Raw genomic sequence first — 72,089 nt, forward strand, 5'->3', positions numbered from 1 at the left:
CTTTGTATGTGTCCTAAGAAGATTTATAGAGTTTTGGCAAACCCACAGGCTCCTGGCTCACATCCTGAGGCTCTTGCATTCACACAAGCACCAGCACATTTCTTGGAGTCTCTAAAGTCCTCATGCCACTTGGTCTGGTTGTATAAAGGGCAACTAAGTCCCACAAGAACAAAATGGTGGAGGAACCTATAGCTCAGAGTCGATTCATGTGGTCTTTCCCAGCACAAAAACCAGTTCTTTGACACGAAATGAGTGTCTTTACAATTACATGCTGACACTAATTGTCCAGAGACTGAACAGAACCCACAAGATGATCAGTCAATCACAAGACTGTCCCCACTTCAGACACAAAGGCTGTCCCCAGGCTACCTGCACTTCTGCTCAGCTGACTAGAAATGTAAGCATTCCCACTGTTCTTAAGCTTGACAATTTTCTAGAATGGCTGACAAAATTATTCAACGTGATGACTACAATTAATTATAATGCTTTACTTTTGAGGGTACAAATGGACAAAGAGCTGGGAGAGGCACACATAGCCAGGGCCCAGAGAAAACTCCAATAGGCAATCCAAATGTGATCCAGAAATGAGCTCATCTCGGACTACAGGAGGATGTCTGGTGATTGGATAAAAGCCAACATTCCTCGGGAACTTGTGAAGCTGGTTTCCCTCTACCAAAAGGAGTTGTTTCCCTTACCTCTGGCAGAAGGGACACAGGATGGCTTTCTGTGGTGCCTATGAGCATGTCAAAGCTCATTCTGGCCTCCAGGCTCCCTGGGTATCCCAAGTACCTGTTACATACTCAAAGTCCATGCTATCTCTTCTCACCGCCTTCCCCACCCTCAACTCCCTCCAGTTCATGGACTTCCCTCCCCGCAGCTACTCATTCTCCTTAGAACCCTGCTTTTCTGTTTGTTCCCCACCCCCTCTGCTCTGCGCTGCCCCTGCTTCTCCCATGGTGTTTTCTTTATTCTCTCTCCCCTACTATTCTCCCCTCTCTCACAGATAGCCCTGGCCATGTCAAGTCTGCTGGCCATGTTCAGTCTCCTTCTTCCTCTTCTGCCCTGGACTCTTCCAGATACCTCTTGGCTGTTCTAGCTCTCTCATGTATACAATAAATACCTTCAATTCATATGCACATAGTGAGTTATGAGAGGGATTTTTTTTCATAGAGCATTGATGCCCTCCCTAGTTACCATAGCCTCTCCAGGAAGGACCTTCTACACATGGGTGTGTCCATCAGCCCATATGCTGCCTTCTCTCAGAGCTTATGGCATAGGCATGGTTCATGAGATCACTGTGGCTGATGAAATCACTCTGATTGATTGATGAGATCACTACGAATAGAGCCCTGTCTCCAGTGCTTGAAACATGCATTTTGAAGTTGCCTTTTCTAAAATACATTGACTCCTTGCTTGGGTCTGACGTCATTGCCTTCGCTTTGTATCTTTCTGTCTAATTTATTTTATCTAAAGGCAAATAAGTTATTGCCCTTAACCTTCTCCCTTGGGTCTCTTTGGATTCTTGGAACAGTACTAAGGACATACCCTATCTCCCAGGTAAAGGCAATTATCCACAAGGGTGAGGCTGTACCCTACAAGAGAAGTAATAACCCCTGAGAACTACATTGTCTCCTAAAGTGACAAGAACTTTCTCAGACCACCTTCAAGACATTGCACGACCCAGATGTGGTACAATCATCAACAGACAGAAGGTATGTCAGGACTGCAATTGTGGATAATCTCCTGTCCCAATACTCCCTTTATTTGAGCCCAAAGCTCATGTTGGTGCCACAGTAATGGACTTGGGGCACTAGACTGTGTTATTTGCTCCTCTTCCCAATATGGCCACATTGAATAAATCTCTCTGCTTCTCACCATTGTTTGTTTCTGTAATTAGCACACTGGGGCCAAGGGGCTGAGCCTAACTTTTGGGAGCTGCTGGAGTACAAGCTTTTGCCTTAATAACTCTAGTTATGGGGAAGCCAAGTACAGGCTATTGCCATGGCTACTCACTCCCTGCTAGAACCAGATGGTGAAACGCTATTGTTTAAGTCAGTATATACTTTGGTTACAGAACACAAAGAAGAGAAGTTGTAACTGAGCTGAAAGTGTTAGCTAGTGTTCTTAGAGCCTGAAAATGTTATGCAAGCCGCTGGAAGAGAAACGTCATCAACGGTTTTATGCTTCTATGAACCCTGAATGCTACGCTACAACCTGGAACTGGCAGGCAAGATGTGCTCTCTGCTGCAATCATGGCATGACTATCTGGGGGATAACCAACCAGTTTCTTATTGGATTTGAGGTCTACTTCACAAGAGGACTCCTTGGTATGTTGAACCTGACAAAAAGCATACATCCTGGAAGGTTACCAACCATAGAGGGAATTTGCTACTGATGCGTGCTAAATGGACAAATAGCCAGCCTGCCTTTAAATGTTTATGTTTATACACATAGACCAGTGTCACTCTCGGCCTTTATCAAATAAGCTTCCTTTTGTAGTGGGCAGTGGTTAATGCAGACACTGAAAACTGGTCAAAGCACTAAACATAATTGACTGTTTAATGTTTGGTTCGGACTAGGACATATATAGCATCTCTTCTAAGGTCCAGTGAATAAAGGGCAAGAAGGATTTGAAAAGAATGTGGGAGGAGCCTGAGGAAGGGAAGGAATGGTGTGGAGTGTTGTCTTCTAGATACGAACTGGCTGTTACAAATCATGAACATATAGCAGCATGGATACCCGTGCAAGATCAGGCCCCTCGGCATTCTATCCAAGACTGGGGAGCCGAATCATGAGACCCTGAACTTGTCTAAGGAGTTTTTGGCAGCTAACGGTTGCCGGAAGAGTCATTTTGTAGCCACTGGTGAGCTTCCCTTGCTCTGGTAAATGAGCCCTTGTCCTTGCTCATGCAAGCAACACAGTTAAGCTCAGTGGATCAAAAACAAAAAAACAAACAAACAAACAAACAAAGCCAACAACAACAAAACCCCATAGAAGTAAAGGGGGAAGGGAATTGGGGGAGAAGGAGGGGTCAGGGGGAGTGGGGAGAAAATAAGAGATAATGGAGGATGAATATGCTCAAATACATGCATACATATATAAAATTGTAAAAATTCAATTTTTTTTATTTAAAAAATTGTTAACCCCTTTGGTTATGTACCCACCTGAAAGGTCAGTTGGTGGAACTAAATCTGGCCAGTTCCCATCATTCTCTTGGGCCCACCAAAAAGCAGCTCATTAGCATAACCTGGGAAGATCAGAGGCATTGATAAGGGCAGTACAGCGCCCCAGGAAATTCCACAGGTGTCACCAAAAAGACAAAGACCAAGTGCACACCTTCTTTATACCACAGCCAGAGCCAGGCACACACTGGCTGCCTGTGCAACCCGCCTGATCCTGACCCACAGCTCCCTCTCTGTAAAATAAACAGCCCATGACCAAGTCCCCACTATGCAAAAGGCACCCTGTGAGGTGCTAAAAAGGGTAAATTTAAATTGGTCACAACAGGCACACACACACACACACACACACACACACACACACACACACACACACACACGCACACTTAGGCGTGTTTAGGTACATCCATGAAGGCTACACAAAAGTTAAAGACATGGCTCTCCTCCAGAGTTCAAGGAGTAGCAGGGGCCTGACTAGAGGCACGGGCAGACGCTGACACAGGTGTGAGGAGAAGGCGGGGTGGGTAAAATATTAAAGAACCACCTAGGAGCTTCTAGGGAATTTGTAAAAGTTGCAGGGCCATGGGGCTGGATCCTGGACCACAAGACTAAGTTGAAGCAAAGACACAAGGAATAGGACCATGAGGGTGAAACACAGGACTGGAACAAAGAGATAAGTAGGCTTTGTCAGGAGTAGAGAGCAGGCTGTGCCGAAGCCCTGAGGGAAGTCAGAGGTCCTCTAACTGTCCTTCTCTTGACTACATACCAGTTAGACAGGTGACAGATCACTATGAGAGTGGTGTTCTGCCTCAGTTTGCTATGCTCCTTGGGTTCTTACACCTGTTTGTCTTCTGACATGTTTATAATATACCCTTATGTTTACTGACAGGTTTATGGGTGTGTTTTGTTTTGTTTACTTTGGGGAATTGGTTATTACTGGTCATGTCACCCGGTTGATATTCCACAGGCAGTGGTATTAACACACACAGTGAGATGCAGAACCATCCTTTCTCCAAATTTATACTCAAAATGTAGCCAAGTGCTACTTTGTGAAACGGAGTCACCAAAGGCAACACACAGCCTGAAAGCCACTATTTTACACAGCATGGAGCACTCTGGTCTCCACAGAACTAAAACCTTGCCTCCATAAACAACACTGTACTTGTTAGCCATAGTGTCTTTCTTCTCATCAATAAACAAACAAACAAAACATTCTGGAAATGACCCTGGAATGGATAATGAAATTCTTTATGCCAAAAATAAATAAATGAATAACTACTAACTAAAGCAAACGAATCTTAAGTTTTTAAGAAGTCAGACACAAAAGTCCATCCCCATCCAGACCCCTGGTGAGACACACAATCTGCAAGAGCTATGATGCTATGATTGATCTGTGGATACAGGAGTTGCTGTGAGGAGCACATGACTGTGCAGCAGTAGTGTGAGAGAAAAGGAGCTCTCTCACTGTACACCAAAGGGAAAGTGCAGGCGAGTCCCTCTCAGGGGGTGTGAAAAGCACAGAAATGAGGAAGATGAAGAATAATCAATTCTGTCTTCTCTCTCTCTCTCTCTCTCTCTCTCTCTCTCTCTCTCTCTCTCCATCTCTATCTCCCATCTCTCTCATTAATCTTTCCCCTTTTCTTTCCAGTAAGAAATTACAATCAGGTATGACATCATGTGAAATTATTTGCTTAAAAACCCACATAAAGTTCTCTTTCATCCATCATTCTTTTGCTTTCTCCAAAGCTTCTTTTGTAGTGAAGTCCAGGGAAGAGAGAGATGTGGGAAGGTTGTAACTCCTGCTTCAAAGACATGGTTCCAAAGGCCTGCTCAGCAAACCCTGGAAAGTCTCTACTATAGGTCAGGGTGGAAGCCCCCTGTGTGATTCCTGGGATCCTTCAACAACTTGAAAGAGACCCTTTAGGGACAGGTGAAACACCAATGAGAGGCCTTCTCCCGCTTCTTCTATGGTTTGAGTGCATTCCTTCCAAAATCATTCTGTTGGAATAAAATGTGCTGGGAGGCGGGGCCTTTGGGGAGGTGCTTAGATCATCAGTGTTGCGGCCTCCAGGAAGGGGTGGTGGGATTGGACTCTGCCACTCGAGGACATGGCATCCTCCTCCAGAGAACTAGAGACAAGACACCACCATGCAAGCAGAGACTGTGCTTTAACTTGCTGTCATATTTGTCTTGGACTTCTCAGTCTCCATATGTATGAGAAATAAAAGTTCTGTTCTTGATAACAGTCTGGAGTAATCTATAATGGCAGTACAAAGTGACTCCAGCTCTCTGAGAATCGGCAACACACTAAAACTTTTAAAACATGATAGAGTTACTTAGAGCTGGAGGAGTAGTGACAGGAGCGCATTTTGAGCCAGAAAATAAAAGATTATTTCTTCCACATGGATTGTGAGGCTATATGGAAGTAATTTTTAAACATTTTAGCATTTAAACTTAGTCTCTGCCGTTTGGGTACCTACTTATAACATCCAACAGTGTGATGTGAACGCTTATATCCCTTCAAAACTGACGTTGGAACTTAGTTCTTAAGGCAATGGCATAAAGGGGCCCTTTGGGGGTGATTGGATCATGAGATTAAAAACCTTATAGCAATATTTGAGGGACTTTATTTGCCCCCCCCATTTTTAACTTTGCCATGTGAGGAGACCTGGTGTAGCCCTTCCTTCTTCCATGTGAGGATGAAACCAAAAGGTATCATTTGGAAGTACCTTTGCCAGATAACGAACCTGCCAGCATCTTAATAGTGTACTTCGAGGCAAGTGGGACTATGAGAAATGAAGTTGTGTTTTCTATTAAATACTCAATCTAAGCTATTTTGTTATGGCAATAGGAATAGACCAGATGGCCACTTAGCATGATAATTATAGAAGGGTAATCTCTAAAATGCTTGAAGAAGAGCCTATAGGAGCAAATACACAATGACCATTCCCTGGGCCAGGGAAGGTCACTGCACACAAAGGAGCTTCTGGTCACAACTGTCCAGTATGTCCTCTAATCTTAGCCCAACAGAAAAGCTGAGATGAAGACCTAGCAAGTGTACTATGGATGCTGTTCATTTATTCTGGGAGGGTAGACCTCCAACAGAAAGTTGGGTGTGCTTGCAAAGGATAAACAACTAAAACCACTTAATTCAAATAGTAATAAGAATGAAGTTGATTTTGTAAATGCCATAGTAACAGGTTAACTCATGCCACCTCCTCTAACAAGTATATTCAGGGTCCTAATCACAAATCAAACTTCTGTTAACCTAGACACAATGAACAATGAAATTAGAGTGTATTAAACTTTGTTCCTACCCACCCTGTGCTCAGAGAACAAAAGGAAAAGGCATTCAGAAGTCTGAGCCTGTGCTCCTTGTATCTAGAAATATTAGTGTCTCTACTGCTACTGTCCTATGGGTAGGCTTTAGGCTACTGCCCTAGTTTGTTTTCCATTGCTGTGCTAAACACCATGACCAGAAGAATCTTAGGGAGGGAAGTGTTTATTTGGCTTACGTGTTCCAGTCCAAGTTGGTCACTGAGGGAAGTCGGGGCAGGAACTCAAGCAGGAGCAGGAGCAGGAGTCATGGAGGAACACTGCTTGTTGGCTTGCTCCCAGGCCATGTTCAGATACCTTCCTTACATCCACCAAGTAGTGGCACCACCCACAGGGGACAGGGCCTCCCACATCAATCAACACTCAAGAAAATGCCATACAGACTTGCCTACAGGCTAACCTAATAGACATTTCCTCCACTGAGGTGCCCTCCTCCAGGTAACTCTAGTTTGTGCCAAGTTGACCAAAAACAACAACAACAACAAAAAAAAACTAACCAGCACACCTACCATGAGATAAGGTAATCACATGATTTTGGACAAGGTCCTCTGGCAACATAGAAGATAAGATAAACATCCCCATCTCTAGAGTACCTTGAGGAGGGCTCAAAGGTGTGGGGATGTGCAAGCTAGTGAGCAAAGATACACCATGCAGAGAGGAGGAAAATGTCTACCCTAATGCCAAGATCTTCAAAGTCCCCCAAGGGTTAGAACCCTTCTGGAGCACTGAGGGGATGGGCCAAGGACTCAACCCTGGTCCTCTGGTCAAGTCAAGCACTGTCTTACACTGCTATTCTCACCCCTCCAAACAAAACAAAACAAAAACCTATGTTTTTTCCTTCTCTAGCATAATACTCTGCTCCCATTTCAACTCTATGTCTTTGAAATGAATAACAGAGACAATCAATTGATTACAAAGAAAAATTCTTTGGCAATGATCTTCATAGTGCTTACCATAAATCTTAGCAATTCCTTGGATTTCCCATAATGGGAAACCAAAGAGCAATCATTGAGTGACATTTTATCAGACTCCAGGAGCTCTCTAAAGCCATCTGTTCTCTGGTTTCCACAAATGAGAAAAAGATGCCTGAATCCAAGACTCCACGCTGAGTGCCTGATACCCTGAATTTCAATTCCATGGATAGCTATCTTCACTTTGACGTTGGAAGATGGTCTCTTGTGGATTCTCAGACTCTGGGATGTTCCCCTGGCTCTCTCTGTGTCCTGAATCCACATCAGAGTGTGGTTTTCCCACATGTGTGCAAGGGCATGAGGTAGACCAAGAAGCCATGCTTTTTAGAGGCTTTAATCCACTTGAACTTAAACAGTGTAGAAGTCACTGGGAACCATATATCCTGACTCCACAAATAAATACTGCTCTCTTCCAAGAAACTGACAGTATAAACAGGTGCAGTGGTGGGAATGGACTTCTCCTTCCCTCTTTCTTTCTCCAGTCATCCTGGCTTCCTGGATGACAGCCTGTCCTGGTGTGCCAACTCAGTGCTTTTGTTTGGGTAGGTTGAGTTTGGTTTCAGGTGTCCTTTTCCTGTCTCTTGCAAGAAATAAGTGAGGTCAGGTATTGCATGTGGCATGCTGCAGGGTGCCGTAAGACACTGAGCACAGACCCCAGCTGTCCTGACCACTCCATGCTGCTGGATACAGGACAGAGTTCCTGCCTTCTAGCTCTGAAGGAGAGCAGGAGAGATGCCAGGCCAGGCAGCACAGTGTCCTGAAGGAGTGCATACATTGTACCCCCTGCAGAAGCTCACTCCTGACAGCACCTTGTGCTGCAAAGGTGGACGAGTAACAGAGGTGGAATATAGTCCAGGGCACAACAGCCTTTGGAGAAATCATACCTGCCCAGGTTCACCTGCTGTCTCTGGGCAAGGGTTAAGACAGGGTAAGGTAAGATGCTGGGAGGAGTTCCAGCCAAGAACATAGAGTGATCTCAAGAGGGTCTCCGTTGCTCCAACCAGTGATGTTCAGAGGCCATTTGCCCTAGGAGCACGAAGGACCTCACATTCGTGGGGTTTCCCACCCACTCTGAGCACTGATGAAGACAAGGAGGTCGGATGACTCAGAGCAGTGTCTGCTTTTTGCCAGCTCAAAGACTAGCCTGGTGAAGAAGGACATTTGCTCTCATTCCGTATAAATATTTTGTGTGTGCCACACCTTGGGAATACTGACATGAATGACCCACAAGTGTTTGCCTTTAGAAAACTGCATATGCCAGTGGAAGGTAAGTGATAGCAGACAAATAAAAGACAATGCTTGTGTATACACCACAAAGAAAGTAAATGGGGATGATAGACTCAGAGGCAGAGTCCTCGTGCCTTTGTTCACTTATCTCTAAAATGTAGCCAATGATGTCACCAAGCATTATCTACCCAAAGGTACCATGGAGAAGGACAGATGGAATGAACTAGAAACAAGGCCAGGTGAATGATCCCATGTACTTTGACTTCTCCTATGTAAAGACTGTGACAAAATAGCATCAGATGTGTCATCTCAACCTCATCTTGACACACACAGTTGCATGGCATTGCACCTGGTTACACTGTGTGCAACCATGGCACCACCCATCTCCAGAGCTCTTCTCACAAAGGATCTCTGTGCACACTAAACACACACTCACAAATTTACAACAAATGTCGTTTCGCTTTCCATTTCTAGGACGTCCTTGGTTTAGCTCTCTCAGTGGGGTCATGCAGTGCTTGCCCTTCTGCGTTTACAGCATTTCCACCCGGCTTCTCCTGAAACTCAAGACGGCTGGTGGACATGGTAATTCTATGGTTAGCTTTTTGGGGGACCACCATGCTCCTCCATATCGACTGTGCCCTTCTCCATTCCTACCCACAGTTTATAGAAGCCCCCGATTTCTCCACATCCTCATTCACACTTGTTATTCCCCATTTTTCTGATAATAACAGTACCAATGGGTGTGAAGTTGTCTTTTATTCTTTTGAATGCAATTTAATCATTGCTGGACTACATCTTTTGTATATACCCATTTTATATCTACTTTGCTACGCTAGTTAGTTTTTTGTCAGCTTGACACAAGCTAGAGTCATTAAGCAGAGGGACCCTCAACTGAGAAAATGCCTCCATCAGATTGGCTTGTAGGCAAGTTGTGAGGCATTTTCTTGAATGTTGATTGATATGGGAGGGCCCAACTTTCTATGGGTGATGTCACCCCTGGGAAGGTGGCCCTGGATCATATAAAAAAAAGTGTAATGTTCTTCCACATCCCTGATTCAGTTCCTGTCTCCAGGTTCCTGCTTCAGTTCCTGTCCCGACTTCCTTTGGTGATGGACTGAGAACAACCTCTTCCTGCTCCAGGTGCTTTTGGTCATGGTGCTTCATCGCAGTCACAGAAAACAACTAGGACAACTGTTCTGCATCTTCATCATTCCAAAGTCTTGTCATGAAGTAGAAAGGCTTGTCTCAAGATTCAGGTGGCTGAAAGATCCAACAGAACATCACTGTCATCTTGTTGAGGGTCCCTGGCTGTAACATTAAAGAAGCATGTGTAGAAATAGGCACATACAGGAGAGACAAGGCCTTGCAGTTTTATAAATAACTCTTTTTTTTCCTGAGACATTTCTCTGTGTATCCCTGGCTGTCCTGGAACTCGCTCTGTAGACAAGGCTAGCCTTGAACTCAGGGATCTGCCGGCCTCTGCCTCCTGAGGACTGGGATTAAATGCTGCACAGTTTACAACTAACTCCATTTAGGGGTAGAGCCCCATGAACTAATTGTTTCCTACTATTCCCCACATCCTAAAGTTGTCATCACCTCTCCATCACGCTGGAGACTCAGCTTCTAGCACATGAACCCCTAGAGGAAAATTGTACCCAAACTATAGCACTCTCTCCATTGCCTACATACAATAGACATTTGTGTGTTCCAGATTGTACTGTATACCAGACTGTGTTCTCTATACTTTATGGAAAATTGTAGAGTTGCCAAATATAGTCCCAGGAAGTATGTTTTAAGTGTCTATGCCTCCATCTACAGAAACAACAGACAAAAGAAGCTGCCAGCCCATCTATAAACCTTCATCATTTGTTGCCAGTAAAGTCCAACAGTGAGTTGCAGAACTATGCCACCACCAGCCTACCTATCCCAACAGTTATACCCATGCACCCCAGACCAGAATGCCCTAATCAGAGCCAAAGAGGATAGCAAGGCCAAGAACACTAGGCTCTGCAAAGTGTCCCTGACCAGACTCATAGAATCCCCACATCTGATCCTCCATGTAGCATAACCTCAAACAATAAATTATCCAACTCCTGGAGCAGGACATACTCAAAAGTGTAATTTACAACGTGAAATCCAAGCAAGGGCCAAACAGCGGTCAACACTGTGAACATAAATCCCAGTTGTTCTTACGTTGACATTCTACCATCTGAGATGAATAAGCAAGAAGGTGTTTTCCTTGGCTAATGAGTTACATGCCAATAGATCTTAAAACACTGTGAAGAGGGCCTATAGGAACTCCAGCAAAGGCTCAGAGGGGACTTGGGGAAGGTTTCTAGAACCTTGCTATTGGATTATTTGTCCTACCCAGTAAGTGCTCCCCTTAATTTCATAACTGTGAGGGGTCAGGTCTGCAGGACACTTGTGACCCCACAGCCTGTGGATGTCATCTTTCCACACTCGGCAATGTACCTGCCCTTCCTCAAATGTGGGGCTTTATTTTGCGATTCCAATTGACAAGTCTGCTCACAGCCTGACATCTGAGCCCCAGCTTATTTACTTGGCAGAAACAAAACGTCAGTCTGCCAATACAGGGGCTCATATGTGATACCCCTGCAGCAAATATATGAAATATACTGTTGTGTCCCAGCAGTCTCAAAGAAGGAAAGCAAACATGAGGAACTCAATGGGAAGTCAGGCAGGATTAGCAAGGCGTGAGAAACTTCCCTTGCAGAAGTCCTTCCAGCCAGAGCACACATCCCCTGCTCACCCACGCACACACAAACTTGCTACACATAGGAAGTGGAATGACCCCCAGGGAGGTCCACAGCCACACAAGCAGCAACCCATCTCTGCTGCATCAGGTCACTCTGTTTCACTCAAATCAGGAAAGTCCTAAGAGGACTTGGGGAACCAGGCTTGTCACTCCATGAAGCTCTGCCTCATACAAGGAAGCTCAGTGGTGCAAACTCACCGTCACCCTGTAACAAGGCCGCTTAGACCCCTGGTCTCCCTTTGCCAAGCCGTGGGCTTCTAGGAGCAGTTCCACTCTCCATGGTTTCAGTTATCAATAATCAATCACAGGCCAAAATAGTAAATGGAAAATTCCAGAAATAAACAATTCCTAGCCAGTAAGTCCTATGCTATTCTGGGTAACATCCTACAGTCATAGCCATCATTCTCAGTCCCTCTGGGGACATAAAACTCATCCCCTTGCCCTGTGTAGACACATTTATACACTACTGCCCCATGAATCATTTAGCAGCCATTTTCGTGATCAGATTGACTGCTGTGGTATTAGTGTTTTTGTTCAAGTAAGTTTCATTTTACCTACTAATACTTCCAGGCCACAAAAAATTGCTACGCTGGCAATTTTCCTTCAGTATATTGTTATTAATGCTTTGTCTTTCACTGTTTTTAATAATTATAAATTAAATATCATGTATAAATATGCATGGATATGTATATAAAAAACATAGCATTGGGCTCAGTACTGTCTGAAGATTTAGAGATATGCTTGGGTCTTGATTGTCCCTCTACCCCCAACAATAAGGGCTGCACCCCAGTTTGTCTAGAGGTGATAGAGAATTTTTTTTGAGACAGTGACAATAGATAAGCACTTAACTCCTGAAGAATCTAGGGATCCTCCTGCAGGGGGTAAATTTGGACTTAGCTTCCATCCCTAGGTGGACAGGAGTCTCTGAGCCCTGCTCATTCTTTATCAGATGCCAGAGGGAGACTACATGGCTGGTCCCGACCGCTGAGGCATTAGGCAGGAGACCTGGGAAACCTTGTGTGACAGAGCAACTATGAAAAGGGCAAAGCCCAGTCACCAGTCACCAGCACAGTAACTCTTCACTCACCAATCCCAGGCAGGCACCTGCCTGCTTTATCTGTGGCAGTTGTGTTTTATCTCACACAGGAGGGACTACAGAGTTTGAACAATATAATGTCTCTTAGCCTGAGAGAGTAACGACTCCTTGTACCCTGACCACGAAACAACAACAGAGTCCCATAGAATCCAGAAAAAAGCCCCTCTCCGCTCTAGTTTGGTAACAGCAACCTGGGCTGAGAGTGAACAAGAGGCTCTGTGAAGGAGATAAGGGGATAATCCTGTTTCTGTGGGTGGATGGGGTTTCTCTCTAAAAGACTCAGCAGCTAGGAATCTTTCTTACGCAGAGACTGGAGAGGCAGGACCCCTATTGTCAGCCGGGCCCAAATAACAAACAATCTAAAGTAATATGACTTCAACACAGTTGTAATTAGTAGTCTGTATCCTCCGGTTACACATTTTTACATTTAAAAAAAAAGTATGCATCCTTTCAGAAGATTAGAGTCTATGCTGAGCACATAGACGTTCCTGTTGTTATTCCCTAAAAGGTTCAGCTTAATATTACATCATCTGTGTGCTGCAAATAGCCTAGACATGATGCAAAGACAGAAAGTTGTGAGTAGGTGAGAGTCAAACATGCTGCCATGCTATATAGATGCTTCAGAGATTTGGAGATTGTCAGGCAGTCTGAGTTTTAGAGTCAATTCCCCACAGATGCCCAGGAACAATTTTACTCACAATTCCGTGGTTGATGGTCTCAGCTATGCGGTGACTCCTGAATATCTGCTACTGTATCAGTGTGAGTGGAAGCCTAGAGAGCCTTAGATAAGCTCACAGATGGGACAGGTCATTGATTGCTCTTATGCTATAATTTGTATTTTAAATAAGCCCTCCAAATCCACAGACTTGAAGGCTTGGTCCCTATGCTATGTAACTATTGAGAAGTGGTGGCGCACTCCAGAGGCAGGGACTACTGGGAGAAAGTTAAGCTATTTGCGCTGTATCTTTAAGAGAGATCTTGAAGCTCTAGCTTCCTCCATCCCATTTATTTCTTGGATGCCATGAGGTAAACAGACTTCCTCCATCATACATCACCACCATGACATTCTGTGTTGCTTCCACAGGACCAAAACAGGAGTAGAGTGGTCATGGACTGAAATTTCTACAGTTGTGAGCCAAAATAAACCTTTCTTCCTTCCTTTTAAGTTGGTTATCTCGGATATTTTGTTACAGTGATAGAAGGGTGTTTCCTCAAGCAGCCTAGCTGGGATTTACTACAGAAGCTGCTGGGTAAGGCTTGAGAGAGAGCAGCAACATGTATCTTATGAGAGAGCACGGGGCCACTTTGCCAGACCAGCACAATTCCTTACTCCATTCTAAATTTTGTCTTTACGTCCACAGACAAATGTAGCTCCCACCTCTCATCAAAGAAGCCTGTCTTGGCTCTACAGCACACCTGCTATGCAGCCTGGGCTGTTGGCATTGAACAGCTGGAGACAGTTGGGCTTCTAGGCAGTGGAGTCGAGTGTCTCTCAAGTGGCAATACTTCTTAGGAACGTAGGGCAGGAAGCAATACTCCAGAATTGAATGTGTGCAAATAGTTGCTTTGCGATGCAATTGCTCTTTCCTTCTTGGCCCCAGCTCAGATCAATTTTATACATCTGTATGATCAAGCACACAAAATTTTATCCCACGCAAATGAACATAGAGCATCAGTTATGAACCCTTAAACTGCTGACGAGCCCCACAGATTGTGCCACACCTGCGCAAGGCTCCCTCTACCCCGGGGACTGCACCTGCACATTTGCTCATGACACAGAGAGCCAAAGGCAGTGTGCAACTATCACCTGGGCTGTAGTCACTTGTAGCTTCCAAAGAAAAGTCTGCATTTGAATTTCTTGATTTTCAAGGTCAGCATATTTTGATTGGTCATTTTGAAAATCGCATCATGCCTAGAAGCTGAAATTAAATTAGCAAGAACCGATTATTTTTGTTTCCATGTTTCCTTTGCTCTGCTCTTTTTAAATTGTTAATACTAAGAATTTCAAAATGCATCCACTGAAAAAAATAGATATTAAAATATTCTAAAACTTAAAAAAAATCCCATCTCTACAGCAAATAGAGATCGTGACCAGAAACCACAACTGTACATGAGCCAGAGATCAGATCATGAGGTTCCAAGCCCCAGTGGATACATTTACATCACAGCTCCTGTATCTAAGGTCAGGAACATTGAGGAGGAAGGAGCAGAAAGATTCTAAGGGCCAGATACCAGGATGTCTGCTGTGAAATAGCTCCTCATAGACATGGCTGCATAACCAAGACTAAGATCGGAACAACTCAGACCCTGCAATAAGTCAATCAATGAGCCTCAGCCAGTCTTCAGACACCTGGTCACCATTTCCTCTGTGTGGGCCCTACCGATCAACCTGAGTGGGAAGAGAGAAAGACACTGGGACACTCACATTGCAATCTATTAAAATATGAGTGCTAGAAAAAAATAAACTAGAAAAGCAAAGCCTTCTTGTTCAGTGTGGTGACACAGATCTGGGATGCTAGCATGTGGGATTCTGATGCCAGGGAACCTCAAGTGTAAGGTCAGCCTAGACAGCACAGTAAGTTCCCGATGAGCCTGGGCTATATAATGAGACCCTCTTTCAAATTAAATGTCCAAAAGCAAGCTCAGCTACCCAAACCACCTGTGGTGTGACTCTTGGGACTTATATATGGGGGCCAACCCTTCTTTCTGCTTCAGGCTTCATTGCTGGACACAATTAAGACCCCATTTGTAGAGGGCAAGGTAAGAATCGCCAGGTATTGGGATGTAAACCTGACTGGCTCAACCCTGCATGGTGGGGACTCTACAGAGTCACACGAGGCAGCTTCTTATCCTGTTAGCCTGGGGAGTTTCACAGCTGTCTTGGCCTCAATAGAAGCAGCTGGGGGCAGGATTCATTGTGAGCTTCAGGCCTGCCTCCTCCCAACTCTGACGCATGGATTGGGAAGGCTCTTCATTTTATTTATTTATTTATTTATTGAATGGTTTCTTTTGATCATGCAGTCAGGATTAGGAGCCATTTTTAGAAAAGTCGCTGTTGCCTTGGCATTGTTTGTACCCTGAAACACCTAGAGAGAGTGAAAAACAATCCTGAGCCTGACCCCACCCTGACCCTGTTTGAATTTGATGCCATAGGACCTGGACATCAGGATTTGAGAGAGGTCATCCAGGTGAGGTCACCTAGGTATGGGCAATGTTTGAGGTGACATTTCAGGAAAGGGTGAGTCTCCAGAAGGTCAAGGGACCCAAGTGCCTGCTAGCCCTACTTAATTCCATGCATATATATTGTTCCCTAGAAGGGAGCATCCCTGCAGGATGGGCCCCATGAAGAGAGGCCCTGTATCCTGCCCTGAAGAAATCTACTACTTGATCTTCACTGTAGCTATCTTTGGTGCCTTCCCTTCATCCATGCTTTACAGGGGGCCCAGACAGCTTCTCAGGGACCTAGCCTCTAGACACTAGCCTCTAGACGCTATCCTCTAGACGCCGTTCAGTTCCTCTTGCTTGACCCTCTGGGTACTGTTACCTTACAAGCATTAGCTGGTCCTCTGGAGATACCACAGACCAGGTGTAGAAGCAAAAATCAAACTTCAGGGTCACTTATACTGTGCACCTGACTCTCACACCACTGCAGAGGTGGAAAACCATAAGTCAACATTTTAAGTAAGAGCTGATGTCCAGACTCTCAGCTGTCTCCCTGTTTTAGCTCCAAGTGTGATCTTTGCTCCCAGCTTCTTGGTGCCCACAGTGCTGAGCACCATGGGATGCTTGCAGGCCTGTATAGCCAACACAGCTCATAGGCACCACCCCTGCAGGCCAGATGAAGGAACCTCTTGAGTTTTGCATAGTCTGGCATCATTCTTCCATCGTCATTTGCCAGCATCATCTTTTGTGTCCCTAGGATGCGCCCTCCTCTAACTCTCACACACCTTTCTACTGAAGAGGGGCCACCATTATCACTCTCCAGCCGAATTTATCTAGACGCCCCCAGGTTTCAAAATAAGCTTGATTTTGACTTTGATTTTAGCTATGCCCGGAGGTATAGTCTTTCAGATGTTGATTAACAATGGACAACAGTGGCTGAATGAACTTAGAGGAACATGATTTTAACCCTTAGGCTGACTTCCTTCCAAAATATACTAATGGAATTCTCATTTTTCTCTAGATAAAACCTTAGAATTACTTGGGGGTTAATTTAAAGCAAAAGTTAAGACTAATCAGACATGGAATATCTGCTGCACACCTTAACTTTACACCAGTCCTTGAGACTAGAGCCATATGCCTTGCTAAAGTCCACCCAGGACCCTCATGCAGCACCTGCTTTTTTCCTGAGTCAGACTCCTGTACCCTTCAAGGCTCTGATTAATGAAGAGACCCCTCATAGCAACAACGGAGGGGTATCCTGTCCACGGTGACTTGCTATCTGTCGCAGAAATATTGCTTCCTCTCCATCTTGGAATCTACTCCTGAGCATTGGGGATTTAACCGCCTACATGCTGCAAACCTGTGTAGCTATTTAGTCTCATTATGTCCTCTGGAGTTCAGACACCAATTGCTAAATGGCCACCTTCATCCAGAGGGTCAGGCCTAGAGAATGTTGAAAAATCTCCCATGGACACACAATGCAAATCTGTGCCTTGATACTCCTTGCAGGAGAGTAAGCTGCTGGAGGATTGCTCAGCAAAGAGCTGGTCTACTGCTGACCCCTGCCTTGCCTGGCAATCTCTCATCCTACCAGTCTTCTCTGTCAAGATAGTTTAACTGAAATATAGTATGTAGTGGTAGAGACCCCAGCTTCTTTGGTTCATATGGATCCAGCCCAACTGACAACTAGCATCAACTGGAACACAGCTAGATGACCACTGCATCATCAGTCTGCTGGGACCAAGGTGGCAATGGCTGCCCATGGCCCCACTGAAGAACAGTGATGTTCTGCCATTTTCTTCTACTGACACCCAGCTGAAGGTCACGGAAATAAAACCTAAGGAAGGATAGAAGCTATCAAGGGGTCATCTAAATCAGCCCAGACACCACTCCGGGGACAGCTCCGGGTTTGAGTTATGCCCACCATCTTTCTACCCCTTTGTGGAAGCTTCCTCAAGCCCAGTAGCTAAAGAGTAGCACATACTCACATTTCCTCTTCTCCTCACTCCTCAAGATCCCCAGAGCCATTCTTCGCATCTGGAAATTCTGTGTTCCTGTCAGTGGTGTTCAATTTATGTCCATCCCAGACGGCTGGGGTGTCTGAAAAACACCCCCGTATAGTAACATACAGAAGCTCCAGACAAAGCCAAGAGGGAGCCCTAGCTAGCTGGTGCACTGCTCCTGTGGACCACCTCCAGAGAAGATGGGAACCTTCAGTTAATCACCTCCAAATCCTCAAATCTAGGAGAGAGGCTTCAAATGCTGACTTCAGACAGAAGTCTTTCTAAATCATCTCCGAAGTTCCTGGAAGAGTCTCCTCTCATGGGGCAGCTTCATGATGAAAGTATCTATAAATCAAAAGCTGAGAGAGCAGCAGAGGGTCTGAGCCAGAGGTGGGACCAGACTCAGTGTCCCCTCGTTTCTTTCCTTTGTGATATCTAATACGTTCACCTAGGTGGGCACAATCTGAGAAGAAGAATGGCGTTGCATGTGTGCACAACACTGACTCTGGAATGTAGGCATGTTGAGCAAGCATCAGCTCTCACTACAAGCATTGCCTCACGGCGTCTCTCACAAGCCCTGGAAGCAGGACAGCTTTTTGTCAAGTGCTTAGATTACAGGGGTGCCTTTAAATCTGTATCTATTGCTCAACTTCCCCACACCATCCAGGGACCATTGACAGGCCAGGAGAGGAGTTCTATAAGTCAGACAGCCCTAGATCTCCTCCTTGGAGTACTCCAAGGGCCCTGAAAAAGTGCCTCCTGGAAGTCCTCACAGCGTTCACCTGGGTTCAGGAACTAGTCATTTAGAATCACATATTCCTCCCTCTGATCTGGAGATCATGAGTCATCCACATGTCCCTACCCTAGTATTCATACGGGCTCCAGGCCTTCATCGCCTCTCTCGGTGCGTATCTTCCTCCTGTGTGATCTGTTGCTAGAACACATTTCTCGGCTTGGAGCTTGGAGTCTCTCTGTCTCTCTCTGTCTCTCTCTGTGTCTCTGTCTCTGTCTCTGTCTCTGTCTCTCTCTCTCTCTCTCTCTCTCTCTCTCTCTCTCCCTCTCTCCACCCACTGTACTCCACAAATATATATATATATCCCATCACTGTTCTGAGCAATCAGTTCCCTTCCTGGCACACTCTCTATGACTTCCTGATGAGATAAGACTTTCTGTCACCAGGACTTTTCTAGAACACACACAGGTTCCTGAGCCCCTCTCCGCATCAGGTTTTCTGCCTTCCTTCTGTCCTTCCCTCCTCTGCCTCTCACTGGCCTGTTGAAAATGAAACTCCTGGGCCTTCCAGCAGTGCTCAGGGAGTGTTGCCCTATTTTTTCTCTGGGCATGTTAGTGATGTAGGGTCGAACTTGAATGTCTAGGGCCTCACTTCCTTCTCATCCAAGTCCTATTTTAGGGTCTAGCCACTGCTTCCCAGCAGTTTTTCTCTAAACTGCAAGTGATCTGGGGAACTCTGCCAAGACAGACTTCTCTCTCTGCCCCATGGGACTCCACAAATGGGATTAATGGGCTTAGGCCCACTTTGTGGTTTCTTCTAAAGGGCTCACACCGGGATTCCTCTTCCATTTTGCTTCTGCAACAGACTGCTTTTCTCACACCATCACCTCGGTGCCATTTTCCAGATCACTGAAGAAGGCAGTTCAGTGAAATAGGGTTTTGAGGAATGCCCTAATTTTATGACCTTTAGTTCTCTACCTGTCCCACTATGAGCTTAGAACACTTAGGAAAAAGCTGTGAGTTGAGTCAGTTCAGAAACAGCCCATTCTGTCAGACAAAGCACATCCTGTGTTGACCTGAAGCCTACTGTGTCTACTGGAAGCCTGTTGCAATCTCGTGACAAAGCAGATCTCAAGTGTAACAGCTCCCAAAGCCATCCCACTGCTGCTTGTTGTCTCATGAGACAGAACCCACCCTTGTCACTCCTTATCCAGACTAGGAGATCCATAGAGGCAAAGTGCAGCCTGCCCTTGAGCCCCTTGTTAGAAGTAAGTGGGACTTCCCCAAAAGTCCCAATGCATGATATCTATTCCTAAAGTATGGACTGGGAAGAGGAGGCCATGGCCAAGGTCAGTGGACTAAACTGTCCTTACCAACCAAGGCCAGGAAGAAGTCTCCTTTTTAGTAGAGGGGCATGAGACACAAAGCAAAATAAGTCACTATGGCTGGGGAAAGGCAAGTGACAGCTGTGGTGTGACAGGGGGTTTCCAGTCTCCACAGAGAAAGAGTTCTCGGAGAAGACCGTAAGCCACAGCGCTACTGTGGCCCTGGTCCCAGCTCCCTCCTCAGATCCACTCAGTGTGTGCCCCAGAAATGCCCTAACCTGCATCTGGCATAGAGGGTGCTGTCTGCCAAGACATATCACATTTCAGAAAGGTTGGAATAGATACTCAGCTAATAGCGAAATAATCCAATAATAAACAGTATGATCAGTGAAGAAGTAAATGTGCCAAGTCATACTTGGTAAGTGCTCCCCACCCACTCGGTGTGTGTGTGTGTGTGTGTGTGTGTGTGTGTGTGTGTGTGTGTGTGTGTGTGTGTCTGACTAGGGATAGATCCCAGGGTCTCATACATAACAAGCACCGAATGATACATTTCTATACCTCATTTTAAGCATCATATGAGCACAGAGATTTTTTTTACAAGAGAGTGTGGGTTATGGAATACAAGTTAATGATCAGACTTTAATAATCTTAATAATAAAATTTACCCATTCATTAAACAGCAAAGAAAGATGCATGCTTAATACCAAAGTTTCTGCTATTATTAGGGTCCGTCAGTTTGTCTGTTTGTATGTTTTTGTCTTTCACCCCACATGAGCAGACAAGGAAGTTTTCAGAAAAGAGCTGGAAGGAAGGCTAAAACACAATACCGTTCAATCTACTAGATCTATTATAAAGTAAGAGCCAGCGAAGGCCACCAAGGACCAATCTTAGAGGCGAGGGCCTCAGTGGGGGCTCTTGGGGGCTCTTTTGTTCTGAGAACACCAGTACAGTTATATTATATTTCTTTTTTATTTCCTGCCACAGTTACTGAGGCCGGACATCTTTGGTTCTCCCCAAGGTCACCCAGTTAATTATTCACACGGCATTCACAGTGATTTCCCACATCTCATATCCCAGAGGCCTGTGAAAAACAGAAGAGGGTCTCTATGTGCTGTGGTCTGGGCTAAGAGGGTCTTGTCGGAGTTCAAATACACCAGATGAGGAAACGTTTTCAGTACACACACACACACACACACACACACACACATATATATATATATATATATATAGAGAGAGAGAGAGAGAGAGAGAGAGAGAGAGAGAGAGAGAAGGGAAAAGCCTAGAACTCATTTCAAAACCTCTTCCCACTGGTGATTTCAGGACGTACTCATTCTATCTCTATCTCTACTATTTCTCTCTCCCACCCCAGATCTGCAGGTCCCCAGTCTCCTCGAGGACCCCAGAAGGTGTGAGGTGCAGGTGTGACTTTCTTGGCACGGCCTGATGAGGAAGGGCTTGGGTTCTACCCCTCCTGTTCCCTCCTCCCAGCCAGAAACAGTTAATTGCCAGCTTGAGGCTGCCTCCAGCCCAACCCTAATCAGCATGATCTCAGGCTTCTGCACTGGGGCTGAAGCAGCTCCAGGCCAGGCCAGGGCTGTGTGGAGCAGGGAGAGCATTCTTCCAAGATAATGATTAAGCTGAGCAGCACTTGGCAAGGGCACAGGCTGCTAAGCTAGGAAGGTGAGCCCTATTCACACCTCAGCCAGACTGTGGTGGCAAGAACTGGAGCGGGAAGGCAGAGCCCAGAGGTCTGGGGGCCCCCAGCCACCCCCTGCTTGTGAGGGGCATCCGGAGTATCTCAGATCCAGAGGAATCTGTGCGGTCTGCCCTTCTGGGACTCTGATCACACCTCAGGCACCATGAAGCTCCAGGTGTTCTGGACTGGGCTGGAGTATACCTGCCGGCTCTTGGGCATCACGACGGCTGCAGGTAAGATCCTACCTTATCTATCACACCCTTGTTCAGAGGTACAACAGGGAAGGCTACAAGAGAAATGATTTCCAGCCAGGAAATGGTGGGCACATCTGGCCATAACTGCCCTTCAGGTGCTCTTTTGAGACCCTCAGACCCCCTTTACTGTGGGAAAGCAGCAGGTGCAGAATAAGTCTTAGGCAGCTGAAGAAGAGTGAGCCTTGGGTCTGGTGCTGAGACTCAGTGGGAGTCTACTCTCGAGAGACCTTGGGAACCTTCAGCATCCTGCAACGAGCTGAGGGGTCTGCCCCCTGCCCTCAGAGGGTTATGAGGATAGCAGGTTGAGGTAGGGACTGGAGGTGAAGGTGTAAAGGACTGAAAAAACTGAAAATTGTACCATTGTGTAGTTATGAAAATGGTCACCTAAGTTCACCTTGCTGTGTTCAACAATAGCCCTATCCAATCAGAGAGAACCCCACTGACAGGGCAGCTCTGTCCTCAGGAGATGGGAGATGCACGGGGTATGAAAATGGTAGGCTTCCTCGGGCCCCCCCTCACCCTGCTGACAAATGCATTGTTGAAAACCAGCCCTTTGCTATGAGCCATCTGAGGAGTGGGGCTCACAGGACCAAAATTCACCTGAGCTGCTCTGCTAACTGAGATTTCAGATGGTTAGCAAAGAAATGACTTCAGGCCCTAACCCTGACCTTAGCCCTATCAGTCCAGAAGCAGAGAACCTCAGCTGAGGAACTGAACAGCAGTGTTTTGAACCCCTAGCTGAGTGTGCCAAGTCTCTTGAGGGAAAGGCTGAGATACAAATTAAATCCATTGCATATGTACAAAACCTTTCTCAAGATTCTCTCCCAATTGAAAGGTCCTCTAGTTCAAATCAAAGCCATGTGAGCCAAGCCTCAGGCCTTGCATGCATGTACAACCTTGGTCCAGCCCTGTGGAGCTTTGAAGCCATGCTTCCTGATCATGGTGATGGACTGATCTGCTGGCCAAGAGTTCTGGCAGATGCAGTGCTTAGCGAAACAACATGTGGACAGAGGTTCTTGGTAGATAACCTTGTGATATGCTACAGTATCAGTGGGGATCCAGATCATTCTTGGGGTACTACCTTGGGCTCATGGTCAACCAGCTATTGGACTCTTGTGGCACCAGAGCTATGAGTAAGAGCGGGCAAGGTCAAATTCCAGCCTTCCTGCTATGGGATGGAGCAAATGAACTCAGATTGGAGCCATGACCCTGCCAAGGTCACACAAGAAATTGGAGTATCGCTAGCCTCGAATGTTGGTGTCTGGATTTTCCAAACAGTGCTGGACAAAGCCTTCCCTGAATCCCCCGGTAAAAGAATTGGTCTGTTCAAACCTATGTAGACAGGCCTGGTGGAAGAGCCAGCTCTAGCTTCCCTCAGAACTTACATATAGGCAACGATCATAAAAGCCCTCAAGGAAACCCTAAAATCATCTCCATGACGAGAGTGTGAGTTATCATCTTCCCGGTGCTCCAAGTCTATTGTGTTCCCTCTGCACCTTGACTTTTAAATACAGACACTGTACTCTTCGGGCTACCAGGAATCTCAGATATAGAAAGCAGCCATACTCCACACAGATCGACTACCTCCGCCCTGCCAGGAAGCTGCTTAAGATGCATGTATCTGTCCTCCTAATGGACTACGGAGTCTAATCTATCTCAGCCTAAGAGCAGCCTTTCACTCCACATCCCCCGGCACACATGCACACTCAGCCGTATTGCACATCTGAACGACAACCTTCATCTTTGCAAAGGCTGCTGCTAATGCTGAAGATGGACCTCCTGCTTGGCTTTGATACAGATCCAGGCTAAAAATAGGCTGCAGTTGCCTTTAGGGCCAAGCTTTCAAAGAATAGCCCCTGGGCTCTCCAGAGTGCTGGAGCAAGTAAGAAACTAGAGAGGGCTCGGGCGCTCTCTAGCAGATCTCAGGTTTCTCCTGACGTCACTGGCCTTCGGGCCTCTGTCCAGTACCTAAGATTTGCAAATTCTTTATTCCCTTAAGCCTCTTTTATTGAAATCCTCTGTTGAAAAGTCCAGGTCCCTTGTAGGAACATTGTTGCTAAAGGGGGAATGAGATTTGAAATAGAGACCAACCAGCGTGTATGAGATGCCCTTGTACATAAACAACAAGGATTGTCCAGATGCTAGGCAGGGATGTGAACAAAGCCTCTCAGGGGGTGGACCCTGGAGACAGGCTCAGGGCTTTTAGACGCCAAGTACTCTCATGACACAGCAATTTCCTGTGGCAGTGGTTGAGGCATGCCCACTGACTGCCTTCGTGAAGCATTGCTCAGGCCCTATACTCCAAGTGGTTTTCAGGACAGACACAACAGTCAACACAAAACAAGCAAGCCGAAGCAGACAGACAGACAGACAGTACCTACTTAGAGTATTTTCAAAATGAGAAAATCCTGCCCCTTGGAACAGTCACGTGGTTTCTTAACCAACACACACACACACACACACACACACACACACACACACACACACACACTCTAAAAAGACCTTACAAAGCACTTCCCTGGCCTTAAAGGTCATGGGACATGAGGGCTGTGTGTGCAGTGTGTGAATGTGTGAATGTGACCTCTAAGTGCTCCTGTTCCAAGATGTTCCACAAGACCCTGCCCACAAGGCAGACACACTCAGAAACAGTGCACAGACCAAGAGGCCCTGCCCACCCTGTGCAGATGTGGGAGCATCTGTGTATCCATCCCTGAAAGCAGGCTTTCACCGCATTCACCCAAAACATGGCAAACATAGCCTGTATGAGAGCTTGAGAGTCAGTGTAAGTGATACCTTATAGTTTTGGTTGGTTGGGTTTTTGTTTTGAGACAAGTTCTATATTTAGCTTAGGCTAGGCTCAAATTTGCCACCTTCCTATTTTAGTCTCTGGGATTATAGATGTGGACTGTCTCACCCATCGTGTGATTGCTTTTAATACAAGCTGGGCATCAGAAAGGATCTGGTAAATAGATACTAAGTGGACAGGACTCTCGGGGCAAGGCGCCCTGCTGCCTCATGGGAAGTGGCTGTCTAGTAGGATTCATCCCCAGCATTTGGACAGAGAGGCAGACCTACCCTCCTTTGAACTTGTGCAGTGCTTATTCTCAGGGATGTCATCATCAATACTTGCTAGTGCTTCCCAACCTACCTCAGAACAAAAGGTTTGTGCTAAAAGTTTATCCACTCACCCCACCACCATTCCTACCCACCCAGACCCTCACACCACCTCCACCCAATCTCTCTACTCCCTACCCCCAACCCCCAAGTGCACTTGAGCCCTCATTTGCATCTCTATTTTATTCCTGCTGTCTCCGGGTAATGGTAGCTGGAACTTTATCATGGCCAAGCTCTGTGCTACTTGTCTGCAATGCAAAACCTCATTCCATCATCTGTTCTACATACTAAGACCTCAGTACGCTCATCACCATAACCATCGTACAAGGGCAGACACTGAGGCTTGGTGAATTGAAGCACTCTGCTCAAGGTCTCCTCCAAGGAAGTAGGTAGGTAGAGTCCTGCTAATGGGTATCTATTCTTGATACCCCACTTTCAATCAGTGTCCTCTGCCTAAACCAGGGTTAAATGTTATGAGGGAAATGGACTGAGAAAAGCCAAGCTCCACACTCAGAACAGGCACCAGGGACTGGGTGGAGAATCACAAGAATTTGTGTATACTGACAGACTCAGGGAAGTAACCTCCCAAAAGCCCAATTGTCCCGATGCAGTTACCTGGGTTATAGCTAAGCAGTGCAGCACCATTCCTGACTTTTCTCTTTGTTGGTAGATTTTATAAGTAGCTGCAATTTAAGATAAGCCACTGTGGTTTTATTTCCCAATCAATTTTAGTCTTCTACCTCAAAAGGGCATGTTTCTCTATATTTTAATGACTCTAAGATGTAGGAAAACAAACAAACAAAAACAGAAAGAACAGTAGAGAGGCCAGTCAGAGCCCCTCCACTGTCTACTCTTATGACCTTACCCTGGGTCAGTCCGACTGTGCACAGGCTCAGTCTGGGAGTGGGGCTGGGTCACAGGCATGACTGTACTGCAGCAATAGTATAGTCAAGTACACCAAGTGCTTTCCACTTTCCGAAGCTGAAGACACTAGTATTTAAGCTATCTGCTGGTTCTCCACTCTGAATAATCTAAGGACTGGACATAGCAGAACAACCAAAGAAATGAAGTGATGCCCAGGCAAAGTTATTGTGGACAACTTGCTTGTCAAACTAATGTCCTGCTTCTCCCAAATCAAGTGCTTGGAGACAATCCAGGAATCACTCAAAGCTTGTTTTGTTGCTTCTTTGTTTGTTTGTTTTGTTATGACCCATTAACCTGCTTCTCTTTTTAATAGAAACAACCACATTCTAAATAGCAGCATTCCTTACCACATACCCTTCAAATATACAAATGAATTACAAATATAGATGAGGACAAAAGCAGCATTTAAACCCCAGGTGTTCTCATTTCTCAATGGGCACAACAAGGTTTATGCTAAAAGTTTATCCACTCTGTCTTGGTAAAAGCATTCAAAAAAAGTAAATGTTTTCTAAGTAAACTGTCTAGGGCCCTGCAAGCTATTTTTTTTTCTAATTTTGTATATTTGTTTAGCTTTATTGTATGAATGTTAGCTTTGCCTATTTGTCTGCTCACCGTGTGCATGCCTGGTCCTGTGGAGGTTAGAAGAGGGTATGAGATCCCCTGAACAGGAATTACGGAGGCTCTAAGGCACTGTGTGCATGCTGGGAACCCACTCCCCCACCCCACCCCCATCTCCTGCAGGAGCTGCCAGTGCTCCTAGCTGCTGAGCCGTCTTTCCAGCATCTCCACCACATGTTAATTTCAACCATCTTTAAATGCAGATCTGCATGACCACCTCCTGCCCTTGAAGAAATCATGTACTCCAACATGTCTGCAGGGGAGTTTTGATCCAGTGAGGTTAAAACAAAACGTGTTTCTAGTTTTTCCAAATGAACCCCTTTCTTTTCTGGTCTGATTGCTTTGATGAATATTCTCTCTGCCTCTTTCGCTCCTTCCTGCCTCACCACAGGACTTGAGTCAACTGTTTCTTTCCTTATTCTTCATATATGTGTCTTCCTTTTTCAGATTTAGAAGTGGAATATGGAAAGCTATTTATGATTCATTTCATTTCCTCTGCAAAAGTTTGCTGTTTCCATCTTATTCAATGTGCATATATGAAGGAGCCAAGACCTCCACCCCAGGGCACTGCATGTGATCTGACCAGGGAGGGAGGCAGCCAGTAAACACATTCCACCACCTCATGCTTCTGTGACCTCTACTGCCCCTTCCCACACAAACTCTTTAAGCCCTGGTTTCCTGACTACAGAACAGGGACAGCCATTGCTCTACCCTGAGACTTTGGTGAAGCAATGACTCAGAAAGAAAATGGCTGCCATCAATTCGAACTCAGAGCAGGCTAATTCCAGAAGCCTGTTCAGGAAACAAGGTGTATGAACCAGTGACCCAGGAGACTAGAACAGAGGGGGAGGATGAGCTTTAAAAGGCCCATCCAGTTGCATATGTTTGAGCTGGGGTGGTGGTATGTTTTAAGACAGGATCTCACTCTGTAGTCCAGGGTGTTCTAGAACTCACTATGTAGCTTGAGCTGGACTTGAATTTCTGGCAATCACCCGACTCAGCCTCACTTGTGCTGGGATTACAGGTGTGACCCGTCCCCCCCCCAGTGTAGCTATTTCTATAACACGAGCAGTGTGCAAACCAGAAAGAAGAGGGCAGCTCTGATCTGTCTTTCATGAGTTTACAGTTAGTTCTTTTTATCCCCTCTGTATATATTCATTGCACAAAATGATGGTTTCATCATAAATTTTATTCATACATAAATATACATATGAACATACACACACACACACACATACACACACACACACACACACACACACACACACATATATATATATATATATATATATATATATATATATATATACTTTGTCCATATCCATCTGCCTATTAGTTTCTCTTGTCTTCCCCTCTTTGGCCCACTGGACCCCTACCTTTTCCTTCTATTTTCATACTGTGCGTGTATATGTGCATAAAGCTATCCCCAGTGTGGTAGACAGGTCACTTCCTGATGCCTGTGGATCAAGATGGAGAACTCTCAGCTGCTTCTCCAGCACCGTGTCTGCCTGCACGCTGCCATGCTTCTCACCATGACGATAATAGACTAAACCTCTGAACTGTAAGCCAGCCCCAATTACATGTTTTCCTTTATGAGAGTTGCTATGGTCATGGACTCTCTTCAGAGCTAATCTAAGACAATCCCCATTGGCAGTACATAAGCATTCCTCTTTCCCCACATCCTCTTCAGCATTTATTTGTTTCCCTGATGGACATTCTCTCTGGGGCGAGATAGAATCTTCATGTGGTTTGGATTTGCATTTCCTGAGCTAGTAGTTCTTTCAGCTGTCTGAACAAAACCAGTGTGCAGCTGCACACCAGCGTCCAAGGTGGAGGGGAGAGCGGAAAGAGCCTTGTGAGAGAGAAGGTCAGGTGGAGAAGCATGGCATCCATGCTGTGGAGCCGCAATCGTTATTTTCTAGCACCAAGAAAAATTGTCATTCAGAAGAGCAAACATACACATCGTCTTTTAACACTGAGAATAAATAAGAAGTACATATACCTTGGGTAGCTCTAGCCAAGGCCCAGGAGAAAATGTTTTCTGAGTTCTGGAATGGAAGGTGGTGTTCTAATGGGAGACGATTTCCTCAAGTACTGAGGAATCACACAGGATCTCACACAGCGGTCTCATCTCCAAAAACTGGCACATCACCCCAGATACCCTCACAGGAGAGCTCTGCCAACGTTTAATGAAGACCTAGTATGGATTCCAGGTAAACGCCTACAAAAATTTGAAAGGAGGGTATGATTTCCAACTCATTTTATAGAATTGGCATTTACAACCTGACAACTAATCTCAGCTGTTAACTTGGCACACCTGAAAAGAGGGAGCCTCAATGGAGGAAGTACCTGCATCAGATTGACCTGTGAACATGTCTGGGGGTGGGGGGCATTTTTGGTTGGTTGGTTGGTTGGTTTGCTTTGCTTTGGTTTCAGTTTTTCCAGACAGGGATTCTCTGTGTAGCTTTGGTTGTCCTGGAACTCACTCTGTAGACCAGGCTGTCCTCAAACTCACAGAGATCCACCTGCCTCTGCCTCCCAAGTGCTGGGATTGAAAGAATGTACCACCACCTCCTGGCATTGGGGGGGCGGATTTTCTTGATTGTTGATTGATGTAGGAAGACACAGCCCACTATGGGTACTGCCATCCCCTGGCAGGTGGGCCTGGCTGTATAAAAATGATAGCTGACCATGAGCCTAAAAGCAAGCCAGTGAACAGCCCTTTTTGAGTGGTCTTTGCTTCACTTCCTGCCTCAGCGTCTCAGTGATGTTATATGAGCTGTAAAATAAAATAAAACCTTTTCTCCCTTCAAGTTCCTTTTGAGTCTTGCCTTTAAAACAGCAACAGAAAGCAAGCCAGAATAACATGGACACCAAAATGAAAGATGTTATAAGAAATCTAGAAACCAATTCCCGGCATCAGCACACAAACAACCCTTCCAGACAATTGTAGCAAACAAAATAAAAATATATGGGAAGGATAATATGCCATAACCAAGCGAAATTTGCTGCAGGAATACAGATTGTTTCAAACTTTAAATCATGTGTTTATTGATGTATAATCAATTGGCCATCTGATATTTGGGCTTCCCCGATCATTCTTATTATATCTTTAAGAATTTCTTGTTTGGGGATGGAGAAATGGCTCAGAGGTTAAGAGCACCGACTGCTCTTTCAGAGGTCCTGAGTTCAATTCCCAGCAACTACATGGTGGCTCACAACCATGCGTTATGAGATCTGGTGCCCTCTTCTGGTGTGCAGATATACATGGAAGCAGAATGTTGTATACATAATAAATAAGTAAAATCTTTAAAAACAACAACAAAAAAAGAATTTCATGTTTTGGTTATGCTCACCTCCCACCCTAACTCTTCTCAGAGCTTCTGCCCTATTCCTTCCCATGCAACTTTGTGTGTTTTTACGCCCACACTAAGGCCAATTTGTACTCCCTAAATTATTCACATATGTATGGCCTTCCATTGGGGCATTGCTTGACTTACCAGGGGCTACACTTTTAAAGAAAACCTTCCTCTCCCAGAAACTAAGACTTTTCAAAAACTCCAGAGTAGGGGTGGAACTACATGCCCAAGCCCCGTCTCCAGGCTGGGATTTGGGCTGCTTTTGGCTTGAAGGGCCTGAATAGAAGCTGCCACAGCTGCTATGAATTCATATGTGCAGCTATCCTGCTATGTTCAGAAAACACTTAGAGTCATCCAGAATATCTGGCACATGCACTTTCTGACAGTTCTGCGATGATGCCTGAGCCTTTAGAGGAGGGGTTTCCATATGTGTGTTACATTCAGGGGTACACATCCTGGTCTATTATCCTCTGCACCTTGGAAGTTGTGGGTCCCTGTGTTGATCATCATGGACTGCAATCAGAAGCTTCCCTGATGAGAACCAAAAGGTTCTTTAATTTATATGTATTATAATAATAGGCCACTGGAATTGGCTCAATGCTATGTCTGTTGATCAAAATAGTACTTGTAGGTTCTTTCCTAAGGTTTATGATCTCTCTAGCCACAGTTTTTGGCCTGATAATGGTGACAGAAATTGGTTTCCTCTTTTGGAACAGACAATCTATCAAATTTTTAAAAATTGGTTGGTTACTCCCATGATATTTGTGCAACTATGGAACCAGTAAGCATGTCTTTCCAGTCTATTGTTATTTTGGACCATAGGGATCACACCTATGGTGATTACTTTCCTCCTTTGGTAGCATGTAGAGTATCTTCCAGATGAGCACCACCTTGATTTCTCCATGTTCTATGTATGATTCAAGTATGTGGTCTCTTCAGCAATAGGGTCTTGCTGTCAAGTTTTAGGTTCTGAGAGGTAACCAAAAACATTGGCAACAGCATGTAATGCTTGTGGACTTACCAAATCTCACTGACTAACAACTGCAAAAGAAGTAACCCATTCATGGCACTGGGCTTTTTATTCATTAGCCTTTCAAATCTAGTAGGGACATTGTTTATCCACTATAGGATAACCCGATTTGGACTCTTTTTATGTATGTGTATTGATATATTTAGGAAGCTTCTATAGTAAGTTTCCATATGCCTATTTTGCAATCTTTAGCGTTATTTATCCCTTCCAGTTTTCCTCTTCTACTCTGCCATGCTTTTCACCACTGCAGTCTATCCCTTTGTTTCATAACTCTCTTTTAACCTTTTTGATCAGTACATTCTATCTTCTCTTCCTTAAAATCCACTTCCCATGGGTCCTTAATGATTCCCTGACCTCTGTGTATATTCCATATGAAGCACACACATCTAAAGATAAAAGTCAATGTCCACAAATGAGAGAATCATACAACATTTGTCTTTCAGGGCCTGGATTACCTCACTCAAAATTATTGTTCCCAGTTTTACCTATACTTGTGGATTTCATTTTTCTTATGAGTTGAATAATATTCCATTATGTAAATATACCTCATTTTCATTATATATTCATCAGTTGATGGACCTTTATCCTGTTTCCATTTCCTGACCATCATGAATAGAGAAGCAAGGAACATAGGTGATCAATTATCTCTGTAGCAGGATATAGAATCCTTTGGGTATACGCCCAAGAGTGGTATTGCTGAATCCTGTGGTACATCTATTTTTAGCTTCCTGATGAATTTACACTGATTCCCACAGTGGCTCCACCAGAGTCCACTCCCAACAGCCGTAAATAAGTGTTCCTCTTTCCTCGAATTCATACCAGATTTTGTCATCACCTATTCTTTAGATCTTAGCCATTCTAGCTGGGGTAAGATAAAGTTACAATGTAGCTTTAATTCGCAATTTCTTGATAGCGAAGGATATGAATATTTTTTACAACTGTTTCTCAGTTATTTGTATTTCATCTTTTGAGAATTCTGTTTAGTCCCATGCCCCATTTTCAATTGTGTTATTTGTTTTCTTAATTTTTAATTTTGGGTTATTTATATGTCCTAGACACTAATCATCTGTCCAATGTATACTGGTAAAGAATTTCTCCATTCAATGGGTTTCCTCTTCAGTCTGGTGATGGTGCCCTGGGATATACAGAAACTTTTATGATCATGTGTTCCCAATTACTAGTTGATGACCTTAATGCCTGCACTGTTATGGTCCTATTCAGAAAGGCCTTTCTTGTGCCAATGACTCCAGGAAAGCGTTCTCTATTTCATCTTCTACTAGATTTAAGGTACTAAGTCTTATGTCAGAGTCCTTGATCCATTTTGAGTTGTGTTTTGTTCAGGATGAGATATAAGGATCAGGTTTCATTCTTCTGCATGAAGCTATCAACTTTGACCAGCACTTTGTTTAAGAATCTATCTTTATCCATTATTATTGGTTTCTTCCTCAAAAATCAGATGGCTGCAGGAATGTGGGTTTTTATGTGGGTCCTCAATTAGATCCCATTGTTCAAAGAGTATTTCTTATACAAATAACATGCTGTTTTTATTTTTTATTTATTTGGGGGTGTTGAGACAGGGTTTCTCTGTGGCTTTGGAGGCTGTCCTAGAACTAGCTCTTGTAGACCAGGCTGGTCTCGAACTCCCAGAGATCTGCCTGCCTCTGCCTCCCGAGTGCTGGATTTAAAGGCATGTGCCACCACCACCCGGTCTGTTTTTATTATTATGGCTCTGTAGAATAACTTGAACTCTGGGTGGTGATATCACCAGTAGTTTGTCATTGATGTTGTTTTGTCAGGATTGTTTTAGTTACACTGGGTCTTTTTGTATTTATACATAAGATTTAATTTGTTGTTTCCTTTTTATTTCCAATTACTCTGAAACACTGATGTTGTGTTGGGAATTGTATTGACTCTGTAGATGGCTTTTGGTAGGATGGATTTTCACAATATTGATCCTACCAATCCATGAGAATGGGAGATATTTCCATCTTCTGATATTTCCTTCAATTTTTTTCCAGCTTCTTAAAGTTTTTAAAGTACAGGTCTTCTGCTTCCTTGGTTAGATTTAGTCCAAGACTTTTTCGAGGCTAATGTGAGTGGTATTGTTTCCTTGATTCCTAGTTCTGTGTGCTTGTCATTTGTATATAGGAAGGCTACTGCATTAGTTTTGTAATTAACTTTGATGAATGTATTTATTACTATAGGAGATTTCTGGTGCAATCTTTAGGGTTATTTATTTATCAAATCATAGCATTTTCAAATAAAGATTATCTGACTTCCTTCTTTCCTAGTTATATCCCTTTTTATCTCCTTTGTTTCTTATTGCTTCAGCTAATGCTTCAAGTACTGTATTTATCAGGAGTGGGGAGAGTGCACATCTATGTCTTTTTCCTGAGTTTTACAGAAATACTTGAGTTTTTCTTTATTTAAGATGATGCTGATAGTGGGCTTCCCATATGATGTGTTTATTATGTTGAGACATGTCTCTTATATCCCTATTTTCTCCAAAACTTTTATTACAAAGGGGTGTTGGATTTTATCAGAGACCTTTCTTGTGTCAAAGGAAAGATCATGTGGTTACTGGCCTTTAGTCTCTGTATGTGATGGATTATATTTATTGATTTATGTATATTGATCCAACCCTGTATCTTTTGGATTAGTCAGACTAGATGACGGTGGATAATCTTTTTTGATGTATACTTGCATTTAGTTTGCAAGCATTTTATTGAGAATTTTTGCATCTATGCTTTGTTAGTTGTCTAATTTTGGTATCAGGGTAATACTGACTTCCTAAAAAGAATTTGGAAATGTTTCTTCTTTTATATTTTGTGAAATAGTCTGAGGGATATTGGTGTTAGTTGTTCTTTGAAAGTCTGGTGAATTCTACATTGAGCCCATCTGACTCTGGACTTTTTTTTAATTTGGGAGATTTTCCATTACTTCTTCTAGCTCACTGGATATTATAAGGTTACTTAAATTATTGACTTCATCTTGATTTAACTTTGGTACATCATATATATCTATAAACTCATCCATTTTTAAAGATTTTGTTCAGTTTGGTAGAATGTAAAATTTTAAAGTGTGTCTTTATAAGTCTGTGAATTTCCTATTATAATAACTCCATTTTTCTCTGATTTGATTAACATTGAATTCCCCTCTCTTTCTTTTGGTTAGTTTTGTTGGTTTCCTTTCTTTTAGTTAGTTTGACCAAAGGTTTGTCAAACTCTTCATTTCATTGATTCTTTGTATTGCTTTAGTCATTTGTTTCATTAATTTCATTCCTAATTTTGATTATCTCTTCCACTCTACTATTTTGGAGTATTAATTGTTCCTGGTTTTCAAAGGCTTCAGGTGAATTATTAAGCTAATAATTGGGGATCTCTCTAAAATTGTTATGTTTATGATGTTATAAACTTTCTTCTTATTACTCTCTTCATCGTGTCCCACAGATTTTGGTATGTTGCATTTTCATTAAGTCCTAGGCATTTTTCATTTCCTCCTTGATGTCTTCCTTAGCCCACTTTTGATTCAGTAGTGTGATATTTAGCTTAAATGAGTTTGTGTACTTTCAATCATTTCTTCTGCTGTTAATATCCAGCATCCATGGTTGTCAGATTAATGTGGAGGATGTGATTTCAGTTTTCCTGTATTTGCTGAGACTTGTTTTGTATCCTAATGTGCAGTCTGTTTTGCAGAAAGTTCCATGGACTGCTGAGGGGATTCCGTCATCTTTAGGTTTCTGGTGGGATGTTCTGTAGATAAACATTATATCCATTTGGTTTATCATGTCACTTACTCCCCACATGACTTGTCTATTTGTGAAAGTGAGATATTGAAATCATCTACTATCATTCTGTTGGAGTCAATCTGTGATTTTTAAATTGAATAGTATTTCTTTTACGAAATTGAGAAATATATGTTTATTCAGTGCACATATGTTTAGGATCATAATATCCTGTCGCTGAGTTTTATCTTTAATAAGTCTAAACTATCTACCCCTCCTTATCTCTTGTGTTTAGCTTGGGTTTGAAGTCCATTTTGTCACATGTTATAATAGCCTGCTTGTTTCTTAGCTCCACTTGCTTGGAATACCCTTTTCTATCCTTCCATAATAAAATGCTGTTTATCAGTAGTCATAAGGTATATTTCTTTAAGGGGAAAAAAGGCACCTAAAAGCAAGCAAACAAAAACTATTCAGCCCTCTGAAACTTTAGGCTAGGTGCTTTTCTTCTGAGGTTGGGGCAAACCAAGGATGTCCAGCCTCATCACATAGAGTCAGCAGTGTGTTGGAGCTCTAGCTAGCACAGCAATTCAATGAAGATGTCAACAGAAAAAATAAACAAGAAACAAATGCAACTAGTATATTAAAGGTACCTCTTTAATGTATTACATAAACAAGTAAATATCCATTCTACAAAATTACCTATGTATATTTTATATCTTATTTTTAAAGGGCTCAAAATAAATCATAGACCTAAAATGTTCATCTTAAAGCAATAAAACTCTTAGACAATAGGATAATACCTCTGTGTTGAGTTAGGCTGAGATTTCTCAATTCAGTACCAAAAGTTCAGTCCGTAGTAAAAGAATTAATGAAATTTTTCTGATTAGATCCCATCAAAATTTAAAAACATTTCCCTATAAAACATAGTATTGGAAGCCAACACAAAATACAACTGATGGCAAACATGAAAAGACATTCCACATTATTAGACCTTAGAGAAATACAAATCCATATCACAGTGAGAAACCAGGCATGTATTATTAGGATGCCTAGAATTAAAAAGACTGAATCATTGGCAAGGCTGTAAAATTCTCATGCACCAGTGGGAATGCAAACAGTGCACTCACTTGAAACAGTTTGACAGTTTCTTCAAAAGCTGTATATGCAGCTGCCATGTGAATTGTTATTCTACTCCCAAGCATCTATCTATCCAAGAGTAACAAAAGCACATAGCCATGCAAAAACTACATATAAACGCTCATAACAGCTCAATTCATAATATCCAAAAACCAGAAACAACCCAGTTGTCCATCAGTGTATGAATTATAAACAAAGTGAGATGGATTCCCACTAGTCTGCAATACCAGTCAGGCATAGATTGGCACTAACTAGTAATGCACACTACAGCAAAAATGAATCTAGAACATGACTACACAATATTCAATGCTATTTATCTTAACTCATGGGAATTATAAACCAATCTCTAGTAATAGAAGTAGATCAGTAGCTGCTTAGGGGTGGACCAAGGAAAGAGAAGGTAAGATTTCACTGATGTGATACCTGGAGACTTTGGAGTACTGATGATACCGGTTTCCTTTGTGTGGTAATGCTTTCATGAGTGAAGACATATGTCAGCGCTTATCAGACTGCACTTTAAAGATGTGCATTTGTTGGAGGTCAAGTATGTCTCACTAAAGCTGTCACTGAAAATGCATGTGTTATCTTGCTAAAATGGTGTCCTCAAACATCTGACAACCTCAGTAATAAGCTTTAGGTGTTCTCACAGCCTGGTGAGTAGGCTAGGCAGCTCTGTTAGTGTTGTTTGCCGATGCTTCTCTGCCTTGAAGCCAGACAGCTGATGGCTTATCTAGACTGGCCTTGACTGGGATGATAAGGCAATTCCATTCCATGGATCTCTCATGTCCCAGTGGGAAGACTGGTAGTGGCAGAGATGCAAGAGAGTAAGCCAAATTCTCAAATCCACTTTTTGTCTCTATTTGCATTGTGTCTAGAAAATCCCGTGGCTCAGAGAATGTCACATTGTTGAGGCCAGAGTCAGAGGGAGGCAACTCTCTACCACAGACAGATGGCTAAATTGCATGAGGGGTATAGATACCAAGAGGTGCATAGGGCCAGAGGTGTAATTACCATCTGTTCACAGGAACTGTTACTGAGATAAAGCCAAAACAGACACCTCAAATGGTGTCTTGCTCCTGTGAGTCATGTTTAAAGAATCTATTAGGGGTCTGGTAATGTATGTCAGTGGTCAAGAGTTTGCCTAGCATATGCTCCCCAGCACTGAAAAACAGAAAAAGGGAATGGAAAGAAAAATGATCAAGTACAAAATGAGTGAATTCTACTGCCATGAGGAAATTCTCCCAAACAGATTGATTAGAATGATAAACACCAAGATTTCCTTGAAATCTCCTCCATCTGAGAGTGTCCAGAAGTTTCTACCATAAATCCAGACCTTTTCCTTTGTTGCTTCTCAGTCCTGGCTCCACTGTGTCTACTGCATAGACCTGAGCCCACAGGAAGCCTCCGGGCCTAGCTTAGAGTCTCTACAACTTCCTCTGTGTTAACAAGCCTTATTATCTGGCTGAATGGGCATAAACTGGTTCAACATCCCTGCCCTGTTCTGGAAAAAGCAAACAGCATGTCATGGTGGCGACAGGCATTCTGTTTCAGTACCTGATGGAGTATTGTGAGAACACAGGCAATGGCTAATGGAACTATGATAAGACCTAGTCTATTCTTCTCAGCCCTCTCAAGGGGAAAGAACAGGCCTGTTTGCATAGTCTACTTCATTAACACATGGACTCACTGTGGACAAAGAGCCCTTCATCATTCACTGACATTGCTCATTGATTTTCCTATCTTAGGTCCTCTTGAAGCCTTCTCAGTATAAAAGTCCAAAGTCCCATACTTCTCACTATGAATTGTGTATCACCCTCTGTCACTCTGTAGGGGCTCAGAGGACTCAGGCCAACATGGGGTAAATATCACCTTAAATTCAATTCTGAGTGAGTATGTTTTTGATTATTAGAGCCACCTTCAGAATGAATACCTCCTTAATTCTAGGCAGCACACCTTCTGGATTTTAGGTGACTATTTTATGTTTGGGCGTGCCACATAGCAATCACAAGCTCAGTGATCCCAGCAAGAGAGTGGAATTTAGGCAACTTTTACCCATGGCAAAGCACAAAACACAAACCCTGGCCTGGGCCAGGATGGCAAGAGTCTTGGAAGCCATCACAGAGAGTAGCCATGAACCTACAGGGCTGCTTCCCTTAGTTCAGGAAGTCTCTGGTGCATTCAGGCTGTGGCTTCTGTGCTGTAGGGCTGGGGATGTCTCCAGGCTCTTCCTGGGGTTTGGGGGACCACCCAGAAATCTTCCTACTCTCTTTACATAGCCACAGCTGTCAGTAGACATGGAAGAAGACCATGCTATTCCTCAGATCTCAGGAAGAAGCTCACACCAGTCAAGAGCCCTCCTAGGACAATGCTGTAGAGTGGTATACCCAGACCCACTCTTCCTTCTTCTCTTCCCCTGCAGTGTTGATCGGAGTGGGCACCGAGACCTTCCTCCGAGGGCAGTTCAAGAGCCTGGCCTTCTATCTGCTGTGAGTATGCATACCTGTGCTCTCCCTGTCTGCACGCTTCGTTCCAGCTCACCTCATGTCTGTCTACTACACAGAGTAACATAGGAAAACCCACTTCCCATGCTAAACCCACCCCATCCCAGAGGTGGAGCCATAGAAGCTTCTAAGTCCTGCTTTGGGAAGACCCCATAAACCAGCCAATACCTTCCATACACACACATGCATGCGTCTGCCTGCCCTTCCATACATCCATCTGTCCATCATCCACCCATAAATCTATCTCATTCATACACTATACCCACTAATGCACCCATGCACCAGTGCGCCTATCCCTCACAAATCACTCTTCCATCTAGTCACCCATCCAAACGCCCACCAATCTTTCCACCTACCCATTCATCCATCTACAGACTTGCCTATCCACTAACTCACCTAATCACCTATTGCCCCATCCACCATCCATCCATCCATCCATCCATCCATCCCACCCATCTACCCACATACCCATCCAGCCACCCTTTACCCACCAACTCTATGCATCATCTAACCATCTACCCACACATTCACACGTCCAGGCATTCCTATAGTTACTTATTCAACAAACACCAATACATAAATACACATATATACATACATATATTCATAAATCTATACACACATCTATATATACATGATTAGAGAACACACACACATATATATATATCCCTGCATGACAACTACAGTTCACTGTCTTATTTGAATGATGTCATTTATCTTAGCACCATAAAAGATGTACACATTGGCCTAGTTGTAGAGATGAACAAATTCAGGGATAAGCAGCCAACCCATGCCACTGAGCTAGTGAGCAGCAGGTACCATGTTCAGACACTAGACTCTGCCTCCCAAGCTGACTCTACCTCTCCACCACCAGCTGTGCCTACCAATATACCCTGATGGGAAAAGGATGGCTGTACAGAGGTGTCACAAGTGGTGAACAAGTTGGGGGTCTCTGGGTGTATGACTCAGCATCTCTGCCATGCTGTCCTGGGCCACTAGCAGTTCCCTCCCAATGCCTAGGAAACCTCTGCATCTCAGCAATAGAATGGCTCCATAGCCTCTTTCTGCCCACAAGGTCTCAGGCTGCATCTTCTGCCCTTTCCTTCCCCTCACTGACCTGCCCTTCCCCTTGGTGGTTGACCTACGACCTGGGCAGCATTATACCTGCTACCTCAATGCAGGCTCTCTGCTGGTCCTGGAATCTTACATCTGTCACCTCCCAGCTGCATTCCACTTTTGGAGTTGATGTTTGTACTGCTAACTTTCCTCTTGAAACTTGGTTGTACCTGGGAACTTATGACCCTTTCTACTGCCTGATCTTCATTTCATGTGTGCCCATGGAGCACCCAAGTACACACCCCACATCTCATCAGCTTTGGGGCACTGTCTCCCTGGGCCCCTGCGGCAAGGTTGGGCTGCCTTCTCTCCAAATACTGCAATTCATCCGAGTCAAGTAATGCAGATGCCTTCTGCCCTCAATGTCACATCTTCCTTAGGTCTCTGTCCTGTCTTGAGGGGACTCAATGCCCAGGTGGTTATTCTTGAGCCCAAGTCTCCCAGCCTCTCTCTCACCCACTCAGTTTCTCCTCTACTCATGCCTTGTTCTCTGATACCCACAGATCAGCACCAGTGTCTACCCTACCACCCCCACCCCATTCACTCACTAGCACCTTACAGAAAATCCGAATGAGTCACTTCCTCACCAAGCCTCAAGTCCCCTCTGCCCCACGATGTACTTCTTAGTCATGTGGCCTCCAAAGTTTGGGGTGGTTCCCATCTTGCACCTGCCTCTGATGTGTAGTCCTGGCCAAGGGTCTTACCCACAGTTTCCTCATCCATAACTGACATCAATAGAACTTCTGGTTTCTTTCTACAAGGCTTCTAGAATTGTGATCAGCACATTTCAATCATCATGTCCCTATCATTTCACAACCAAGGGGTAAGAATTGGGCAAATACTGGGAGCATAGGAGAGCAGGAGACAGTAGAGATTAACTGCCACAATCACACACAGAGAGAAAAAAAGAGTATGTAAGGGTAGTTACATTGCAAGCATAGCTCCAAGGGGCTTGTAGACATCTACTCATTTAATTCTTAACAATTGTATTGATGAAGCCTAAAAGTTACCCCTGGTTTTCAGGAGAGAAAATGAGTCATAAGAAGGCCAAGTTTTTCATCTACATTCACACAGCTGATCAGTAAGAGAAGTAGGACGTGAGGAGACAGTGGCCCTGAGTAGCCTGTTGTATCGACTCTCACTAGCTTGCACTCTGGTGGGTATTCACAGGGCACTCTCCTGTAAGGCCTGCCCAGGGTGGGCCCAGGTCTCACATGGTAATTATACAGAGAAATCCTTCAGAAGCTCATAGTGACTCTGGCCATTGCAATAACAAGAGTTCACGGAACACACATCAGAGGTGGGAGGCGCTTCCAAGAAGGGCTAGTTTATTCAAAGGCCCTCTGGTGCCTACTAACTTCCTGTATACCTAGGACAATGTGGGTATTATTTGTAAAGAAATTTGAAATGATATGCCATTTCAATTCTATGGGCCAGGAATGCCCTTTCTAACAAAAAAATGAGATTCTATTCACAAGAATTCTGATATACAAAATTGAGAGGCTAGGCAGAAACCTACGATTTCACATATGCCCGGGGAGATTCTGATTTTAGAATGCCTGGATCAGAGCAAGCATCTTCCAATCAGTGTGTCACAGAACCCTAGGCAGCTGGTGATTATGGAGGAGGACATGCAGGCCAGAGAGTCAGAAAGGCCAAGGGCACAGCCTGAAGCACATGAGGCCAGAGAGAATGGAAGTGAGTCTGAAGGCATTTAAGGAAGGCTCCCAGCTGCTCTTGGTGGGTGGAAAACTGGAAAAAAGACAGAGAAGCGGGATCTTCATCAGGACTGCCCTGATTTCTCTTGCTGTGATAAAAGCCATAATCAAAACAGCTCACAGAGGAAAGGGTCTGTTTAGCTTATTCTTCCACATCAAAGGAAGTCACAGCGGAACTCAAGGCAGGAACTGAAGCGGAGGCCATGGAGGAGTGCTGCTTACTGGCTTGCTCTCCATGCCCTTCTCAGCATGCTTTCTTATACAACCCAGAACCACCTGCCCAGGAATGGCACTACCCACAGTGGACTGGGCCTTCTCACATCAATTGCTAATCTAGAAAATGCTCACAGAGCCGGACATTGGTGGTGCATGCCTTTAATCCCAGCACCCAGGAGGCAGAGGCAGGCAGATCTCTGTGAGTTCGAGGCCAGCCTGATCTACAGAGAGAGTTCCAGGACAGGCTCCAAAGCTACAGAGAAACCCTGTCTCGAAAAAAACAAAACAGAAAAAAAGAAAAAGAAAATTCTCACAGACTTGCTTACATGTCAATCTAATGGAGGCATCTTCTTAATTAAGGTCCTTCTTCCCAGATGACTGTAGCTTGAGTCAAGTTGACAAACTGAGCACAGTGCTCTACTTTATGTCCGGGCCAGCAGGCAGACATGCCTTCCAATGTCCACTCAAAATATCAAGTATAGGGCCACCCTACCTGCTGCCCTCTCCATCTTCCTCCCCTCTGCCTCCTAGCTCCAGCAACTCCAGGACAGAACCACACGCCATCCAGGCAGCACTAGGGATGTATGACTGGTAAACATGAATATATGGGGATGGGCCCCCTGGTCCCTGTGTCAGTGGAAATGTCTGGGAATCAGAGGAGCTGCACGCAGACAACCTTGCTAAATCCATGGGGGACCTCCCTCACCTTTTCTATTCCATCCACAGGTTTACGGGAGTCACCATCTCCGTGTGTGAAGGGACCTACTTTGTGGCACAACTGTTGGCCATCTGCTTCAAGTAAGGAGCATCCAGAAGTGACCTTTGCAGTGCTTCCTGTCCCAGCCCCAGATAGGTACCCCACCTACAGAGCCATGGCTCAGGTTGCCCTGCTTCTGAGGCCACTGTGGACTGGTTCTCCTTCCAGCAGCCACGAGCACCAGCCTGGAGATGTCTTAGGTCAGCATGACCCAGTCACCGGCATTCTGCTGTGTTCAGCTGGACAGATCCAGTCAGGGCCTGCCTCTCACCAGACTCCCTGGCAAAGTCAGTTTTCCCTACTCCAGGACTGTGGCCACGCTGTCCACTACAGGCTGAGGACCCTGCAGGAGGCTTAGCCTGTGGGGAACAGAGCAGTGTGTAAGAACTGGCTTTTCTCCCAGCATTCACACCACAAAGGCCTCGCTGCTGTCCAGCCAGTGCTCAGTGTGTGAAATTGTCATCATTGTGGTAAGGGCTCAGAACCTAGACTGTGGCTAATAGCCCACATAGTCCAGTCCCCAGATGACCAATGAGAGCCAGACCTCAGATATAGCTAGCCAGACCTAACACCTTGGAGGGGCCACTAGCTGCTTCCCAGGCTCAACCCTTGAGTGGCAGTGTCCCCTTGCCTCGCCCCTTCTTCTGAATTCTGCCTCAAAGGATTCTTGGTGCAGGGATGTTTTAGACCCAAAATCCTCTCTACACCATCTCCACCACACAAGGACGTGTCTGCTGGCATGTGTTTACATGTACATACACCCACAGACAGACACCAGAGGGCACCAACGAGCCATTCTAGGCCCGGTCCCAGTTTCTGGTGGACCCTTGGTGCTCTCAGAGGACAGGCATTGCTTGTTTGAAACCTGGAGCCAGGATCCCTGAAGAACTCTGCTCAGTATATCAGGGCTCTGCTTTTACCCTGGGTGGTCCCTGGGTGTCAGGAACAAAATGAAGTTTTTCTGGGCAAGTTCTGTCCTGGGCCTGGCAAGATCAGCAAGCACGGTGCAACTGAATCCCAGTCTGCTTGTTCTTCATGCAGCGTTCAGTCCCCACAGTGGTCCCGGGAGGGTGGTTCTTGTACTGCACACCATTACTGGCCTATTTAAGACTTCCATCAACTTTCCTTTCCCGTTGACTGTAACCACAGCTAAAAACAAGAGCCGGGGAAGCCTTTTAGAAACTCCATGGACCCTCTGGAGTAACTCAAGCTCTTTAGCCACAGAACCCACAGTGAAGACCCTGCACTTCTGTGGCTCCGACCCCTCTGATACTCAGACAGGAGCCACTGCAGAGATCATAGATACTCCAGTGCTCAGCCCCAGGCTCCCACAGCCTTCTGTGGAGCCGGGACTTTCCTGAAATAATTTCTACTAACCTGCTAATCTGATCCCCTCCCCCAGGTGTCAGCCAGGGTCTCTGGCACACAGAGCAAAGGAAAAGGCCCACTGGCTAGGCTGCTTCCAGAAGTTCCTAGCCTACATGCTGCTGTCTGTGGCCTGCTTCCTCCACCCTGTCCTGGTCTGGCATGTGACCATTCCAGGTAGGAGCACCAGGGGTAATGGGAGTGTGTGGGCCCTGCACCGATGTGATCTAAGCAGGAGGATCATGTCCTGTCTCCCAGAGCCCCCACCAGGCCTTCTGTCCTCTCTGGTCCAGTATGTGAGAATGACTGCCTGATGTACACTGTACTGATCAAGCAATGGACCCTCCTGTACACAGCCATCTGGAGGTTGGACACTTGATGGGGCCCTGGGTTGTCTTCTCACTGACCAATTTCAAAGAATGAAGTGGCTAATCCTCAGCCCAGACCCTTCCCCATCTCCCTAGTACCTGCCCATTCAGCCCTAAGTTCCGGGCTTAGGTCAGGAAGGCACTCTTTGTGGGACCCTCCCCCCCCAAGCAAACAACATGCCAGCCTTACCTCTTATTCCTCCTCCTAGTGTCTTGCATGGGACTCAATTTCTCACCCAGAATTGGCATCCTCACCTCTGCTCTCGTCTCTTACCTTCTTTTCTACAACCCTCCTCTTCCCTCCTCCTTATTTAAATAATCACTGTGCCCCTCCCAGAGCCCATCTAAAATACCAAAACCCTCTCCAGACTAAATGGAAGGAGAATAAGCTGTCGTCTTCTTTAGCATATGTGCCATGGGCCCTGATATGTATGTGCCAGGATACACCCTGACACTGAGTGAGCCACAAGCCCTGCCCCCTGAAGAGGCAGACTTAGAGACCCTGGAACTGATGGGCATCGAGAATCAGGTTCATGGATTCCCATAGGTGGGCTGTGCTCCTTGTGGGAGACCATAGCAGAGGGTCTGCAGGGTAGCACAGATGAGCCATGTCCAGTAATCTCTGTGCTACCGAACATGAGAGATTCATGTCTCCCCAAGATTACTGAGTGAGAACTGGGAAATCTCCACATATCTAGGGGTGAAAAGACAGCCAACAGATTCAATATCCACAACAGCATCCGTATCTAGCAAAGCCATCACATTCCTTGCCCCCAATTCCCCCTGAGAGGGAAGCAGAGAACAGTGATGGAATTCAGGCAGTCAGTATCAAGACCAGCTCTCCATATGAAGGGAACATGGGGCACAGAGATCAGAAAGATCCCTCAAGAGGCAGACAGAGACCTCTTTGGCATCCTGATCCCATAGCACTGGACCTATTTTATTTAACCTTTTAGCCTTGTCATGTCATCATGTCAGCCTGATGTGCATGTGTGAAGGCTGGACGTATTGGGGTGCTGATCATGGCTGTTCTACATGGTACAGCAGTGGCACCGTGGAACCAAAGGCTTGCCCAGCCTCTAGTTTTCCTCGATGGCATGTCTGTGCAGTATCTTGACCTCCCAGATCTCTTGCAGGCTCCATGCTAATCATCACTGGCCTGGCCTACTTCCTGCTGAGCAAGCGGAAGAAAAGAAAGGCTGCCCCAGAGGTGCTGGCCCCCACAGAACAATACACAGACCCCTCCAGCAGCACTGTGAGCACCACAGGCTCTGGGAACACTGAGCAAACGTATACTTTCCACGGGGCCCTCAGGGAGGGGCCTGGCTCATTCTTCAACCACATGAAAAGCATCATGAAGGGGACCAAGAAGCCACGTGTCCCACAGCCCCAAGATACCCTAATGGAACTGGCGCTTGAGCCAGCTGACTCCTTGGCCAAGAAGAAGCAGGTCCACTTTGAAGACAGCACGGTCAGAATCATCCCATCCATCACTGAAGGTCCAGGTGATAGTGACAGCGGGCCAGAGGAAACTGCCTCTGACACGACCCCCATCATCTCCTCCACCCGGACCCCACTCTTTCTGCCTTCTCTCATGGGTGCTGACCTGTGCTGAGCTTCTCAGCTAGAGGTCTACAGATGGACAGACCTGCCAGAGAACTCCTCCCAGCCATGGTCCCTGTAGAGAACTCAGGGTATCCACTGGCCAGCTGCTGTACACTTCTCAGTGGTGACTGGAGTTTCAGAACTAGGAGATAGTGTATCAAGCCAGATCTGTGCAGACCTCCAGGATGGCACAAATGAGACTTTGCCACATGGAATCAACACAGCCTCCTCCTTCTTGGCCAGGGGAGGGAAAATAGATCGTGGCTCCATTCTCCACAAGGCTGCAGAGCCAGCTTGCTAAGCCCTAAAGGAACAGAAAGCATCAGCTCAGCTTCCCTTGCACCCAACAAAGGGCTCGGCCTTCAGTAAGGACCCTATGGTGCATTTGGGTGTGGTCAGCCTACTGGAGCTGAAGACCCAGCGGTATATCGGCAGTGTAAGCATCTCGGCAGAATGTATTGGGTGAAGTGGCCATGAATCCTGAGCAAGATTGTTTGGGGGTAGATATGGGAAAGGATACTTCAGTTCACAAGTGAGAACAGCCTGGCGGCCGGCTACATGCTCAACATACTCTGGGCCTGGGCTAGGCAGCAGGCATTGCAGAATCACCCAGGGAAACAATGCCACTCTGTGCTCACTGCCAGGAAAACTGGCCAGAAGAGCATCTCTCATTCCAGAAGGACCACGAAGGGCTTCCTCCCACCCCACCCCACCCCCACTATCTGAGCAGTGTTCAGATTCCAAGTAGATGGTGCAAGCTAAAAGAGCCTGTGTTAGGAATAACTAGGACGTAGCATTGAGTGTTCACTGTAGGTCAGGACCCAGGGGGATTGTCTTCAGACAGCCACACAACACAGGGAAGTACATCTGCCATGCTTAGGTGCCTAGGGGTAGGGTGAGTGATAAACAGAGGTTTGCTTAAAATAAGGATGGGGGAAGGGAGAAGAGGGAAGAAGGGCACATGGGGGGAGGAGAGCAGGCAGGCAAGCATGCTCTCCATCCGGGGGATACAGAAGTGACGGGGAATTTGAGTTAGATATTTCTCAGTAAAAAGATGTGCAACATACCTTTTAGTTCCAAATAGTATGTTTGGTCCATAGGAATATTGCCAGAAAGAACAGACATGCTATTTCTCATAGCCAACCACAGTGCATGAGCAACAGGAAGGAAGAATCCTATAGCTTGTGTCTGGGTTCTCTGAGGTCTGAGCCTCAAATCACACACTTTATAGTCTAGATAAGTAACATGTTCATTGTACAACTTTTAGCATCTATGAGGTGTGTTTTTTGGAAGTGTGAGGAAATGAGGTGGCGTCAACCTGGTGCTTAGCATGGCCAGTGTTCCAAATGGGCAGAAGGCTGCTTGCAATAGAGGATATCTTTGCTCTGACTGTAGGACTGAAGGCAGAAAGCAAGCTAGGAGGGCTGGAGTAGGTAGGCAAGTCAAAGCTGGACGGACATCTGATGGATTGCTATAAGCCCTGGCCTCAGGGGCATTATTACAGCGGCTTCTTTGATGTTCACCAATGAGGGCTGTCAGGTAGTGCAGTCAGGGGAGAATAAAACATGGAATGGGTGTGAGTGGGTGTGTCCCTTTACTACAGGACCTCACAGTGAGGGAAGAACAAGGAAACACCATCATGACACCATGCATTAGTCTGAGGCGAGGCCAGTGTGGACCCAAGAGACCACGTTAACTCCGAATTTCAGGACTGGAGCCCCGGGAACAGAGCTTCCAGCAGACAGAAGACAGAGACTGAGGAAAGAAATCCCATAATAGGGAGGAGCCAGTGGTCTTGATCCTCTTCCTGTGCCTCTGTATTAGTTACTTTCTGTTGCTGCAATAAAGTACCATGACCAAAAGCAACTTAAGGAAGAAAGAGTGGATGCGGCCTACAGGTCCAGAGATCTAGAGTCCAGAGAAGGTCTGGTAAGCAGCAGGAGCTGGAAGCCAGCTAGTCACGTTTCAATCACACACAGGAAATGGGGGGGGGAGGTAACAAGAAACTACATGAGGCTATAAACCCTAAAACCCACCCCCAGTGATGCACTTCCTCCAGCAAAGCTGCACCTCCTAAAAGTTCCATAACTCTCCCCAAACAGCGCCACCATCTGGAGAACAAATGTTCAAATACAAGCCTATGGGTGGCATTTCGTCAACTCTCCTGTATTTCTAAAAATCTTTGGTTCTTGCTTGGTTGGTTAGCTGGGTTTTCTTTTCCTAAACATCTTTATTAAAATATAATTCAGTGTCATAAAATTTACCAACTTGAGGCATACAGTTAAATGGGTTTTAGTATATTTATAAACTGAGTTCATTCTACTCACTGCTATTTTAGTTCATAATGTACTCACCACACTCACAAATGAAACCCAGCCCAGTAACCATTGAGACCCTCTCCTTACCTCCCAGTTTGTCCTAAGAAACCACTGATCTGCCTGAGTCCTTGTAACTTTGATTGTTTTAAGCACCCATAATTTAAAGCATATAATTCCCTCTAGCACTGTCCTTTTCTTTCACGGTATCTTCATCAGCTCTCTCTCCCCATCATTCTTTATTCTTAGTCTTTAAATGTGATTTATTTTCGTTCCCTGAGCAAATATATAATGATAGTTTTGGAGTCTTGGTCAACTCTATCCAACATCTGGGGCTTCTTAAAAGCTAGGTTTCTTGCCCTCTTCTTTTGATCCATGTACCATTTTTTTCTTGGTTCTTTGTGCTGTAAACTCTTTGTTAGCACCTGGACCTGTTGGCCACTGCATGCTGCCCCTCTGAGGACTGGTTCTGCCTTCCTCTCAACCTGGTATCTGGCTTCTTTATCCATTTGTTTATTGACTTGGCTAGACCAGTCCTGTGAAGTCAATCTACTTTTTCCACAGTGTTCAACCTTTGATGTCCCTACTTGGATTTTTTTCCCTTGATCTTTTAGTGTGGTTACCTAGGCATTTCTCCTGGGTCTGCAAAAGTCATTTTTTGGTCAATATTGGTTAATCCTGTGGACCAATTAGATACCCTTTGCTGCTGAAATGGGGAGGGAGGTGGGACTTGGAGTCACCTATTATAAATGAGGTTTTACACTTGCCCCTGACTTTAGTCATGGACAAATGGCTTTATAGCCTCTGTCTGGCTCCTAGGAAGACATGACCTTGTGTGCTGGGCTATCAGACAGTGCTTAGTTTAGGTTTAATGTTTGTATTTTTAGGAGTTGTTCCTAATTCATATTTGGCCAGAGACTATGCTTAGCCTTTTTTTTTTTTTTTTTGAGACCAATGAGCATGGACCCTTTGTTAAGGGATCTGCATGCAGAAGAAATAATTTTGAGTGTACACATATCCTTGACCGGACTGCTCCAGGAAGGGTACAGACTTCACTTAGCAGCAGTGTCCCCAACTCCCAAGATAAGCTGATCCCAAGAGGGTTCCCCTTGGCTCTCTGTGTCTTCAGTTCTCTATTAAGTAAGGGGTCAGCATTTTGTTTATTGCTACCAGCACCATGGAGTTCTGAACACCCTTTTATTTATACTCCCCAAGATGTGTTTACAATGTTCCTGAGAACTCAGTGTGAATGGAATTCTTCACATCCTGCTCTGAATGAGGTCATTCCCCCAGGCAGAGCTCTGACATTTCATTCTTTCTTCCTGTGCAACCCCTCAGCAACCAGGAGTGATGGCTGGCAGGCTGCTTCCCTGGGGGATACCTTTCCTGGGTGGGTAAGTAAAGGAGGAAGCAGGCTTCAATAGTCTTGGTTTGTCCTTCCCAATGTGGAGCCTCTGCCACAGGAGTCGGATGAGGTGGAGCCATCAAGGCTGTCATATTGTAAGTCTGTTGAGCCAGCAGTAGAGTTTCCTAGATATGAGCAGGGGCTCAGAATGCCTGACAAACTAAGTGAGACGAGCAGCATTAGAGGCTAATTCTTGTATTAAAACAGATTCTATATAAAAAGTGCCTTTTCCCTTATTCTCAATGAAAACTTTATCTTACAAGTTGAGTGTACCCTGAATTATTTCTGTTCCTATCATTTAAACCCTTAAAATGGGTGCTAGGGGTGGGGGAGGCTACAGCTTAATAGCTCCCTCCCTTGGGGGCTCCTTCCCTTGGGAGCTCCATTCAGGTAAATTCAGAACACTGAGTCCAGTACAGTAAAGAATTTCAGGACAAATCAGAGTGGAGTAAAGTTACCGAGTTCATTAAATAAAGACAAGGCTAGCACACACTCACACTTTGTGTATACATAACTGCTGGCAGAGAGAGAAGGAGAGAGAAAAACAGAGGGAGAGAGACAGAGATGGGGACAGAGAGACAGACAGACAGAGAGGGAGAGAGAGAGCACCTGACTGACATAGGAATACATAACTCATATTCAATGGCTGTGGCTTCTCAGGAGACCCCACTCCCCACTGGAGTGTCTTTCCAAGGCTGCATGCAGGACTCAGCTCTCTCTAAGACACATTGCTCAAAGAGCATCATTTACAGCAACATTTACCGAGTAAGCAAAGCTTAAAAATTAAACAGTTCAAAACTGAAATAAAAACATATGAACTGGTTTACTTACTTATCATATGTTAAAGAATCCCTTTATGTAAATGAAATTACAAGGTGAACTTATGGGGTGTATCATTCGGGTTTAGGAAGGAGAGAGGGGTGCTAATAGGGTCTAACTCAAGGTAACAAATGCCCTGGCCCTTGATTTGTTGCTTTAGAGCATTGTTCCCTGAGATGTCTTTAGGAAAGCCAGCATTTCTGAAAGCTATCTCAGTGTTATCGGTTGTATTGGAATTTCTTTAAACACCAACTAGGTCTCCAGGTGAGGACCGCCTTTCCCTTCCTGGTGTCCCCTTGGTTTTTCCCCTCCTTACCATGGCCTTGAACTGAACATGCCCTAAAAATAGATCTACTATTTTTCCTTCTTAAATCATTACCTTAAAGTGAGCATGCTCAGGGGCGTGCCCACAGCTATGTAAATGGATCTAGGTTCCCTGGGTGAGGTCCTTTCTCTCTCCGTCTGAGAAGGGCATCAATTTTGAAATACTCTGATGCTCTCCTTGCCTGCTGCAGGTAGCAAATCTTTCTCTACTCTGTCTTAGCTGTGTTTGTCTGGCTTTGTACTCACCAAGATGTGAACCACTTGCATTGGGTTATGAGCGACGCTCCACCATCCTGCTAGGCCTCCTGGAAAGGAACTTCAGAAGCACGGAGACAAGAGACATGGGGGACACAGCACCTTGTACCTCTCAGAATTAGATCAGGGCTTAGAGGGGAAGACTGGGGATTGAGGGTGTAGCTTGGCTGACAGATTACTTGCTAGCATGCATGAAGCTCTGGATTCAGTCTCTGGTGTCTTGTAAAATCAGCTCCATTGCTTCGTGCGTATAATACAGCACTAGGGAGACAGGAGCAGGAGACCAGGAGTTCAAAGTCATGCTCATGTTTGTATAATGATTTCCAGTCTAGCTGGATATGGGATCCATGAGACTTTGTCTCAGAAAAGGAGGGGGGTGATAGAGCTCCTCAGATGGGGAGAGAGTCAGGGTTCAATGGCCATTGACCTTTTGTGACTATTTCTCCATGTACTGTGCACCCTTAACTTTCTCAGAGATTTAAATGACTGACATTTCAGGTTTTCTCCAAGATTAAAGCATATCATATTAAGCAGTTGTTTTTGTTGAGAAGAGGGTGCTCTGAGCTACCCTGAGTCTAAGAGAGTTGCTTCATTCACTCACTCACTCATATCTATGACTGTGAGAACATGGAGCATGTTGATGAGGATTTCCCCATCATATACACAAGCCCTACCCCTGAGCTCTGTCTTCTTCACCAGTGGCATCGCCAGAGCTTGTGGCTCTCCTCTAAGCCTCCACTTCTCTGTTTGTAAAGATGGGTTAATTGGAGCATCTGTCCCTGAGATTGGCAGAAGCTTAGAAGCAATGATATAAGTGAATTCTTCACAGGATCCCTCTGTCCTCGCTTGCTACTTCTCTGGGATGTGGGAGCCTGAAGCTACTCTGAGGCAATACGCTCCCTTCTGGGTCAGCTCTCTAGTCAGCTGGCCCACGGCAATCTCTCTAGATTGCAAAGCATTCCTATCAAGTTCCAAGTACTGCTTTTATCCCAGCCATGGTGTGTTTGTCTGAGAGAGTAGCTGCACCTCTCTTCCTTGGTTCTCTCCCATACTGTTCCTTGCTGAATTCTCGAAGGAAGATTAAACCTTTCATCCCATACCCTGTGTACACAGAATTACAAGCTGTCTGTGTAGACAGCTTCACCTATCACCTGACCTGCAGAACTCTGGGACCAGCTGCTGGCCTGCTGTTGGACAGTAAGGTATTTTACAAGCTGGATGTGAAAGAAAGGGTGACATTTCAAGGGTAAAGGACTGCCCATCATGGGTGGAATGAGGTTTCTCATGGTTAACTAAGTGGACAAATGTCTTGTCATTGTAGGAAAAGAGGGGAAAGCCCATGGAAACAAGAAGTGGACTTTTGGTTAAGTGGAATTTCACTTAAGTGGATGTTATAGTCTGGGTTCCATGGTTTGACAAGAGAGAAACAGCTGCAAAGAACTTGGGCCACCCAAAGGCAAAAGGTTAAGAGCAACACAGGTCTGCTAAGATTTGAGGCCTTGGGTCCTTCCTCATATGAGACCATCCCTAAGGGTCCTGCCACTCTAATGTTTGGAGCATCCAATTGTAGGTATTAAAAGGGAACTCGTGACGGGAAACAGGGCAAGCTCAGGGGGCATCCAGAGTCTAGAATAAGCTGTGATTATTTTTTAAATAGCAAGAACTTCAGGACTTTGGGTAATCTCCTAAGACACCCTGTGAGTGGAGACTCTCCTGGGGCTGATTCAGGAGTCTTCCAAAGGAAATGTTTACAAGCTCACAGATATGGAAGTGCCCACAAGTCTCAAATCAAACTGCCCTTCAAAGAGCAGATAAGTGAAAGATGACTCATTTGTCCCTAAGCAGCTGCTCTGTTTGAGGCTACACCCCACCTCCAGACCACTATCACTTGAGTGTCCGACTTCCAGGAAACTGGGCAAGATATTTTCAGGCCCCAAGTGTTGGTTCCTCTTTCCAAAGTGGAACAAGCATGTTCCTTTATTTTAGACCATCAGTCCAGTACAAGCTCCAAAACCGTGTTATGAAGAGAAGTCAGTTTAGTTCAGCACATATCTATTAAGTACTTACTATGTGGACCTGGTATCCCATGAGGTTCGGAGGCTAAAGAGCTAAATCTAACACTCTACCAGATCCCAGAGATGTACGCTAAGTGTGGTGAACAGGAGGCCTCCTCCCACTGAATCGCAAGGCTATACTGAGTGATAAGTTTGGGCAGAGTCTGGAAAAGGAGGGAGGAGAGTTGGGTAATGGAGGGAGGAGAGTTGGGTTGTATCTGTTGTGTGACTTTGCCTGGGGAGGCGTGAACAAGGGCACCAACAACAGACAAACATAGCGATTCCACACAGGTCCAGCCCCGTGAGTCAGTGGGTTTGTTGACTTTACTTACAGGGAGGGAGTAGCTTGCAGAAGCACAGATGACTCAGAAGTGGGCTGCATCACCCCCTAGCATGGGTGAGGGTACACAGAGGCTGCATCTCAGGAGTTCCCGGCCACAGATGCAGGCTGTCTGGCTTGCCAGGGTTGTTTTCCCCCCAGCAACTGGTAACTGCTTGTGCAACCTTGCAGTGGAGCCCTGGGTTCCTGAGCTTTGGTTTCCCTGGACCTGGAAAAGTTTCATTTCTTTCATGTATTTCCTGGACCTCCCTCCAGCATAAGAGGGGGATACTGGCCAGATACACCAATCTTGAAGTGTGGCCAGAAGGCAATACTCTGAACCGATCAGATTAGTCTTCCACAGAAAACAAAGACAGTTTCTTGTGCCGTGGAACAAACATAAGGCAAATCACAAGGACTATAACCGCTGACAGAAACAAGCCCCTCAGTGTGTGTCCTGCTTTGAACACTTCATCTCCTTCAGTCCTCATGCCCCAGAAGTCCTGGTCTGTGACAGTCCCATCTTGTGGACAGGAAACCAAAGCTTGAAGAATTTAGTCATGTGCACATTGGCCTGTGGCTGAAAACATTACAGTGTCTTCCCTGCTGGGCTCCAGCACTAACACCAGCAGGAAATTAAAGGCTGAGGCTGGCCATAGGCTTCACCTGCTGGTGGCTCCAGAGCCCACTCAGAAACTCTTCCTGCTATGAAGGAGACTCCTTAGAGTTGAAACCCTCCCTTGCGGGGAGGCTGGGGACTCCTAAGGCCTAGAGGCCCAGAAAGCCTGAGTTGCACAATCGATCGCTGGCCCCTCCCCAGCGTTGTGGAAGCAGTGGTGCTGAGAAAGGGAGAAGACTTTGCCTTAAAGCTGTGAGGGGAGCCCAGGGATACAGCTTCTGTGAGTCATCACTGATGCTAGCCTGGGCTTTGCAGCTGCCTTTGAGTCCACATTCCAGGAAGTAACCTTGCTGGTTCACTAGGCCAAACATTGTGGCATTGTTTCCATGGTCTGCCATTGGTATCCCATCTGGGGTGGACAGACATTTGTTTTCATTTCCCTTCATCTCCAAGTGAGGAGAGTTTTGACCCAATGCCCTCTCTTGGCTTGGGGACCAAGCTTAAGCAGTTAGCACTGATGTCTGGCTGTTCTGACAGCTCAAGATCAGAACTCCAGCATGGGAAGGGGCTGGGGAGGGCCTGCTTCCTGGTCCATGCAGCTTCCAAGGTAGAAAGCATCTCTTTGTGTCTCTCCATACCATAGCACTCTTCCTGATCATGAAGGTTCCATGCAACCAACCCAGTCACTTTCTAGTAGTGGCCCCACATCCCAACACCATCACACTGGGGACCAGAACTTCAATAGATGAATTTGGGGGTGTGGACACATTCGGTCCACAGTAGACACTGTCCCTCTTACTTAAGTCACCTGTGGCCTCATTGTTCTCAAGGAGTGGAAGGAGAGGAGGACAGGAAATGGTTAATAAGGAGGGTGAGGGAAGTGAGGGGTCAGGATGGCCGGTTTGAGTAAAACTAGGCATGCCAAAAGCTCTCAGAGAAGGTCTTGACTTTTATCTTATTTCCACCTCTGTGGATTATAGACACAGAGTAGGTCTCACAGTAAAGGTGTAAGTGATGGTAACCCAGACACAGGCGAGAGATGGAATGTGGTAAGGAGACTACGGGCAGCCCAGGATAATTTTGGCTCTGGTTCTGCCACAGCCAAACTCTGCAGTCATGGGGTTCTGTCCAGTCAGTCTATAGAATCTTCAACATAGGCATGGCATTTTAGGGAACTTGGTTCACAGCCCTTTACATTTATGCCATGCTGAGCAGCTGTTGGCCCACACCCGGACAAGTAGAACCAGACCGCCACCCACTGTCATCATGAGCCTCCTTGTACCCATGAGTTTGGATTGTCCCTCCCCATCTCTGATGGGCAGAAAGTGTTGTACCAGCTACCCCAGGCCTTGCTCCTGCCATCTCCTAGGATAAGATCCTAGCCTCTTACAGGCAAGGCTTCCTCAGTCTCGTGCCTGTAAGAAGCAGCCTCCAAGGCCTGGGATCTCTAGCAAAGTTGACTGAGACACCAGCATAAACAGCATCTCCAAGACCCCATGCTCCTGCCCCAGAGCTTGCAGACTAGTCCCTGCCCCCACCCCAACAGCCTCCCCTTAACCCCAGTTGCTGTTCCTCATTCTCCCGTAGGCATTTTCAGTTCCTAATGGTGTGGCTATGGGTGGCTCTCAGTGCCCCATGGTCAGACTGCCTTTCTTTACTAGGAGTCTCTTAGTTCCCTAGAGCTGTGATCCTTGTGCATGGTGATCTGCAAAGGGAGTACCTTTTGAGACTTCTGTCCGTCCAGTCAGTTCCCTTCTTTCCCCACCACCTTCTTGCTCAGCGTAACAGGAGTCCCAGCCTCCAGTTGGGCTTCTCCCTTTGAACTGCTTTTGCTACATACCCACCTGCCCCTTGGAAGGATGTGTACTTCACCCACCATCCCTAGCTCTGGCCAGTGGCAATGAGAGAAAGCTTCTTCTGGAAGATGTCCTCAGCGCTAGCAGAAACACTGCTATGGCATTCCCTTGGTCTACTTCCTGCCGCCAAATGTGAATGTGTCTTCAGGAAATTCAGCAGCCATTGACAAGCAGCAGGAGTCACTGAACCAAAACGCTAAAGATGACAGACTACAGACTATATAGTCCCTAAAATGATTTTGAGACACTGAATAAACCAGGCTTCAGACTATCAATATCTGGGCTTTTCGTTACCTAAGATAATGAAATTGGCTTTGTTTTGTTTCGAGACAGGGTTTCTCTGTGTAGGTTTGGAGCCTATCCTGGCACTCGCTCTGGAGACCAGGCTGGCCTCAAACTCAGAGGTCTGCCTGCCTCTCTGCCTCCCGAGTGCTGGGATTAAAGGCGTGCGCCACCAACGCCCGGCTGCCTAAAAGAATCTTAAGACACAGTGCAGCTTATGTGTCCTTCTGAAGCTTTGACAAAGAGAAAAATTTGGCAGAATCAGGCTTTCTGCTTGTTTTATAAAGTTTTATTGTTGAAGCAACACCCATTCATTGCCTTATGGTCTATGGTTACTTTTGCTTGAGTGGTTGCAATAGATGTACGGTGCCTTGAAAATATGAAAACAGTTTCATTGCCCCTTCACAAATAACATTTTGCAATCCCTAATATAGACTCACGACGCCAAGGAGGAACAAAAGTTCCATGAATTGCCACAGGCGACACTGGTACATTAAAGCTTGATGTAAATCCCAGCTGCATTTGATTGCCTGATTGTGAGTTCAAAGACAGCCTGGGCTACATAGTGAGACTCTATCTAACCAACATACAAGGGAAAGAGGCTGGCTCCATCCTGGAGTCTTGGAAGGTCTGCTACAGCCTCACATTCTGTCTGTCCTCATGGGAACATGAGGCAATGTGGACTATTGATCATACTCCAGCATAGGCTATCACTGCCTATGATGGCTAATTTCAGGTAGCAGTTTGGCTAGCCTATGGGCCCAAAGGCCCAGCTGTTAGGTCAAATGTCAAGTTAGTTGCCATAGTGAAGGTATTTTAAGTGATATTAACACATAACTTTAAAGGCCCTTAAGTAAGGAGGTTGGCCTCTGTGATGTGGCTAGATTCTCACTTGATCAGTTTGTGGCCTTCAGAGGAAAGACTGAGTGAGGTTTTTATGACACAAACATATCTTCGCCAGCCATTTTGCTCAGCAATCTGTTAAATTCTCAACTCACTGGAGGAAGACTTCAGATTGCAACATCAACCCTATCTTAATATCCAAGCTGTGGGTCCTGCCTAACAGACCTTGGATTCATCAATCCATAATCTCCTGAGCCACTTTCTTGGGTGACTGGTTCCAGTCCACTATGGATGCCCAAATACGCAGACACCGAAAACCCTTAATGAAATGGTGTGGTATTTCCATGTAATTCACATGTACATACTTTGAATGATCTCATTCCCTAAAACAGTGTGAACACGGTATACTCTTCACACTGTAAAGCACAGGGACTAGTAATAGGGGGAACCCTATAGAGTTAAATACAGTTGCAATGCTCTTTCTGTGTATGTGTGAACTCCAGATGGTCAGCTGTGGAGGACACAGACACCAACCACCGGCTGTATACATGTCTTCTTATCGGCACTGTTTCTCTGGGGAATCCTAATGAACACACTGGTCATTCTGCTCTCACAGATGTAATGACATTTATCCCTTTCACTGAGAGCACTTCAGGGATGAAAAGCCAGAGCCCATTCCAAAATGGAGATGAAGCATTAGAAGTCTAGCAAGTCTATGGCTCCGGCCTTCTCCCGACACACAAGTCTTTGGGATCCAAAGACTCAAAAGGCAACTTGGCAGGGTTGGGCTTAAGTGCCAGAGGGGAGAGGTCAACTCAACTGAAGCATCTTTTCTTTCTTTTAGTGGCAAGGCTCCCATGTCAAGGTCACAGGCTAGAGGCCAGCCTGCCCCTGCCCCAGGAATGTTTGGCATTCCTCAGAAGAATCTTAGTTTTAGTGAATCCCACAGGATGCTCCATGTTAAGAGACACTCAGAGCTGGACAGATGGCCCTTGTGTGTGTGTGAGTGCTCTGTGCGCCCTCGGGCTCCTTGTCTCTCCCTCTGGGAGGTCTCTTAGTCCTCTGGCGCCTTCACATCCTGGCTTGAGGAAAGACCCTGGTTCCTGTGCCTCTCTGGCAGAGGCTCACTATTCTCAGGAACGAGGGCTCCCAGGCAACCCCAGGCTCTTTGTGGGGCACTGGACGATCCTCTCTGAGGATTTCTGTGAAGAGCAGTGTCCTCCTGCAAGCCTTCCTGCCCTTGAACTGGTTCCTGTGGCTCCCTGAGGCCAGTGGAGTGTAGAAGGAATACAAATATGGAACCACATGAAGTCAGGTTCCGCAGTCACCCAAATGATAGTTCTGCTGAAATGCATGCAGCACCCCAGGGAGCCATGCACGGCGGCATTATTGCATCTTCTTGTTATGGTGCAGCAGTCCACAGCAATAGCAATGTTGATAATAGCATTCAATAGTCCCCCACTGCCTGAGACCTCTAGGAGCCCTGTCAGGGGGTTGAAGGAGACAGAAGTGTGGATGCCTGTGAAGTAGCACAAGCGTGAGGAGGTGAGTCTGAGGGGAAGGGGTCTCACAGGGTGTTGGGCAAAGGCTTGGAAGGCAGGGGGAACCTCAGAAAGCTAAGGCATCCCTTCCTGGGCCTTCTAATTCATACTCTGGGGTGGAGCAGCCTTTCTCTCCCGCTGTGTGCTGCATTTCCAGTATGGGGAAGATAAGGTGAGAAACGTGAGCAGGTGCTCTCTTAGGTGACTAAGGCCGGCCAGCTGGCCCTCCCACATGCTTTGGGAGCAGCTATTGGTTCCACACTTGCCCCCCTCCCCGAAGGACTAAACGGAGAATGGGCTCAAGGCACGCAGTTCTGCAATTCTCTCCGCTCTAAAGTCTCAGCAGTACTTCTGGCCATGTGATCTGGTAAAGGCTCCTGGGAAACCCTGTGCTAGCACAGGGACTTATGCTGCTCCAGGTACAAAAGCATTCCCAAAGCATTACTGGAAAGAAGACAAGCACCATCAGGTCTGCGAGCATGTGCCTGTTTATTGAGAAGGCAGTGGTGCAGCATACGCCATTGAAATTTATGTCCATTTGGGGAAGAAATGATCATTCCCAGCCTGGCTCGGATATGGGGTGAGAGTCTCTTATATTAGCCCAGAGCTTTTATTTGCACATCACTGAAGGAGGTGATGAGAACCATCTGACACAGAAAAGGTGGGCAGGTGGTATGCCTAATTTTGGAGTGATTAAATTAAATCTAAGGGCAAGCCTCACAAAGCCTCCCGCACACTCAGAGCACGCAATGCCCTCATTACTGAGGTACCACACCCAAGCAAACAGCACCAGCCATGTGTGACTGGTTCTCCAGCAGATCAGGTGCCGTCACCAGCCACAGAAGTCCCTGTGGGATCACACTAAGTTCTTGAGCCATTGCTCAGGAAAGGCATTTGTTCTGAATCTCATGTCGGAGGTGATGAGGGGAAAGGATCACATAAAGTCATCTGCCCAGGGCCCTAGGAAATCAATCACTAATTTTAATTCAAAAATCCAATGTATTCTTCTAAGGGAATGGCCTTGAAAATGGTTCTCAGAGCCAAGCACCGTGGTGCACACCTGTCATCCCAGCCCTTGGGAGATGGAGGCAAGAGGACCACACTCTGCTACACGGACAAAATGAGTTCCAGGCCAGCCTGAGCTATATGAGACCTTGTCTCAAAAAAGGAGGATGGATGGGCAAGACGGCTCAGCAGGGAAGGAGCCTGCCACTAAGCCTCATGACCTAAGTTCTGGGACCCACATGATGGAAAGCACAAACTCTCACAAACCTCACTTCCATGGGTGTGTGTGTGTGTGTGTGTGTGTGTGTGTGTGTGTGTGACTCATACATGTGCACACACACACTCACTAAATAAATGTAAAATAAAATGCTTAAAAGAAAGAGTAAAGTGGTTTTTATTACCTTAATATAACTTATATGAAACTCTATTAGCCTATGCTTCAGAATCCATGTGTCTGTCTAAATTATATCTCAGCACACAGGCTCCCGAACAGAGGACAAAGATAATTCCCCCCTTGCTTTAGAAGACAGCCTGGTGCCAAGATGCCTCCAGCCTGCAGCCTAGAGCAGGGAGGTCCTGGGTGGCAGCCTCACCTTGGACTATGTTGTGGGTTTTAGCAGTTCCTTGGTGGCTCAAACTCCCCATTTACAAATCGAGCCCAAGTTCTTTATTCCTGGCTCCTGTGTGAAAGAATGGGCCAGGAGATTTCCCATTTGCCTTTTTACAGGCCCTACGAATTGGCCTGGACTGTTAGGAAAATCACAACATTTCCTAAAGCCATTGAGAGAGTGGCATGCTGTGAGCATGGGCTTCCCACCATGAACAGGGCTCAGCTCTTCACAGGAACTCCTCAAAGCCCCCTTTGCTATGGTGCTGCAGATTTCTGTGAGACCTCAGCCCCTGAGACCTGAAGAGGTCCTTCGAGCCTCACTCCTGGAGGCACAAAGGCAACCCTCAGTATAGGGCCACCAGAGGTTGAACCCCAATCCCCCATTATTCACGCCTCACCTGGAATGGGGCTAGGGCCACTGAGAGTCTGCATCTTTTCTGAATCTGGCTGAGGGAGAGCAAACCAGTAGCACATTAGGTACAATGCAACACGGTGACAGCCCGGGTGCTCAGCAGCTGAGGCTGGGCTCAGCTAGGGAGCCCAAGATGAAGACATGGAACACAGAGAGCAGGTGAGTGGGTTGGGAGGGATGTACTAGGGGCAGGAAAGATCTGGAAGTGACAGTGATCTGTGAGTCAAAACCCAAAGGAGGTGAGGAGTCAGCCTGGCAGAATCTGGAGAAGAGACTTAGAGACAAAGGAACACCAAGAGCAAAGGCTGAGAGGACCAGACCAGAGGGAGGGAGAGCAGGAGGGAACAAAGGACGCAAGATCAACTGGGAAGGAACTGTCACACCCCTGTATGTCACACATATTGTACCATCATTGTTGTGAAGCCTTAGTGAAGACAGTACAGACACTCCAAAACCAAAGCTCCTTTTTTCTTTATAACCCACTAGCTTTAGCATGTGGACAAACTGTGTCACCATCTCCAATTGGCTGCCACACTCTGCATATTTTACCCTCATGAGACAAGAAATGAGGGGAGTCAGCTTCTCTTCCCACTAAAAACTAGTTTTCTCTACCCTCCCCTCTCATCCCTTCTTCCATGAATTCTTTCTCCCCTCTATATCCAGAAGCGAGTGTGAGGGCCAGGTCTCAAAAAGCCATGGGAAAGCCATGACAAGGATGGTCAAGATTGACTGAAATGGATGTTTTCATTTTTTTTCCCACTGTGGTACACATTTTATATCACACCACTGAAGCATACATAACAAAGCAAAAGTTCTACAAAGTACAACATACAGCGTGTACTGTACACTGATATTTTACCAGCTACACATTTAAATTCTCATCATACCATTCTGGCTGAGTTGTGAATGTAGTATAAAAAAATAACAGGCAGTCATGATCCATCACTAGGGACTAGCAAGCTGCTGTTCCTAATAAGTGGGCTTCTCTCTATTGTCTCCCCTCCCCTCCCCCTCTCGCCTTCCTTTCCTTTTCCAAACAAGACAGTGGGTGTTCAGTAGGCAACTGTCAGGAACCACAGTACCCACCAGAAGTGAGAGGCAGCCAACATGGGGCAGCAGGGCAGCCCTGCCTACTCCAGGTGAAATATAAGCAGTAGCCAGTGCAGCTGAGAGCCAAGGAGCTGCAGGAGACCAGACCAGCAACACGTGTCAAACCTATAAGGAGTGCTCAGGGCACTTCAGGCCTATGTCCCAAACCAGGTGAGGCAACAGCATGAACTGGGGGCAGAGAGCATGATTCATGCTAAGAGCCCCAGGGACACTACCTGTCACGTGCTGTTTACTGCCTCACTTGGGCAGGAATGGATTGGAGACTTTGGGAGTTTTGTGGAATTTCATGAACTTGGTTTGTGAACGCTTTTAGAAGCACCCAAACATTGGTCTCAGTTCTTAAGATGCCCAGGATTTGGATGGTGGAAAGAAACACTTATTCCAACAGGCCAGCAGTCATAGGAACCCCGGGGTTGGCAGAGGATGGATCATTTCTGAAGAATACAAGCAGAAGTTGAGTTGGAGAGGGACTCCGGGCTGGTCACCTTTAGCCCCCTGCAGGTAGAGGAGTAGACATGGATAGTCTGCCACCCAGGAAGGAAAGGACAAAGTGCAATCGCTATGCTCACAATCACCAGCCAAAATAACTAGCAAAATCTGCTGGATCGGGGTCCTGGGACTCAAATCCCAGGTTGGTTTTCAAATACATGCCTCACATTTTTAGAAGATCCACATCATACTCTAAAATGCCCATGTGACCCTAAGAGGATTAGAAACCAAAGACTGAGCTGAGCTGATTTACATTGCAGGGGCAGCCAAAAGGTCCTGAGGTCAGGACTGGGAATAGTGACATAAAACAGAGCCAACAAAGTTCCCCTGCCCAACAGTCCTGCACCCCAGCCGCCCAGCCCCCATAAGCTCCCACAGTGGCCTACGGTTTGAGGCTCTGCCTCAGAATTGGCAAATCCGTGCTCAGGAGACAGCGCCAGAGAAAGGAAGCTAACTTTTTAAATTCACCACAGAAGCCACGCCTTTGCTTGCAGGTGCCACCTGTTCAATAAATAAATGTTGCGGGCTACACGCGTGCGTGCGTGCCTGCACACACACACACACACACACACACACTCTCACACTCCACCCTCTCCAGGATGCACACAGTAGAAGCTGCAGCGCCTGCGCAGAGGCCTTTGTTGAAACCCAAGGGTCTGTGTTACCCAGGATCCCTGGCCTCCGCCTATAGACCGGCGAGCCCCTAGGGCCCTGTCCGGCTGCTTTCTGTTTGCCTCCTGAGGCGCCCTCGAGGATTGGGAATTTAAGTGACGCAAGGAGTGCTCGGTGGTGTCCATGGAGATCAAGCAAGCGGATAGATGCACCGGGTCTTTTTGTGGGACAACTGTAGCAAGCACCCAGGAGGGAGGAGATGGGCTGATGGTCAATGCTGTTGAACAGAGAGAGGGGGCGTTCCCAGGGCAGAGAGGGGCGTGTCCGGGACGGAAAGAGGTGTGTCTAGGGCGGGCAGGGGCGGACCTGACCCCCTCCAGCAGAGGCAGGGCTTTCGAGCCGGGTGCAGGCGCAACTCTGGTACAGGCAGAGGGACTGCCTTGCTGGTGGCCTCTGGACCACGCGATGACTGGACGGTGAGTGATGCCCAGGCTGCAGAGGTAGTGGACGTTCGCGGACCACTCTACCCTCGACTCTGAAGAGGCGATCAGGCAGAGCGCGCTAGAGCCTGAGCACTTGTGCCCCTCTGCCGCTGTGCACGAGTCTCCTCCCCCTGCCAGCCTGGCGCACTGCGGGCCTCCAGCTAGGGCTGAGAGTGGCACTGTGCCTAACATCCCCTAGGATAAGGCACTTGAGGGGCTAAATCTTAGCAGGACACGTGAAACAAACTGCCGGCTACAGTTGTGCTCACCTCATCCCTCCTCTCAGCCAGACTCCTAGAGACATGGTCTTAGAGGCGGGAAGAGAGCTTCCAGCACAACTGTCTGATTTCACAGACGGGAACCCAATGCTGGGATGATAGCTCAACGGGGCACTTGTTTCTCCGTCCCTGTTTGTGACGATCGGCTGTGAGCAAAGGGGTTTAACCAAATTTGCTGCTCACTCTTCACTGCGTGGCCAAAATATTTTCTCCCCATTTTCAAATGTGAAACCGGGGCTAGACGCATTACAGAGGTTGGGGTTCTTGCCTAGTTGGTAGAGTGACTGTGTAGCACTCATGAAGCCTGGATTCCATCCCAAGCATAGTAAATCAAGCCCGGGGTGGGGGGGGGCGGGCTGAGGTGTAGAACACTGGGGAACTGTACCTCCAAGCCTCCTTAACTTCACTCTTTGGACTGCGGTTCGCCTGTGTCCCCACCTCATAGACTGCCAGTGCCAAGACAGCCAGAACCTTTTTAAAGGAAAAAACCTTGTAAGGGAGCTTAGAAATCCCACCTCACTGGGAATTAGAGGAATTCACATAGCAGGTAAGGGCTGGAATCCAGGAATTGAACCCAGATAGCCAAAGTGACACACTAAGCTGGCAGGAGAGATCCTTGCTGCCCTAGCTGCAGTTCACCTGCAGGTACAGGGTTATCACCCAGGACTCGCTGCCAGAAGCCATGGGAAACAAACAGAGCTGCAAGGCACTTTGGAACAGGCAAACACAGACCGGCCTGTAGCTTCCTGTTCCCGCTGGAGGTGGGGAGACGGACAGAAGAGGGAAGGAGGGGGCCTGAGGAAGAGAGGAAGGAAGAAAAGAGAAGATGAAATTCATCTTAGATCAAAATGTTGCTTGCTGGAAATTAGGCTGGGGTGTATGTTTCAGCACGTTGCTGTGTTTGTTCGGCCTTTTATCAGCTTGAGTCATACCTCTCTGTAGTGCTCACACTTGCAGACTTGACGCCGAAATTAAGGCTGATGCACAGGCTGAAGTGTCCGTCTGAAACCCAGGAGAGTCTGGTGGATGCTGTGAGGCTGAGAACAGGATTAAAGTCCAGGTCTCCCTGAGTCAGAGCCAACGGGACTGTGAGACAGAGAACAAGAACAGAATGTGGAAGCAGAAATTTAGCCCCTATGTAAGCACGTCTCCGAGGAGACAGCCCGACTACAGGGTCTACCAGGAAGCCCTGCGCCTCTAGGGACCCGAGTCCCAGTTTCAGGGCTAAATTCCACCTGTCTTGTGATTCTTAGGAGCCTTCTCCTCTTTGAGTTCTGAATTCCCTTCTTAGAACTTGCTATTTCCCTGGGGCCTGCAGCCCAATGTCAGCAGTGTTTATTATGGATGAAGCCTCAGGATCATAATTGTGTAACTGGTGAGGATCTCCAGAAAGGATTTGACAGGGCCATGCACTGGGACAGGGTAAGCTTTGAGCCCCGACTGTGGGAGGCCGAGTTGTTTAACCTCTTAAAAGTACAATGGAGACAACGTTTTGAAATTGTTTTTATCTTTATTATTATTATTATTATTATTATTATTATTATTATTATTAGTGGTATATGTGTGTGGATTACATGTACATGTGTTTGCTGTGAGTCATGTGCACTGCCATGCTGCACATGCCGAGGTCAGAGGACAACTTTGTGGAGTCATTTATCTCCATCCACTTTTCTGGGAGTTCTGAGGACCGAACTTGGGTCCTCGGGCTTAGGTGGTGAGTGCCTTTACACACAGAGCCAGCCACCTTGCTGGCTCTTGAAACGGGTTTAAAAGTAAACGCTCAACAACTAGGAAGTGGCTGCTTGCCCAGAGCTTTTTCAGTTTCCCCACACTTGTAGTTCCCCGAATCTCCTTCCCACCCAAAGGGACTTCCTCAGGGACGCACCCTGAGATAGAATTGGAGCCCTGCCCATCCCCTTGCCTGACCTTTAGTATCAGAGATGCGAGCTATGATATAATCCCCTAGCTTGAGTCCTGAGAAGAGGGACACTCTAGACCAGCTGCCACTGCAACCGGCTAACCCAAGATCTAGTGATGGCTCCTGGACCCAGGCCATCTGAGTACTTGTTTGGCCCTCAGAGTATAGCTGTGCAGATAACAGTTACCATGACTCCTCCCTTCCACAGGTAGGGTGTGAGCCTGGATTGCAGTGGTGGGGACATAGCCAGGAAGTGTGAGCATATTGCCAGGAAGTGTGATCATATTGCGTTAGGAGGAGTGGGAGGGTTGGGAATGACTTTATTGCCTCAGCTTACAGGAAAGAACACTGGAGGGCAAGGGCAGAAACCAGCAACCTGTCCTGCAGGTGTGTGGGTGAAGCCCTGCCTCTGGGCTACAGTTTACATCAGGAAGTCACAAGGGAGGGGAGATGACTGGCCTACAGCCTGCAAAGGGACCAAGGACAAGGACCAGTCTCTTCAGAGAGAGGGGAACACTGTCAAGGAGGCCTCTGTGGCAGAGCAGGACTGTAGGGGACATATAGCAGAGATGGCCTGGCTAGGGTGGTCAGCCATGGTCAAGCAGGAATGGAGATGGCGATGGCTGTGTGTCTGCTTTGTCTGTCTTCCCTGGACCCCCCTCACCTCCTACTGGCAGTATACACATGCTCTCAGGGCTTCCCAGCTGGTGGGACTGAGCAGCCTAGGATGGAGTAGGAGGGATATGGCTGAGCCAGAGGTGGGTGATGGTAGGAGAGGGGAGGGCAGGGCAGGGGAGGGGAGGGGACATGGGAAGTGGACAACGGGAGAGGACAGCAGCTGCTAAGTGGCTGCCTGTTGTTTATGCTTAGCTGGCTATCTAGGTGGCTGTCCTGCTGAGGACAGACCAGACAGCCTGTGTCCAGCCAGATCCTCAGCAGACAGCTGGCTTCTCTCTGGGGAAGCTCTGCCTTGTGAGGGCTAACAGGTGCTGGAAGGGCCCTTTAGAGGCTCATTGTTTTCAGAGCCTGGGGTCCTGTCTCCAGCAATTAGGAGCCAGTTGCACAGGGCAGTGTAACCTGCACCTGCCTCCATGCTAGCCTAGTAGCCCCACTGGAGGCGCTTGGCTGGGCCTGGCTGTGTCCTTTGTCTTGTGGGTTAAGCCACTTTGTTTCTTATTTGGTGTGAATCACATCTAAACATGAATCATTCCAGGAAAGGGTAAAAAACAGAGGCAGCCAAGCTCTCCTGTTTCACTGACCAACTTACATTTTACTGTAGATGTTGACCCTTTGCCCATATTGCCAAATGAGGACAGTACCATCTCCATTCACCAGTGTGGGAAGGTCCCTCTAAGACTGAAAAGCAGGCCACACAGAGGCTCACAGCGAAAGACTGTTAGGTCCATTCAAGTTTATTTCCTGAATATTCCACTCCAGTGGTGTGCCCACTTGCTCCTCCTGAAACCCATCCGGAGGGACTAGGTCCCACCGTGACCTAAAGAATTAGAACTGGCCTTCTTCTGTAAAGAGGAAAGGACACGGGCCTAGACCTCGGAGTTGTGGCCTTTGTCACTCCATGCAGGGCAGGCTGTGTGCCAGCTGTCTCTGTCTCCACATGCCTAGCAGAACAGAGCAGTCACTGGAGCAGAAAGTGGAGACAACTCACTCCTTGTCAGTTCACTGAGGGAAGGTAACCAGGTATGCTACCTCCTGAGGCCCCTCTGAGGAGCAGAGAAAGCATCCATCAGCCCTGAGGAGTGAGCTTGGAGGCCTGAGCTTTGTGTGTTGGGGTGGGGGGTAGGACCAGGACAAAGGCTGCCGGGAGGGAGGGAGCAGCCCTTCTGTCTAGTCACATCTGTGGCTGCTTTTCAGACTTGCTGGGGTGGCAGGCCAGGCCAGCTGCATTCTCTCTCCATCTACTTCTCCCAGGGAGCATCTGTCTGCACACTGAGCCTCTGTCTCAGATTCAGTTCTAAGTTGTGATTTACAATTATGATCATAGTTTTTATTACAAAAACTAAGATTATGATCTTAATATTATGATCATAGTTTTTTATTACAAAGGATTGAAAGTAGGCTACTGAAGATGTTTGGACACCCTGCCCAGGGCACAGAGAGATTCGCACTAGGAAAGCAGTCACAGGAAAACGACCCACATAGAGAGACACTCTGCTTTGTTTCCTGACAAGAGTGGATGTGCTCTTTCTTCAAGCTCCTCCCTGACAGCAAGTCTCCAGAACACCCCTTAGGTACACTGTGCAACTCACTAAGACACATGAGCAGGAGAATGAGTAACAGCAGGCTCAGATCAACCCAGTAAAAGACCTTAAAAGCAAAACAATGTTCACATATTATCCAATGTGGTAGTCAAAACCCGTGTCCCAACTAAGGTCTGGCCACCCATCTTCAGTAAGCTAATTTAAAGAGCCAAACTTAAAGTGGAAAACAGAACCTGGGTGTAGTGATGCACACCTTTAATCCCAGCACTGGGGAAGCAGAGACAAGTAAACCTGTCAGTTCAAGGCCAGCCTGGTCTACAAAGGGAGGTCCAGACAGCCAAGGTTATTTCACAGAGAAACCCTGTCTCAAAACCTGCCTGCTCCAGCGAAAAGAAAGAAAGTGGAAAACAGAAAAAGGAGATGTATTCAATGTGGTCACACTGGGAAGAGGGACAAAGGAAGCCAGTGAGTCCCGCAAGTCCATCTTACCTCCAATGGAGCAGGGTTTCTTTTAGGCCACCAACCAGCTCCCAAATCATGACTCAGAGACTTACTAGTTTTGAACGCTCTTTGGCTTGGCTTAGCTGGTATTTCTTGCTAGTTCTTACAACTTAACCTGTTTCTCTTCATCTACATTTTGCCTCAGGGCTTTCTTTCCTTCTGTATACCTTACTTTCACTGCTTCTCTTGTCTGACTGGCAGCTGCCTGGCTTCTGGGGGTGTTCCTTTCCTCCCTCATTCTCTCTCCTTCTCTAGAGCCCTCTCTGCCTGCCAGCCCCGCCTAGCCCTCTCTTACATCCCTATTGGCTGTTCAGCTTTTTATTAGGCCAATCAGGTACCTTAGGCAGGCAAGGTGAAACAAATGCAACACATCTTTATATAACACATCTAGCCAGTTCTGGTTAAGATGTGGTCCCACCCACCTTGGGCTTCAGTCTGATCTTGTAAGGTTGTATGTAGGACCATATGAAATCTCTTTTGGGGACATAAGTTCCTCTCTGCTTGTCCTTTCCTGTCCCCAACATGAGATTTCTGGGGAATTTCCCATTTATTTGGAGTTCATTGTTTCAATAGTCCTGTAGGCAGATTGAAACACACAAAGCATCTCTAGAATATCTTCACTTCTTTAATGCTGACTAAATGAATGTGAACGGGCTATTTATTCCCTGAGACATCCCAAAGCCCAAACTCTGGAGCTCAGTGGGGATGGAATAAACACTACCACCCAGGGAGGAGGCATTTGACAGCCAGGGAAACCGAGTGACTCACCCAAGGCCTCATAGCTGAAGAGGACAATGAAACAATGTGTTGCTCTAGCACAGAGATTGTTTTTTCTAAGGACCCGAGGCTCCTCCCCCACGAGAGCTATGGCCTATGGAAAGTTGAAAGAGCCTGTTTTGCTGAAATGGCCCCCCTCTCCCCTCCCCAGCCCCGCCATGGTTACTGGCTCCTTGCCCTCCCTTGGATGGTATGGGCATACTCCTTCTCTGTCAAGTTTCTGTTTGCCCTAGAAGAAACCCAGTTCCCTCCCTCCTTTAGCCTTTCTCCTCTGAGCACCTGATGCTGCCTCACTACAACAAAAGACACTACCAGCTACTGGGGCATGTCCTCAGGGACCTGCTGAGAGGAAACGAGGAAAGGAGTGTCTCACTAACCCCTGGTGCTCTAGCGGATGGGCTCCCTGCCAGCTGTCAATCAAAGCAGTCACCTTAAATTTTACCTGCATAAATTGCCCATTTGAATAGAGTTCTGCAGCTGAAGAAATGTCAAAGCCATTGATGGGCAATATTCTTATTGCACAGATAGGAAAATCAAGGCTCAAAAGACAAGACATGCATATCCAGCCACCCAGGTCTTAGTAGCTCTGAGCCCAGAACCCCTTAGAAAGGCCTTTCTGTTAATCAGCAGCCACTGCTTGACTTAAAGGTGCTCCCACTGCACAGTAAAAGAAAGGGAATATTCTCATTCTGAGGGAGATAAAGATATTGTAAACTAAGCCAGGCATGAGTCCAAAATCACAAACAAGTCCCATAGCTAAGTCTTGCAAGTGTGTTCCATGCTTCATTTCTTCCTCTTATCTTTACTTTTTTAATTCACTATGTAGCCCTGACTGCTATAGTAAGAAATGCCTGAAACACTGGTGTCTTAGCCCAGTAGAGACTGCTTCTCTTTCCAAGTGCATATCCACTGTGGATGGGCCAAGGATACAGAGCCACAGAATCACTCAGCATCATTAGAACACGTGGCTTTCTGGCTAACTATGGCAATAGACAGGCACTGATTCTTTGTCTTAAAAAAAGAGTTTTGGGGGGCTACAGGGAAGGCCCAGCAGCTTCAAGCACTGGATGCTCTTCCAGGGGACCCAGATTTGATTCCCTGCACCCATATGGTGGCTCACAACCATTTGTTAACTCCACTTCCAAGGGATCTGATACCCTCTTCTAGCCTCCATGGGCACTATGCCTGTGGTGCAATACATACATACATACATACATACATACATACATACATACATACATACATGCAAAAATTTCAAAATATAAAATTAAGTAAATAAATCTAAAACTAGTTTAGAGATATTTTTAGATATTGGGGAAGCTGGGTAGAGGGCTCAGTGGTTAAAAGTGTATACTGCACTTGCAAAGGATTGGAGTTCAGCTCCCATAACCCAAGTTGGACAGCTCATAACTGTCTGTAGCTACAGCTCAGTTAGATTTGATGCTTCTGGCCTCCTCTTATGCACACACACACACACACACACACACACACACACACAGAGAGAGAGAGAGAGAGAGAGAGAGAGAGAGAGAGAGAGAGAGAGAGAGAGAGAGAGAGAGAATTTTAAATGCAGGCTCCATATACGAGAGAATCTGAGATAACTCTTTCTTTCTGAGTCTGGCTTTGTTTGCACAATGGTCTCCAGCTCCATCCATTTTCTTGCACATGTCACGGTTCTTCTTTTTCTTACAGCTGAATGCATTCCACTGGGTGTGCCACTGTGTGCGTGGTCCACAGCAGTAGACAGGAACTGTTCTTTTTCTTCAAAGAACAGCAGTGGAAAAACCATTTTTTGAATATATTGACTTGGAACCCTTCAGGCATGTACACAGAAGTGGCATAGCTGGGTCAGATTCTGCTTCTCTTTTATTTGTATCTTTTAGGAGTTTCCTTATTGATTTCCATTATGAGTGCACAAATTTACATTCCCACAGTGGTGTATGAGTTTCTTTCCCCACATTCTTACCAGCATTTGTTTTCTCGATGACAGACGTTCTGACTGGGTTGAGATGACTCTAAAGTGGTTTCAATTTTCATTTTTCCAAGGGTCCAGGATGTTGAATCCATTTTCAAGTATGTATTGACCATTTGTATTTCTAGTTCGTTAGGCCATTTGTTAATTGGATGATTTGGATTTCTGTATTTAAGTTTTTTTTGGTTCTTTATGTTTTGGGGTTCTTTATGTATTCTAGATATCAGTCTATTTGTGTAACTGGCAGAGATTTTCCCTCATCCTTTAGGTGGTCCCTTCACTCTACTATTTGGTCCCTTTTCATGTAGCATCATAGGTCAGTTCTTGGTATTATTTTGTAAGTGGCTGCAAAGCCTTTTCAGGAAGTCCTTGCTTATGTCTGGGACTTGAGGTGTTTTACTCATTTTTTCTCTAGCAGTTTCAAAGTTCCAGGCTCTCAGTAAGGTCTAGTTTCATTCTTCTCTACTCCTGAGAGTTTTGTTTTCCCAGCACATTTGTGGGGCAGGCTGTCTTTTCTTCAATGTGGTTTTGACAGACACCTTTGTCAAACTTTGGTGGCCATAGCAGCGTGTTTTATTTCCGGGTCATTTATTCTGCTCACTGATCTAACATCTGCTGTCCTATTTTTGTTATGATGGCTGTGTGACATGATGAGATCAGGTGCAGTGGCTGTGTGATATACTGTGATCAGGCACAGTGGCTGTGTGATATACTGTGTTCAGGTACAGTGGCTGTGTGATATACTGTGTTCAGGTACAGTGGCTGTGTGATATACTGTGTTCAGGTACAGTGGCTGTGTGATATACTGTGATCAGGCACAGTGCTGTGTGATATACTGTGATCAGGTACAGTGGCTGTGTGATATACTGTGATCAGGTACATTATACCTCCATCATTGCTCATCCTGCTGAGGACTGCTTTGGCTATCTTTGTCTATATCAATGTTAGAATTACTTTTTCTAGTTTTGTGAAGAATGTCATTGAAATTTGGGTGAGTATTGTATATATAACAAAGTATACATAACTTTGGTAATATAGCCATTTTCACAACATTGATTATGGTGAAATAATTGTAATAGGTTGGCCAATCCTTGATGGACAACCCATGACCAACACTGTACTAAATGGGGGAAAACTGAGAGAATTTCCAGTAAAATCTGTAACAAGACAAAGGTGCCAATGAGCAGTAAGACAAGAGAAAGGGAAAAGGGGATACAAATTGGAAAGGAAGAAGCCAGTTGGTTCCCAGTTGCAGATGGTTTGACCCTGTCCTTGAAGGACACTAAAGACTCTTCAGAAAACTCTCAAACTGATAAACACTCTCAGCAAAGTGACAGGATTAAGAAGTTAAAGCCAGTAGTTTTCCTATAGAGTCATAGCACACTTGCCAAGGAAGGAACCAAAGAAGGAAGAGCACCGCTCGTGATAGTTTCCAAAAGCCAAAACATGTGGGGATTCTCATGAAAATGGGTAGAACTGGAGAATATTGCATTAAAGGAGGAAGCCTGGGTTCACAGAGACAAATGCTGCATATTTGCTTTCATGTGCAGAGTCTGGTTTCTATTTTTTACATGTCTGCACTCATGCTGGAGCGACTGTGTTTAGACATTGGGAAACTGCTTGCTAATGCCATCAGGAAGGTGATCCGCACACATCCCTTTGTAGCAGAAAGGCCAGAGTTGGTAACATGGTCCCACATCCAGGGAATTGGGAAGATTGCTAATCGTTTTACATAATTATTCTGGGAGCAGCCAGTGTTCCTG

The 72,089-nt window shown here is 46.0% G+C and overlaps 1 protein-coding gene across 1 annotated transcript; it reads left to right on the plus strand.

Annotated features, from left to right (window-relative positions):
* The first annotated feature begins 21,666 nt into the window (after nucleotides 1-21,666).
* Nucleotides 21,667-45,335, plus strand: Tmem72 (transmembrane protein 72). The gene is made up of 5 exons (XM_027429224.2): nucleotides 21,667-21,736; nucleotides 38,083-38,149; nucleotides 41,941-42,012; nucleotides 43,374-43,513; nucleotides 44,841-45,335. The coding sequence occupies exons 1-5, from the start codon at nucleotides 21,667-21,669 to the stop codon at nucleotides 45,317-45,319; spliced, it is 828 nt and encodes a 275-aa protein (XP_027285025.1). The 3' UTR covers nucleotides 45,320-45,335.
* Nucleotides 45,336-72,089: the final 26,754 nt, after the last annotated feature.

The sequence above is a fragment of the Cricetulus griseus genome, chromosome 8 (genome assembly GCF_003668045.3).
Source record: "Cricetulus griseus strain 17A/GY chromosome 8, alternate assembly CriGri-PICRH-1.0, whole genome shotgun sequence".
NCBI classification, from domain to species: Eukaryota; Metazoa; Chordata; class Mammalia; order Rodentia; family Cricetidae; genus Cricetulus; species Cricetulus griseus.

Bases quoted from the DNA above. Each gene is read 5' to 3' on its own strand.
- Tmem72 (XM_027429224.2), top strand. From the start codon at position 21,667: ATGAAGCTCCAGGTGTTCTGGACTGGGCTGGAGTATACCTGCCGGCTC. The intron at 38,150-41,940 runs GTGAGTATGCAT...TTCCATCCACAG, and splicing joins AGCCTGGCCTTCTATCTGCT to GTTTACGGGAGTCACCATCT. The intron at 43,514-44,840 runs GTAGGAGCACCA...GATCTCTTGCAG, and splicing joins CTGGCATGTGACCATTCCAG to GCTCCATGCTAATCATCACT.